At 43.4% G+C, this 72089-nt stretch overlaps 1 long non-coding RNA gene across 2 annotated transcripts; it reads left to right on the plus strand.

Moving 5' to 3' along the window:
- The first annotated feature begins 5777 nt into the window (after positions 1-5777).
- Positions 5778-57249, plus strand: LOC135966083 (uncharacterized). 2 transcript variants are annotated; one of them, XR_010579189.1, is made up of 3 exons: positions 5778-5879; positions 30348-30521; positions 56926-57249. It is a non-coding gene; the product is annotated as an uncharacterized lncRNA (long non-coding RNA). The 2 variants fall into 2 exon arrangements; XR_012420043.1 differs by lacking the exon at positions 30348-30521 and adding an exon at positions 44374-44486.
- Positions 57250-72089: the final 14840 nt, after the last annotated feature.

Raw genomic sequence — 72089 nt, forward strand, 5'->3', positions numbered from 1 at the left:
TTGCAGTGGTCATATTAGCTTCCTGTTCAAACACTGCCATATGGCTCTCCTCTTGCTATTAGTCTCGTGTCTGAACTGATGACTTAGGGATACCAATTCTCCACTATGGGGAGCAGGATGTCCACATCAGCACAAGCATTCTTGAATAAATCTCATCATTCAGGGAATACCTTTCATGCCTTCTACTGAAAAGAAAATAGGCCAAGGAAATAGTAAATGAAAAAAAGCTAAACAGATTCTTAAAAGGGAACATTTGCTATCTCAAGATTTGAATACCTGGAGGATATCTGATGACAAAGCCAGTTAGTCCTCCTACCATGGGGACACTTGAAAGGTCTTCATTAGGTACTTGTTTCAGAGATTGGTAGGGGCTTATGGAACAAAAGCTGCTGGGCAGAGATTTCACTGCCATGTCGGAGGGGCAGCCCCTGAAGTTTGCTCAAAGCCCCTGTTCTTTTTTGGCCATCTCGTCTTAAGTACCAGAGGGCATGCTGGGAACCGGTGAAGGACAGAGAGAGACGTATTCAGGAGCATGGTCCACTGAGGCTCCTGTGACACAAGTGGTTGTCTTTAATTTGTCCAGTGTTTTAAATGGGAGAGTGGGCACTGGCTCTGTGTTGCCCCGATGTGATCCCACATCCGCGAGTCCTCCCTTTTCCCCAGTGCTTTACGCTTCTCTCTGGAGGCAGTAGATGGCTCTCTTGGGTACTGATTTCTCCATCCTTTGCTCACTCACACCTCCAATCCTTCTGTTCTTTATCTTGTTTTCCCCACTAAAGTGTATTCATGAATATAGATCCTTCCCTTTTATGTTTATTGTTTCTTTACTTCTCCATCAGCTTTTTCATTCTCCAGTTTTCAGCCTTTTCTGGTCTCTCCCTCTCCTCCTCATCCTCCAATCTGCCCTTTCCTCTCTCAAGCTCTCCTTCTCCTCTGTTTTCTACTCACCATTTTAATTCTGTATTCTCTGTCTCTGATTTTCATCCTAATAGCTCCATCTTTTTGTCTTCTCTCTTTACCCCTTTCTCTCTGTCTCCTCTCCAGAAAGAGCTCTCTGAATGCTGAGGGTGTGTTAAGATAGATTTTATCCGTGCTTTGATAAAAGCAAGCACTTGACGCAGAAATATTTTACCGAGAAACCCTCAGCTCTCCGTTAATCTTCAGGCTCGGCGGTGGCTCGCACGCTTGTGTCCCATGTTGTTATTCCACAGGCGTATATTTAAGGTTGTATTTCACTCCAGGATAAGATTGATTTTTCCAAGATAAGTTATTAGTTCCTGAAGTGGGCCATTATTATGGATGAGGAAGCTAAGTGGGTTGAGCTTGGTGTTGTACAAAATACATAACAACCAAGGCGGAAATAGCACTGCCTCATGCAACTGTGCAGTGGCTTGGAGGTCACGGCCTCTGCAGAGCCTGCTTGACTCCTCAGGCCAGGTCAGGTGCTCTGCCTGGGTGCTGTTGTGCTATGCATTCTTCTCCTTCATAGCCTCTATCTCCTGCCTATGTGCTCAGCTATTTCTGCCAACAAAGCATAATCTCATACACTGTCTAGTATGCAGTGGGCAATCCATGCATGGAGTCCTCAGAACACCAGGAGATCCCCGTGAGAGCCTTCCTCCTACGCAGCCTCTTGTCTGCTCACCTCTAGAGTGGTGGAGTTTCCATGGGTAGCTGCATTAAGAACTCCCATTCATTTGAGAAACCTGAGAGCATTTCACTTCAAATAGATATCCCCACTGATTATTCAACATTTTACTTCCAGGCCTGTGTACTAGGAAATATAGGCATTAAGGACACCAAAATAGAGAAAGACCTAGCAAGAGGTCCTTCTCCAATCTTTAATTAAACTTTCCCAATCCCAATGCCACATTTTGTCTTTGTAGTTGTCTGAAATGACGAGTCTCCTTGGCTTTGCCCTTCTGGCCCCATTGGACGTGAGCTGTGATCTCTGCCGGTGTGGTTCATGGGCCTGGACGGAGGACTCACTTCTGCTGGAATTTTCCGATGTATATTTTCACCATTTTAATTGCAAACATATCTTCCTGATCAGGACTTGTGTAGAATATGCTATCAGATTTTCTGGAGATTAACATCCTCACATGATTTTTGTTTGCAAATAGGTCTGCAGCCTGTTTTTTTTTTTTTCTTCCCAGAATTATTTTCAGCATTATGAACAAGTTTCAAAAATCACTTGGTTTTAGTGCTGCATTTAGTACACAAAAATGTCATTGAGCCCCACTATGGTTATGGGAGCCACCCTTATCCACAAAGTCACATTGCTCACAAACTCGCCCAATTTGAGAAATTTCAAAAACTTGCCCCATAAGAGTTATTTTCTGAGGATGACAGGTGAGTTTATTATTATCTTGCGTGTAATGATGGTTCATGGATGTCTACATATGCCAAAACCTATCACGTTGCACATTTTAAATATAGGTGGTTTATTGTGTGTCAGTTATACCTCAATAAAGCTGTTTAATAAAACCTCACTGGATCCAAAAATTCTCTCCCTTTCCCCTACCTGAAATTTAATTGTTTTGTCTCGCCGTCTTTGGCTTCATCAATCACAGTCATTTGGTTCTATCAGTTTTGATGAAGCAAACACGGCTGGGAGAATAAAAATACACCCGACAGATTCTCTCACTCTTGTGCCAATTAAATGAGTTTGCTTACTTTTTTAACCACTGGGATTCAGAGCTGTAAGTAGACAGAACTGGAATTCAGATGAGGAGGGAAAAGAGAGAGAAGTAATTTTGGAACCTAGGAAAGTTTGGAGAATGAGGGGACGGGGTAAAGCCACTGGGTAACCAACCAGGTTCTGGAGAGGAGGACCCAGAGATAAAAGCGTTAAGTGAATTTGTGTCACAGGGCAATGTTGTAACTGATCAAAGAACGGTCCTGTCCTTCTTGTGTTTGTTAGGGTGAATGGTGGATCTGCATCTTGAAGTCAGGCACACACGAACGTGACTACGGGCCCCATTACTGATTAGATGTCTGACCTTTGGCAAATTTCTCAACTGGCCTTAACTTCAATTTCCTTGTGTGTAAAAGGGTATAAGAATCATTATCTCACACAGGTGTTGTGAGGTCCAGACAGGATAATATAAATGAAGAGATTGCCTTGTACAACACGGCTTATGTTTCTCCCCATTCTCTTTTAACTTTTTCTTAAGACATATTTTACATATATATATATTTAAAGCATCATCAAATTTATAAAACAATGTGTATAAATGCGTTTTTTTTCTAATTCTGTAAGTAATCCATTCTAAGCATTTTGAAAAATACAGAATACAAATCCATCAATTGAGGGGGCGGGAATCTCCTTCCATGTGAGTTCTTGTGAGAAAACAAACACGCTAGCATGTAAGTACTCACTGTAACCTGGATAGACCCCTGTTACAGGCAAGGGGCCGTGGAGTGATAGGAGATGGGAAACTGCAGGCATGCGTTTGGCTCACTACCTTGTTACCTTTGGTCAGCTCTGATTTCCTTTCTACTTGTTTTTAGAGATACTGTTGTCTTATTTTAAACACTAGGTAAAATAAAAATTTGAAATACTTTTAGATTGTAACGTTGAAGAATGCTTGCTCAGTGTTGAGAGCGGAGGGTGGATGTACCACATGATCCAAAGCAGCTTTTGCTGTTCTACCGTTTCCTTTTTAATAAGGCCAAACCCAGAGCACCCAATCATACGCTTGACTTGCTGATTTTTTCCCGACCTCCAAGCACAACAGAATTAGCCTGCAAGCCCCAGAGCCTTTGCATTATTGCTCACTCCTCTCCTCTTCCCTCCAGCTCCAGCTCTGTTGCCCAGCTCTGCCTGGTCTCTCTACCTCACACGTCTGCTCCAGCATCTCTGCTCCCCCTCCAGTTGTCACTCTGCTCTGCACACACACAATATTTTCTTTCCTTGCCAACCACTCCACCATCAGTGTGCCGACCAACCACTCCTTTAAATTCCTCAAATTATAGTCACGTTATCAAGAGCTGGAAGAGACTCCAGGGTCTTCTACCTCTAGTGTTGCATTAGTGACTAGTTCAAGTAGACACAGCTAGAGTGCCCTGACTCTGATATCCTTTCTCCCAGCTGCGTGTGGCCTGGAATGCACTGGGAGGATGGGCCAAAGTGGAGCAAGAGATCACTTGCTAAGTGCAGCTGGCCAGGATCCCCTGGCATCACTGACTTTTAAAGCCAGCGGAAGTTCAGGAGCCCCTTAATTTTGGCATCTTGTGTGTCACAAGGAAAAACTCTTCTCTCTAAAGAGTGCATCTGCCTGTGCTTCTCTTAAACCTAAACACCTCCTGTGTACTCCCATAACTGAGGGTCTGTTTCAATCCCTACCCCGTAGCCGTCAGTGTCCTCACAGCCCAGCCAGAGTCCACCGTGCCCCAACTCCCAGACATGCACACGGGACACCGCAGCCACAGACGCGCTCCCTTGTCTGTGATGTAGGTCTTTGCAGATGCTGTGCCCTCTGACTAGAATGCTCTCCACACTTTCCCACTTGGAAAATGTCTGGTCAAACCCTTCTTGGTGATGACTTGCCTATGTCTTGGGCACCTTGCATGTTACCATGAGCCCCTTAAGACCCTAACAATGGTAATAACAATGAAAAAGACAACAGTGGCAACCGACATTTATTGATTATGCCAATAAAGATTCATTATTTTATTTAATCTTCGGAAACAACTTTATTATAAAGCTACTTTTAGGGGTAAGGAAACTGAGCTTTCTAGAGGTTTAGTCATTTACCCAAGGTCACAGCTAAAAAATGGTGGCCTGGGGCTCAAACTTAAGCTTGTCTCATTCCAGAGCCCAAATGTCACTGTGCCTCTCACTACTTATGCTGCCTTGGCAACTGTCTGTGAGCAAGGCTTGCTTCTCAAGCACAGGAGCCCTCGGCATATCCCTAGTGCCTAGAACAGTGCCTGGTATATGCTAAGTGTTCAGTGAGTGAGTGTTGACTAACTGAATCAACAAATAAATTTCAACAGAGCCCTCCCTTCCTCTCCCCCAGTAGTCCTTGAACCAAACCCAGGGACTTGGGTGGAGAGAAGTTCCTCCGTGCCCAGGAGCAGCAGCAGCAGATGGTGCTGCGGGGATATGCTCTCTCTACTCTTGCACCGAGCTGCTCTCTCTCCATCCCCTCTCCTCCTTCTCCGAAGCAGCCCCATGTACTAGGAAGATGGCCAAGTGAGGCCACTAGCCTTCCAGCAGGAAACACCTGGCTGGTCAAAGCCTTTTGCAGTGCTTTGTTTCCACAATTACCTTTTATTTCCCTCTCTCTCTTAGATTTCATGCAAAGCCAACTGGTATTTTTCTTTTAAAAACAGCTGAGAACAACAGATGGAAGGGTAGGGGGAGGTGGAGGCACAGTGAAAGGCAGGAAGGGGGCAAGCAGGGGCTGTGGATGAGGGGGACGTCCTGAAACATGTGAGGTCGGGAAAATGCCAGACAGGTCAGCAGAGGTAGGGAAGGAAAAAAGAGCTGAAAAAACGAGCAGCCACCATATGTGTGCATGCACATGCACGCCGCACTTTCAACATACCATTAAAATAGAGAAAGAAATGTTCTGGTTTCCGTAGCAACAAGGCCTATTGGTGCTTCAGCCAGAGAAACTTATTGGAAAAAAAGGCATTTGCCTGTTAAGGAGTCTGATGAATCGGGAGATAATTATACAGCATTCCACCACCACTAAAGACACACAAATACACTCCAGAAATTATTTTAAAGAGCATAGATTGTCACAAATCCCACAAAGGCAGGGGGTGGGAGTGAGGCAGCAGGCGAGGAAAAAAGGCGACTGGAATGATTCTAGGTGAACACCCAGGGAGGGGGCCCATGCGAGGCGGAGACTGGAACCAGCTCACAGGTCAGTTGTCAGAGGCGAACATGAGGCAGAGCTTGACATGTTTGTATTTGATTCTAAGGGGCCAGAACATTGAGTCCTATCTTCTTTGTCCTTTTAGGAAGTGGGTGGGTGGATCTGTCATGTCTAAACAGTTAGATTCAGTATGAGAGAGTTCGCTGAGAGCAGTGGGATCCGCGCTGTTAGGGCCCTGCTTCTGCAGAGGAATGAGCTGTGTGAATGTCATAGGACATCTGCTCCCCCAGATGGGGTGGAACAGAAGAGGAGAATCTTCAACACTGAGTAGAGGATTGTAGAATCTTCCTTAGGGTGGAAGGAAAGGAGATACACAATTGTATTTCTCATAGCACAGGACACTGGGCTAGGCACATAGCAATTGCTAAATAAAATACCTAGTGAGTGAATGAAAGATCGAATGGATACATGGATGGATAGATGATTATGTGAGTGAATTGATGAATAAATGGATAAAAAAATTGTGAATAACTAGGTTCCTGACTTCTCTCCTCTTGCTCAGCCCTAGGAACTTAATTGCAAATCAGTTTTGTCCTCCAGAAGATGGTCACTGAGTAGTCAGAGGTTCCGTGGTGAAGCTTTTGGATGAGAGTCATGCCCTGCAATTAGCCCCAAGATCTGAGGCTAAAGACGGCCCAGCATCTTCAAGAACCTATCACCTTTGAAGATTCAGAGGTGTTGCACATATTCTCCTTCCCCCTCGTAGATGATACACCTTGTGATAAGCCCTTCCAGTGTTCCACCCTGAATTAGAGGGAAGAGCTTGCCCACTTCATCACAGCACCAGGACCACTTTCTGTAGCTCTTGGGGCTCAGGTGAGCCCTCAACTTCTGTCTGAGGGAGTTTTCCTATCCTCTGATCTCCGAGAGTGCTCCGTGAGCCCCTCGGCTGGCCCTTTCTTCACACAGGCTGTCTAGAATCATGACTTCTTATTTAGTTTTTCCTGTGTGTATGTTGCACCTCTCCCACTACACTATGCTCCTTAGTGGGAGGAGGCACCTGGAGAACCTCTTCAGAGCTGGAGCCATTAGCGGGCCGCATATCGAAGCATTGCATATTTGCAATGCTGACACCAAGGAGAAGGGCATTGATCTGTAGCCTTGAAGAATTGGCTGAAGGCATCAGACTCCACCCTCAGCTAAGATCAGCTCTGTGCCAAGAAGCCCCTTGCACACTAAACACACATACACCACACGCAACATTTTGTGGGTGCTGCTTGGTTGTCTTGCATGGCAGACATGGACTAGAGGGCTGCGTGAACTGATGACAAAGGAAGGGAAGGAGTCAGGGAAAGTCCTGGAGGACTCATCCCCTTGCTACTCATAGGCACTTGATCTATTATTGAACTGAGTCTGTCACAGTCCAGCCCAAAGGGGTCCTACCAGGGAAGGGAACGCAGAACCACAATAGACAGCTTCTTTGTCCTGGAAGTAGAGATGAGGCAGGATTCTCTTTATCACCACAATCTTAGAAGTGCATTTTGCTTATATTTTGTTTTTTGAATAAGGAAAAGAAGGTTCAGAGAGGTTGAGCAAATTGCTCAAGGTTACGCAGCTAACGTATGGACATGGATTGAATTTACACTGTCCCTCTCCAATGTCCAGGCTCTCAACTCTGGTATTATATTGACTGTTTGGACTCAGGCTCACTGAAGGCACTGGAGGAAGCCAAAGTGTGTTTTATTTCCTTGAATGAATGCCTCTTTGAAAACACAGCCTGGTTTGGGAGTATGAAAGAGAAAAAACAGGTCAGAGTTCTTCTGCTACTTAAAATGAAGATGAGGGAAACGGTTCAGAGCAGAGAAAAACTTTTAAGTCTTATTTTGTGTAAGCATCATATTAAACAGATTCCATTCCAACTATAAACAGATTTTCACATTTCCACCTTCCCCCTCCCATTACCCTCCATCAGCCCCCACCATCCCCAACAGATTGTTCCCTTCCTTCCTGTTTATATTATAAGAAAGCAAAATTGGCTTCCCCTTCATTCTCCACCTCCCACCCTGCACCATCTGGGGGTGCAGAGCTCTTACCCCATTTTTTTTTAATACTCCCTCGACTTCCCGTCCAGCGGCCCATTCGCTTTTGAAGCTCTGCAGCGAGTGCCTCCAGCCGCCGCCAGGGGTCGCAGTCGAGCAGCTGACGCCGCCTCTGCGCAGCGAAGTAGGGGCCGCTGGCCGGGAATCGCAAGCCGGTCTCCTGTACATATCATCGCGCAGCGTTAATCAGGCCGCAGCCTCTGCAGTGCTTTGCGAGGGGAGTCAGAGACTAGGGCTGGGAATGAGACCGGGCCTTTTCGGGCCACTAGAGCCGGGCCACCTCAACTCTCCCGCCCTAGGCTGAGAGCACACAGTGCTCAACGAAGTGCAGCGAGGCCAGCCGCTCGCCTGGCCCAGGGTCGAACCTTGCCTCCCAGGATTCCTAAACACACGGGACCTGCGAGTCTGTGGACAGCAGTGCCTGCCAGGCCTGAAGTCATCAGGAATGGCGGGAGGTGGCCTAGAGGGACAGCTCTTGATGTAGATGGGGAGGACACCTCCTCTCCCGCTCCTGCCCTCTTACTGCCCCCAGCCCCTAGAAGCCAAGTGGCAGCTCTGTCCCTGCACACCCGTGGGCACTCCCCAGACCCCTGCCAGTTCTCAGGCCACCCTCAGACAGATTTGGCTAAACCTCCCATGGTCTTCTCATGTGCCTGGAAAGCCAGGCCTCTGCCAGAAGCTTATCAGATGGGAGGCAGAGCAGGGGAGGGCCAGCACGCGCTTCCTCTAGCATGAATTTTTCAGCATTACATTTTCATCTCTCTGCCCTATTTCTCTCAATTCTCATCTCTGAAAAGAGCAGCGCAGTTCCCTCCCACTGCTCTTTTTAGAGATGGATCTACTTCTTCAGATTTGATGCAATTACTGGGCAACAAAGATGGAGGCACTGGGGGAAGAAAGGAGGAGCGGGAACAGAGAGGAGAGGAAGGGGCCTGTCAGCCCAGATGCCTGCAGGTGCGCCCAAGAGAAGCTGTGGCTCTGAGATGCTTGCCACTCTTGGGCAACACTGTTGAGCTCTTTTACTCAAACTGTTGAAGTGAAACACCAGGGGCCCATGATGCACCTCCATTTTTTCTTCCTCTTTCTCCGTTTGCCTCTCCCTTTCATCCCTCCTTCCCTCCTTTCCTTTCTTCCTTCCTTAGAGACAGACACAGGCACACATATAGACATGCCTATGCATGTGCTTATAATACAAGTCATACTTGGATCTTTTGTAACAAGTTCTAAAGGCATAAGGCACCATGGGGTGGGGGAGAGATCTGATCAGTTTCTTGAAGTAAGTGGGATTTGAGTTGGATCTTGAAGAATGGGTAGGACTTCTGCAAGAGGGAGGAAGACAGGCCACTGAGAGAGAAAAGCTTGAACAAAGACATAAAAGTGACAGATGCCACAGCAGTTGGAGAGAGCCATGAGTAGGCTGCAGTGGCTCCATAGAAGGTAGAGGGGAAGAGGATGCTTTGAGCATAAGCCTGCAGAAGTTGGACCAGAAAATGGAGAACCCTAGAGCCCAAATGAGGAGTTAGTGCATTGGTCTGTAGACTGTGAAGCCCATCAAAGTTTTCATGGCACAACAAATCTATGGTTGTATTAGTTCATTCTCACACTGCTATAAAGACATACCTGGGACTGGAAAATTCATAATGAAAAGAGGTTTAATTGGCTCACTGTTCTGCTGGCTGTACAGGCTTCTGCTTCTGGGAAGACCTCAGGAAGCTTACAGTCATGGTAGACGGCAAAGGGGAAGCAGGCATATCTTCATATGGCCGTCAGGAAATAAAAAGCAGGGTGGGGAGCTGGGGGAGTGGTGCTATACACCATTAAACAAGCAGATCTTGGGAGAAGTCTATCACAAGGACCACAAGAGGGAAGTCTGCCTCCGTGATCCAATCACCTCCCACAAGGCCCCTCCTCCAACACTGAGGATTAATTACAATGAGATTTGGGTGGGAACACAGATTCAAATCATATCAGTGGTTTAGGGATATTTCTCCAAAGGATGGGTAGATAAGGGATTGAGGTGCTGGGGGTTGGCAGCTGGGCATGGAAGGTTTCGGGGGCTGTTGTGGTAGTACAGATGGAGACAGTCAGGGCCTGACCTGAGGCTGCCGCACTGGAGCAGAGAGTGTGAGACACCATGAGGAGAGGCTTCACACTTGCTCCTCAACACCCTCTTCCCACCTCTGCCCCGTCTATCACTCCCCATCACAGCTGATGATCTCCTATCACTCTTCACTGAAAAATGGGAATGATTGGAGGAGAACTCTCTTTTCTTCCATCCACCTGGTCTACACATGAACCTGTGTGTACCCATTTTCTCTTTTCCTCCTCTTAGAATGGAAAATAATTCCCTTTCTTCCTGTTTATATTATAAGAAAGCAAAACTGGCTTTCCTCTACTCTGCCTTTCTCAAGGACTTTTCTTCTCATTACTCCTTTTCTCTCCTGCATCATCAGTCCCTCCCTCTTTAATGTTCATTCTTACCACCACAGAAACATGCTCTATCATTCTGCAGCTTCACAAAAGTCTCCAATACTACATCCCTCTCTACCTAGAGCCTCATCTGTAATAAAACTTTTCCAAAGTCTACACATAGTGCTTCTATCTCTTCACCTACAAACTGCTCTTCAGTTTGCTCCGATCTGGCTCATTACATTACTTTACCAAAATTACCCTTCAATCTCCATCATCCTAAATCCAGCAGGTAGTTTTCTGGCCTTATATTGGTTCTTTCAATCATATTTAGCGTACTTGACCCCACTGTCCTCTGTGAAACACTCTTTTTCTTAGTTTCATGACATCATAACTGCCTGTATTTTTTCTGTATCAGTGACCTCTGCTTCTCATACAGCTCTAGTGGCTTCTGCTTTTGGAGAAGAGGTACAAATACTGAAGTGCCCCAGGACCTTGTCACGGGCTCCCTTTTCTTCCTTTCTCTTCCTGTCTCATCTACTCTCTTCTCTTCATTGATGTACTCCCATGGCACAAATACTGTCTCTCCAGTGATGCCTCCAAATGGATCCCCATCTCAGAGCCCTCCCCAGGGAGGCCCAGGCTCTTACATCCAACTATCAAATTGACGTCTCCACCAGCTTGTCTCATTGGAATCTTAAATTTAGCATATCTAAAACAAAACTCTTAATTCTCTTCTGTACCCAACTGCCAGCTGGTTGTGTTCCTCTCTCTATGTCCCCAATTCAAGAAATGGCATTATCATCCACCTAGTTGCTTACACCAGAACTCCTGAGTCATCCTTGATTCCTCCCTTTTCCTCATCTGTATATCCCATCCATCAGAAGTTCTATCAGGTTTACTTCCAATATAGATCTCAAATTGGCCCATTTCTCACCATGATCACTGCCATCCTGTAGTTTAAGCTGCCATGATCTCTTACGTGGCCTGGTGCAAAAGCTTTGAACTTGTCTCTCTGCTCTGCCTCTTGCCCCTTTCTCCCCATAATTCATTCTTCATGCATCAGTGAAAATGAACTTACAAAAGCATAAATCAGGTCAGATCCTTCCTCTGCTTAAATGCTCTTCTTTGATTTCCCATCACACTTAGAATAAAATCCAAAGGCTTTGAATGGCCTCCAAGGCTTTCCACAATGTGGCCTCTGCCCCTACTTCATCCTCACCTAGTTATGATCACTTCCTTCTCAGTATGCTTTATCCACAAAGGTCTCATTGCTGGTCCTTGAACATGGGAAGCTTTTTCTCTATATATGGCCTTTGCATCTCCTAACCCATGGACCTGGATTGTTTGCTCTTTCCCTTTTTATAAGGGTCTTTTTATAAGAGACTCCCTTCTCATCCTATAGAGATGCCTTTTCTGCTCATCCTCATGCTCCCAGCTTTCCCACATCACCTTGCTTACCTCCTTCATGACATTGCTCACACTCTGCAACACAGAAACTTATCTGTCATCTATTGTCTGTCTCCTGAGAATAAGAAACTTGTCTTTCTTGCTCACTCCAATATTCTCAGCACCAAGCAAAGCCCCTGGCTGTGAATTAGTAGTGTTATACATTGGGTAGAAATGACAGAATCTGGTGAGTTATCTTGTATATAAAGCAGAGTGATGGAGAAGGGAGGAATTTCATTAGGGATGTGAGTGAAGAACTCAAAGAATGCAAATACAATTCCAGTGAGAAGAGGCAAAGGATAAAGTACAAGCTTTGGGTTGGGGAGGTGGGTAAGGTGCTGATTTTATGATGGGTTTGTGATGCCTATCGGACTTTCAGCTGTTAGATGGAGATGTAGGCCTGTAGCTTGGGAAACAAGTTAGGGCTGGAGATAAAGATTTGGAAAACACTGGCTTAGTCTATTTTGTATTGCTATAGCAGAATACTATACACTGAGTAATTTATGAGGAACAGACATTTAGTAGCTCACAGTTCTAGGGACTGGGAAGTCTAATATGAAGGTGCAGGCAGGATTGGCGATTCCGATTCCAAGAGAGCACCTTGAACATTGTGCCCTCTGGAGGGGAGGAAGCCTTCACCTTCACATGGCAGGGGGGTGAAGAGACAAAAGGGGACCAAATTCACCTTTTGATAACACCATGAATCCTACTCATGAGGTCAGAGCCCTCATGACCTTATCACCTCTTAAAGGCCCCAGCTTTTAGAACTGCATTTCAATCTCAACATGAGCTTTGGGGTGACAAACATTCAACCATAGCAACACCTTTGCCAAAATGGTAATGGAAGCACCGGGAAAGCATTGGATGAGATAATTGTGGTGGGCCAGGCAGCATGAGGGCAGAAGAGAGACTAAGCATCATGTATACTTATAGTGAAGGACAAGAAAGGGGAGGGGCCTGTGAAGACTGAGGCAGCAGGGAACCATGAGGATGAAGTGTCACTGAAGCTTAGAAAATGTGAGATTTTAAGAAAAAGTGGTGCAGGTTGAGTATCCCTTATCTCAAATGCTTGGGACCAGAAGTATTACAGATTTTGAGGGTTTTTTTTTGATTTTAGAGTATCTGCATTATATTTATGAGTTGATCAGACCAAATCCAAAAATCCAAAATCTGAAATGCTCTCATGAGTATTTCCTTTGAACATCATGTTGGTGATAAAAAAGTTTTGGATTTTGGAGCATTTGGATTTCAGATGTTTGGATTATAGGATGCTTAACTTGTAGAACAAATTCAGTTCAGTCCAACAAATATTTCTTGTGCCGTCCCTCTGTGCCAGGCTACATACTTTTTATGGAACTACAAATATAAATAAGCTCTCATCTTTTCTGGAGGAAGAGGGGAGGAGTTATAGTCTGTTAGGGGAAATAGATATGTGAAAACATTTATGTAAATAAAAATATGATTCACACAAACCAGCACTATGTACTTTATAAGAGTACATCCAGATATAAAGATAATATGTCAAATGTGTTAACGAAGTTTCCTGTTGGGGAGAACAGGAGTGGAAAATGGAGATAAAAAGAAGTCAATACATAAACAAAGCAAAATGGGGGTCTCAACCAAGCAAGGATGTAATAGTGCCATGAATGGAAGCTTCTGATGATTCAGCCATCTGCCCACTCTGGTAGATCCTTGCAGCATTTTCTTTAATATCAAAAATGTTTTATTTTTACTATAAAGTGCCAAATATTTATGGTAAAATCTTCAAATGGTAGAGAATGTATAAGTAAGAAAGCATACATCACTTGGGATCCTACCTCCCAGAAATAACCTATGCTAATATTTTTGCCATCATTCTTTCTTATAGTCCTTTCTGTGTGTATACCTGCATGGCTATTTTTGGCACTTACAGTTATTTAAAAATGGCTAGTGGTTTTTTTTCAAACCACCTAGGAGTAGTTCTTCTTTTTCTGAGAAGAGCAACTTGCACATCTCCTTTTAGATAATGGATGGAAGGCTAATGTTCATCTGTTGTAGGAGAAAAGCATAATAGAACATGTTTTGGTTTCAAAAGAGCCTAAAGCTTAGACACTGGGGTTGGTGAAATTAAATGGTGAACTCCCTCAGTGTCCTTTTGCCTCCGATAATTTACAAAGAAGTCAAAGAGCCTTGCAGAAAAAGGGGGCCAACATTCCTTTTACTTGAAGTCCAAGGTTGTTAGTACAGGTCTAAGAGACTGATGGAAGCCCAGGTGGTGGAGAAAGAAGGAAGAGAAGTGTCCTGGCCAGACTCACTGATGGCATTCAGGAAGGGCTGGAACCCTCACTACCCTTATTCTCTGGACTATAATAACATGTTGGGCAAAGGTTTTATGTGAGTGTACAATAAAAATATTGTGTCCAAAGAGCTTTGACATTGAAGCCCAGGTCTGCTTAGCATGAAGTACAAGCAGCTGAGCAGAACTCTGGGAAAGACTTATCACCTCCTTTCCATCCCAGAGAAACTGCAGACAGCATGAAAATAGCTATCAGCCTGAATTACTTCTTTGCTTCTTGTGGTGAGCAGGGATTTGGCTACTGAGTGCTGCCTGCAGTGTGCAGGCCCTGAGAAAGGATTCATGGACCTCCTCCCGATGCAAAGGCATTGAGCGATGGTGACAGAAGCTATAGCTGCAGGATTGGACATTTGGCACATTCACCAAACTTTCCATTTTCATTTATCTCTTTCTTAGACAGGAAAATAGTACCACTCAGTAAGAACCTACCTTTGGGACTTTTGAAGGGAGTCACCTGGGAAGAAGGATGAATTGCTAAGACTGAGGAAGTGAGAGTTTAAAGCCATTTATTTTTTACTGTATTACAAAGCCATGGTAATCAAACCAGTATGATACTGGCACAGACCACGTAGACCAGTGGAACAGAACAGAGAGCCCAGAAACAAACCCAAACATACACAGTCAACTAATTTTTGACAGGGGCACCAAGAGAGCACAATGGGTAAAATAATCTCTTTAATAAATGATGCTGGGAAAACTGGCTTGATACATGTAAGTGAATGGAATTAGGACTCTTATCTCATACACAAAAATCAGCTCAAAATGGGGAAAAGACCTAACTGTAAGACCAGAAACTATAAAACTCCTAGAAGAAAAGAAAATCATGGAAAATCTGGACATCGGCCATGGCAATGATTTTTTGGGTATTACACCAAAATCTTAGGCCACAAAAGCAAAAATAAATGAATGGAACAGCACCAAACTAAAAATCTTCTGCACAGCTAAGTACACAATCAACAAAATGAAACGGCAGCCTACAGGTTAGGAAAAAATATTTGCAAAATATGTATCTGATAAGGGGTTAATATCTACAATTTATAAAGAGCTCATATAGCCTAATAATACAAAAACAAATAACCTGATTAAAAAATGAGCAAAAAACCTGGATAGGCATTTCTTCAAAGAATACATGAAAATGGCCAACACACATATAAAAAGGTGGTCAACTTTCAGGGAAATGGAAATCAAAACCACTGTGAGATATCACCTGACATCTGTTAGGATGGCTGTTATCAAAAAGTGAAACAATAATAAATTTGGTGGGGGTATGAAGAAAGGGACTCATATACACTGTTGAGGGGAATGTAGATTGGTGCAGCCATTATGGGAAACAGTATGGAGTTTCATAAATAAATTAATAATAGAACTACCATATGACTCAGCAATCCCTCTTCTGGGTATATATCCAAAGGAGATGAAATCAACACCTTGTAAAGATATCTGCACTCTCATGTTCACTCTAGCCTTATTCACAATAGCCATAGATATGGAAACAACCAAAGAGCCTGTCAGTGAATAAGTGAATAAAAAATTGTGGTATATACATACAATGGAATATTATTCAGTCCTAAAAAGGAATAAGATTTTGCTACTTGTTACAACCTGGAAGAGCCTGAAGGACATTATAGTAAATGAAATAAGCCAGATACAGAAACAAAAATATTGTATGATCTCATTTATATGTGAAATCTAATATATGTATATATATAAAGAGAGAGAGATCGATAATAAAGCAGTGGTTACTGGGCATGTGGGGAGAGTCAATGGGGAGATGGAAGTCAGAGGACACAATGTAGAAGATCTGGGATGAACAAATCTAGAGATTTGATTTATAGCATGAGGACTGTTGGTAACAAATTTGTACTGTTTTTGGGATTCTTGCTAGGTGAGTAGATTCTAGCTGCTCTTGTCACACACATATGGGTAACTATGTGAACTGATGAATATATTAATTTGTTTCACTATATTAATTTTCAAAAATCATATATATTTTATAACATGTTGTATACCTTAAATATATGCAATAAAATTTATTTTAAAAAGTGAAATGTAACTTGATATTTACCTCAAATTGGTAAGGTAAAATAGAACTCTGTGTGTGTGTATTTGTATGTGTATGTATGTATGCATGTATGTGTATGTGTCTATATGTATGTATGTATGTCTATGTGCATGTGTATGTGTATGTATGCATGGATGCATGTGCGTACATGTGTATATGTGTGTGTATGTGTGTGTGTATGTATGCATGCATGCATGTGTGTGCATGTGTATATGTGTGTGTGTATGTGTGTGTATGTATGCATGCATGTGTGCATGTGTATATGTGTGTGTATTTGTATGTGCATGTATGCATGTATGTGTATGTGTGTACATGTATGTATGTCTATGTGCATGTGTATGTATGTATGCATGCATGTGTGTGCATGTGTGTATATATGTGTGTATTTGTATGTGTATGTATGCATGCATGTATGTGTGTGTATATGTATGTATATGTGCATGTGTATGTATGCATGCATGCATGTGTGTGCATGTGTATATGTGTGTGTGTATGTGTATGTGTGTGTATGTATGTATATACATGTATATTTGTCTGTACTGCTAGGGCCACAGAGGAGAATAAGACAGAAAGTTTATTTTCTGTACCCTAGAAGTTTATATTTTAGTAGGACAGTACATAAATGTGTGGTAAGGAATTTGGTTTCACCCAAAAAAGGTCTGGGCTTGGTTTTGGCTCCTTGGAGGTAGCCTCTAGATCCTTGGCATTTCCCTTGTGTTAGGAATGTTTTTGTTATTTGTGGCAGACCCGCAGACCCCATCTGGTAGTTTTGCTTACCAGGGGGCTCAGGGTGGGCTGCTCAGGCCACATGATATCAGCTTCACTCCTGGGAGAGTGGGGTCCGAGAGCTGTGGATTGAGTGCTGCCATGTGGACAATGACTCAGTCGATCACGCACACAGAATGAAGCCCCCATAAAAACCCTGGACTCCAAAGCTTGGGTGGGTTTCCTTGGGCGGCAGTACTCCACGTGTGGTGTCACATATTGTGGCTGGGACGAGCAACACCAGCCGTGACTCCATGGGAAGGGAATGGCCAGAAGCTCCAGGGTGGGCTCTGCCCATATCTCCCTGGGCATTGACTCCCTTGATTGTTCGAGCTTGTATCCCTCCCCTGGAATAAACGTGACAATGAGTATAATTGATTTCAGTGAGTTCTGTGACTCTTTCTAGTAAGTTATAGAATCTGAGGGTGGTTTTGGGGATCCTTCAACTTGTAGTTGTTATCATAAGTATTGGGCAGACCCAGTAACCTGAAGGATGACTTCCTAAACCCTGCAGTTCAGCTAACTTCAGGTGATAGATAATCAAAAAACCAAATACATAGAAAAGTTATTAATGCTTTCAGAGAGTGATAAGTTCCTAAAGAAATTAAAACTGAATGTCATGAAAGAGAATGACGGGGTGGGACTGTGTGGAACAGAGTTGTTGGGGCCTCAAGCTGAATCTTCAATGACAGGCAATGTCCGCCAGACAAACATCTGGGGACACAAATGGTTTGTGAGGTGGGAAAAAGCTAGGTGTTTTCAAGAAACAGGAAAACAGTTCAATGTGCATGGAGTGAGGCAGAAACAGAGGAGGAGTCAGAGAGGTGAGCGGGGTCCTATCCTATAGGGCTCTGCAGGCCGAGTCTGGCCTTTGTGTTTTGTTAAGTACAATTGGAGATTCACTGGAGGATTTAGGCAGGTGAGTGATATGACCTACTTATCCTTCTGTATGCACATACATAGTTTTGCATAAAAGGGGCCATACAATCCATACTATTCTGTAGCTTGCTACTTTTACATACAGGAGTATGCAATATCCAGCCATATTTGTTTTGCATAAGATGTGTAATGGCATATATTTACAAAGGGGCTATGGGAGCATGGAGGGGTGGGGTACTTCCAGCCTTAGGGAGCCATGGGCACTTTCCTGGAAGACTATGCCCAAGCCAGGTCACAGAAGATGAGAGGTAGCTGGCCTGGTGAAGAAAGCAGTGAAGGGAATCTCAGGCAGTGGGGTACCTAGTATAGGTACAGGGGCAGAAACAGAGGAGAGGGCATGGGTAAGTGGTCACCTGTGTGGAATGCTGTAGAAAGATTATTAGAGGGGATGATCAGCAATCTTTAAAAGTTCAGCTTCAGGAGAGTTGGAAGGATATGACTTAAACAGGCGTTGTTGGGTAGCAGGGACAGAAGCCACTCAAAAGAGGACAGCTGGTTATTTTAGAGATACCACAGACAGCCTGATGGTTATCCAAGAGCAGAATATGTTGGGATGGGAGCTGGACAGTCAGCAAGTAAAGCCACTCCCTGTTTTCTACAATGAGAATCTGACTGGGTGAGTCCAATCCACCACTGGACATGTCCACTATACTCTTATCAGCTTGGGCAGGTTAGCAATTTCCAAGAAAGGAATAGGGGTTGGGCAGGTTTCCCAAGTATGTTTTCTGCAGCTGTTCTAATGATGAAGGATGCAGACTCCAGAGCCAGAGTGCTCGCATCAGAACCCCAATCTATCACCTGCCAGCTGTGTCATCTTGGGCTAATAACTTAACCACTCTGTGCTCAGTTTCCTCTACTGAAATGTGAGGATGCCAATGATAGTGTTTACCAGGCAATATTGTTGTGAAGATTCAATGAGTTAGTATATAATATGTAAGTACTTAGAATAATACCAGACAGAAAAGTGTCCCCTATTATTTTTGTTAGGGCCTGATGAAAGAATGGGAAAATTGGGGAAAAAGTGTAAAGAAGTTAGACAGTGAGGGAAAGGAGAAGGATGCAGTAGTAGTTTCATAGAAAATCAGCAGGAACGCGGGGAATGTATCAGGACACAGGAAGTATGAATGGCTTTATCGATTCAGGGCGCAGAGCCAGGAATGATGCCACATGCGTGAGAGAGAATGGAAACTGACAGGGTCCATCAACAACAGAAACAGAGAAGGAGCGAAGAGTGGTGGGGATGCAGAGGGGCATTGGAGGGGAGAAAATTAGAATCTGCTGACCCTGCTTACTGCCATAAAGGAGCTGGCAGGGCCTGCTGCCAAGAATGAAGGTCAAAAGCATGTTTGGGGGATTAAGGGAATCAGGAAAGCTTCAGAATAATTTAGATGCTCCTCCTCCATGAAATTACAAAAACAAAATCTCAGTGGCATAATGAGTTCCTCTCTTCTCCGTGCCCCCAACAGCAAACTCCAATGCACACCTCTTTTACAGCGCCGGTCACATTTCAGTGTAGTGATTTGTCTATCTGACCCACCTTCTTGAATGCCATCTTTATGAGGTCACAGACCTTAGTGGGGTGCAGCATATTTCCCTTTGCTCTAAGTGTAAATTAGAAAAAGGACCTTCTCTGGATGAAGGCAACTCAGAGGAAGGGGCACCTTTTCATAATCTGTACAAAAGTGCTATCTGCTTGCCATGTTCCTCTTCTGTGAAATTAAAAAAAAAAAAATCATAGGCAAACAGTGCCTTGGGCCAGATGCAAGGACTGGTGAGTGAGTTTCATCTCTTTCCTTTCTTTGGCTGGGATCCCTTCTCTGTGCATGGCCTGCACAACCAGGCTCTGGTCCTGGATATTTCCATTTCCCTGGTGTGTTGGATAGCACCTAGTGCAGAGTAGATGCTCAAAAGAACTGCTGAATAAGCAAACAAATTATGTTGATAAGGTGAATTATGTATAGGACCTACTAGGAATGGGAAGAAGGAATCATTAATTGCTGGACACATTCTAAGCATCGAAAACACGTTTGTTGAATGAATGGGTATGTATAAAAATGATGTTGATCACTCCACTGAGGTTAGGAAGAATGTATGTACTTCCACTCAAGGCTTCCTGATTTTGGATTTACATGAGCAAGATGAATCATCTGATGTAAAGAGGCTGCAAAAATTACTGGTTGGATTAATCCAGGGTTTGGATTGGCAGAGTGGTTTAGAGGAGGATCCAAGGCATACTTTTTTTCTGGAGGTCCTCAAAACCTCTGTAGTTGATGCCAGAAGGGGTCTCTTAAGGATTTTTCTTCAAGACTTTGCAAAATCCTAAATCTGGCATCTTCTGGAGGAATAGCCTACTAGGTTCTGAGGTGCCTTGGGGTCACTCTGGGTACCAGGTGACCATCATCTCATGCTGGTTTGCAGGCAAATTGGGGGCACAGAGCACCAATTCTTCCCTGTGCTAGCTTCTGCCCAGCCCAAATAACTGACCATCATTTAATGTAGTGTGTTATATGGTAAAGTTCTCAAGCTTTAGAGTGGATCTGAATTACCTGAAGAGACTTGATTGCTGGGCCTCAGCCATAGAATTTCTGATTTAGTCAGCTTGAGGAATCTGAACTTTCTTGTTGTTGTTGTTGTTGTTGTTGTTTTTTCAGGAGACAAGATCTCTCTCTCAGACTGGAGTGCAATGGCATGATGACAACCCACTTCAGCCCCAAACTTCTGGGCTCAAGTGATCCTTCTTTCTCAGCCTCCCAAGTAGCTGGGACTACAGGTGTGTGTCACTGCACCCAGTTAATTTAATTTAATTTTTTGTTTTGTTGTACAGACACAGTCTTGCTATTTTGCTGGGACTGGTCTGAAACTCCTGGCCTCAAATGATTCTCCTGCTTCTAACTCCAAAAGTGCTGAAATTACAGGCTTGGGTTACCACGCCCAACCAGAACGTGAACTGATAACAGTTTCCCAGGTGAGGCTGCTGCTGTCTGTTCCTAGACCACACTTTGTGTAGAGTTGTCTTTCTTTGCATCTTCCACCCAGCGTTGCTTAATGGAGAGTGATCTGTCCCAGCAAGGCCCACATCCTCTACTTTCCACCCAGGCTTTCCTCTGACCCCTCTGGTCCTTGTTCACCACAGTCTGGCAACTGTGGGCTTTACAGTGGGAGGAAATATGGAGGATCCGCTACGGAAAATGCAGAGGTATGGTGCCTTTTCACTTGGTTGGGTCAATTCAGCTCAGGGGACTCAGAGCATTCTTCCACCTCTGTTGGCAAAAGTCAGGGCACAGCCTTGCTTCTCCTCAAAGAACTTTCCTGCTGGGGGGCGCCCAGGTCTGTGGCTCTGGCCACCATTGATCGTGCAGCTCTCGTTTTCACCCACATAGTATAGTAGAGGACCCCAAATGCCTAAGAAAACGCCCTGGCCTCCCCTTGTACCACTGCTTCGTGTGTCTTGGCTCAGTTCCGGGTTCTGCCCCTGCTTCCTCTCAGCCAGTCCCAGCAGACACGGCCCAGGCAGTCCTCCACGCCCGAGGGATCTGGAGTTGCTGTCTCTGGCAGTCCACTATTTTCCAGTTACTTATGGACTCATTTCCTCAGTTTGAACATCCCCCGAGGGCAAGGACCTCAGGTTGTTGTACTTTGAGTGTCTCCCTCCCGCTGTGATATCTAGCCCCGTGTTGTGGGGGTACACAGTGGGGCCCAATAAATAATTGCTCTCCAAATGTGGAAAAGAAGGTCTCAGGCTTACTCCACTTAGACACAGCTCACGTGGTCTTCATTTATGATATACCTTTCACAGCACACCCTTGCATTTCCCAGCTAGCTCCCAGAGACTTCCTTACTTCTTCAGGAAGTTCTTGCAATTTGAAAATTAGAAGATATCAACTCCAGCTTCTAATCAGGGGTTTGTCCCCCAACATGATAATCATTGTTTGGGGAAATCTTTTTACTGGTGTTCTGCTTGATATAGGCCTTCTTCACCCTGGGTGCTCTGGTCCAGGAGAACTTGAATGGAATGCTGAAATGCTTCAGACTGTGAGTCAGGGAAGGAAGTTTTTGATGATTGGCAACCGGGTAAAGACTACTGTGAACTGAGAAAAATACATCTCTGCATTTTTGTGCTTCAGTTTTATTTTACTTTTTATTTTTTTGAGACAGAGTCCCACTCTGTAGCCCAGGCTGGAGTGCAGTGGCACAATCTTGGCTCACTGTAATGAACCAAGACATTCTTTGTCCCCCGGGTTCAAGTGATTCTCGTGCCTTGTACTCCTGAGTAGCTGGGACTACAGGCGCTCACCACCAGGCCCGGCTAATTTTTGTACTTTTAGTAGAGACAGGGTTTCGCCATGTTGGCCAGGCTGGTCTCCAACTCTTGACCTCAAGTGATCCACCTGCCTCAGCCTCCCAGAGTTCTGGGATTATAGGTGTGAGCCATTGTGCCCGGCCTGTGCTTTAATTTTATATCTTTGTACTTCATCAGTGAAATTGGATAATGACATCTGCAGAACTTGTCTACTATATGTGTGATTTTAAAATTTCTAAAATTATGAAAATTCTTTGAAAAGTGAAAGATAAGTTGCAAATACAATGTATTCTTATTTCTACCTGCATACAGGTTCTAAGTCTTCAGTTCTGGCATGGTATGTCTTAACTACTGAGGACTACCTGTGGGCCATTATGTGTGTGAAATATACTTTTAAATAGAATGTATACCTGTATATCTATTTTTATGCCAACAGAGTTTTTTTTTTTTTTTTTTTTTTTTTTTTTTTTTTTAAAGGTCTGTCCATGGCAAGTACATGTCAGGGATCTCATGCTGACTTATTTAGATGTCTATGTTTAATGAGGTGAACTTAAAGCCTGCCCCTGAACATAACTGGCTAAATTGTACACATAGTTATTAAATACAATTATACTTACAGATTCACATACACTATAGGTTACATCCTGCCCCCTCTGAACGCAGCAGGCACATTTTGCCAATGTCTGATTTAATAGCTTCCTAGGGAGGTGTTAGTTTTATTCCTCCATCCTTAGCATTTTGGAAGCATTTTTTTAGTGCTTTAGCCTTTGATTTTGGATTAATCTCCATAAACTGGCACTAACTATTATAACTCGACTTCTCAGAGACCTGCTTATATATCCTCTCTTATGAAAGATGATCATTGGCCTAGCCCAAGAGGGTCCCTATGCTTTGGTGGTAGCTGTCATTCTAGGAAAAGGTCACCGAGACTGAGTCCCCCTGGGAAAAGTAAAACTTTGCATTTCAAACATTCCTGGGAAACTCAAGCATGCTGCTGCTGACTAAAAAGCAATAGAGGCTTATTATAAGTGGAGGAGATCCTATTTCACAAACTGATTGTACTCGACATGAGAAGTGTAGGCCAGACCTTGATCCCGATTAATGAAATTGCCAATTGCTATTTACAGACATTATCCCCGTACCTCTGATAGGATTGTAAAACCTCTTTCATTCAGGCTCCATTAATTTAGAGTTTGGGTTCTTACGGAGAGGGTCATCCTTTGCATTGATCTCTGAATTCTTTTTTTTGAGACAGAGTCTCGTGCCGTTGCCCAGGCTGGAGTGCAGTGGCTCGATTTTGGCTCACGGCAACTTCTGCCTCCCGGGTTCAAGCCATTCTCTTGCCTCTGCCTCCCAAGTAGCTTGGGTTACTGGCACGCGCCACCACACTCAGCTAATTTTTGTATTTTTAGTAGCGATGGGATTTCACCATGTTGGCCAGGCTGATCTCAAACTCCTGACTTCAAGAGATCTGCCTGCCTTGGCTTCCCAGAGTGCTGGGACTATAGGCATGAGCCACAGTGCCCGGCCGGATCTCTGTATTAACTATGGAAAAGATTCTGCTGCAAGAATTAGGAATGTGGACAATTATAGTGGGCGCACCTTTAACACACATGTGCATTGCTTCAGCAAACTGAGTGTCCTCTGTGGGTATTTTACCAGTTTGTATTTGAGTTGTCCAAGAAAAAATGAGTGTGGGGTGGATACAGCAGTGTTGCATGAAGGTTATAACCAAAAAGCTGTCAAACCACAGGCTCTTCCTTCTCTCCCATGACTACATGGTCTCTTGTTGATGGCACCTCTGCTTCTTTCTGATATTTGCTCCATTTCTCTTTCTAACCAATTCCTCTGCAGGCTCATGGTTTCTGGGTCCTATTAGCTTCATGTTGTACCTGGTCACTGTGTTCTTACTGGCTCCAAACACCAAGTGCCAAGTTGCCCAGTGTTGTCTACTCCAACTCTCCTACAAGCCAACTGTGTTTTAAGCCAGACTTTATAGACCATATGTTGCTGGCCACTCCAAATACTGGTGACTGCTGTGGTCTGCATGTTGGTGTCCTCCACTAATTTTTTTTTGAGACAGAGTCTCGCTCTGTCACCCAAGCTGGAGTGCAGTGGTGCAATCTTGGCTCACTGCAACCTCTGCCTCCTGGGTTCAAGCAATTCTCCTGCCTCAGCCTCCCGAGTAGCTAGGAATACAAGCGCACGCTACCATGCCTGGCTAATTTTTGTATTTTTAGTAGAGACGGGGTTTCACCATGTTGGTCAGGCTGGTCTTGAACTCCTGACCTGTGATCCACCTGCATCAGCTTCCCAATGTGTTCGGATTACAGGCATGAGCCACTGCGCCTGGCTCCTCCGCTAAATTTCTATGTTGGAACAGAATCCTCAATGTGGTAGTATTAAGGGGTGGGGTCTTTAGGAGGTGATTAGGTCATAAGGGCTCCACCTTCACCAGCGGGATTAGTGCCTCATAAAAGATGCCCAAGAAACGCCGTTTGCCTCCTCTGCCAGATGAGGACACACAGAAGTTACCATCTAAAAGCAACAGGCCCTCACCAGATACTGAATCTGCTAGAGCTTTGATCACGGACATCCCAGCCTCCAGAACTGTGGGCAATACATTTCCCTTCTTTATAAATTATGCAGTCTGAGGTATTTTGCTATAGCAGCCTGAATGGACTACAATAACCTTTGGTCCAACAGTATTGCCAAGCTGGAGTGGAGCCATGTGTTAGATGCCATGGCCCCCTATGCAGGAAGTGTCCCTTACGACTGGGACAACAGGCAAGGCAGGTGTTTAGTAGTTGGCTGCTCCAGTTGACTGTGTCAGGGGAAGGAAATACTGGCCCACACAGGGTAAGAATTCAGCTGTAACTTCAGTTGCATACTCACCAGGCATGCTTTAACTTCGCCTCCCAGCTGATTTGGTGCCATGTAAAATTAAAAGAAAAAAGTCAACCTCAGGTCCATTTCAGTGGTGAGGGACCGGACCTCCCATGCCTGTGGTGTCTTCCACTGCCATTATGTATGGCACCTGTTCAGTGCTGGGTCGTCACCCTTCATCTCTTTCACAGACTCTCCCCGAGAAATCCATACCCAAGCCCAAGCCTCGGTCATCCCCATGATGACCCTAAAATCGATGTCTCCAGCTCAGCTGTTCTCCAAGCTCTGGACGATTGTATTCACTTTCCTCTTAGACATCTCATCTGTATGTCCCACAGGCATCTGAAATCCACAGGGGCAAATCAAATTTGTGTCTTACCCAAAGGCTTTTCTTATATTTGCCAACCTAAATTTCCCAATTTAGTGACTATCAAGAGCTTCTCTCCAGTTGTCTAAGTCTGAGATGTTCTAATAATTTTGAGTCTTCTCTATCAACCATATCCATTCAGTTACAGCATCATATCAATTTTTCTTCCCAAATAGTTCTTGAATCAACCCCTCCTCCACAATACCCATTGCCACTGCTTTTGTTCCCATCACCTTCATTTCCTAGTAACTAGAAATCCTTACCATTTTATTTCTCTCAATGTGTCTGTCATACCACTCACTGCCAGAATTATCTTTCTAAAAATGACCTAATGTCAGTTCCTTAATTAAAACATTTCCATGGATCCCTGTTGTCTGTAAGAGGAATTCTAAGCTTCTTGGCATAGTTTATTACAGCCTTTATGGTCTGCCCCTAACTACCCCTCACCTTGTGCCCCAGGATTTCTCGATCACTCTTTGGGCTCCAGTCACACCCAGTTCTCTCCACATGCCAAGCTCTTCTGCAACTTCCTGTACTTGAATATCTGCATTGTGCCTGGAATATCCTTTCTCTACCTATCCGCAAGGGTCAGCTCAAAATCTTATGACCCCAATCCTAAGGCACCTTGTAGGAAGCACTGGATGTTTGGCCGATTTGGGTGCCTCGGGGGTCCAGGAAGGTAACATCAGTGAGTCATCGGGCTGTCACCATGACTGAAGCTGTGGCAACCTAAAGAGTGCTTGGACTGACTAAAGTCCTCTGTAGTGGACGTCGCTCATTTTGTTCCCTCACCACATTTGAGCACCTTTTCTATATTTCTATCATTTCCACACAGTGAAAGTCCTGCCAGAAAACCAGGGGGTGCAGATATGAGACCAGAGTTTCACCGACGAGAAGTGCCCTCATGAAACGTTATCTGGACATGAGTGGTATGAGTGTGGGCTGTGCCATGGCATGAATGTTCTGGTCGGCCTGACAGTGAGGGCATCGGGTTCTGTGGATGGCCGTGCTTCAGCATCACGGGTGCCAGGCAGTAACTGCGGCATGCTCTGCTAGAGAAACGTCTGGGATGCAACTGGGCTCACTTCTGGCTGTGAACTTTCAGAATCAACCTCTCTGGCCCTCCTGGGAAGTCTCTGAACTACCCAATACCCTTTAAATACATTTTCTGCTTAAACTAGCTCGAGTGGATGATGTCATTTGTACCTGAGAATTCCTGATTGAAGGATAATCAGTGAAAATACACACACTCTCACACACTCGCACAGTCTGACACACACACTCACACACTCACTCACACACACTCATGCACACACACACACTTGCACACTCACGCACTCTCACACACACTCATACACACTCACACTCTCACACACTCACACACTCTCACACTCACACTCACACACACACACACACACACACTCACACACACACAATCTATATTTCTTTCTCTATTGTATTACTCTTCTATTGCTGCTGTTACAAATGACCACACAGTGACTGGCTTAAAACAACATAAATTTATTACTCTATAGTTCTGTAGGTCAAAAGTCTGACACAGGTCTCACCAGGCTAAAATCAGGGTGTCAGCTGGGATGCACTCCTTTCTGGAAGCTCCAGGAGAGCATCTCTTTCCCATCCCTTTCCAGTTTCTAGAGGCCACACACTTCCCTTGGCTCAGGGCACTCATCCCCCACCTTCAAAGCCGGCAACAGCAGGGCGGGTATATTTCACGCTTCAGACTTCTCCTGCTGCTTCTTTTGTCCTCCGCTCTCTCTCTGGCTGACTGAACCTGGAAAAGGTTTTCTGCTTGTAAGGACTTCTGTGATTAGACTGGACCTACCTGGATAATCCAGGATAATCTCCCATCTCAAGGTCTTCAACCTTAATCACATCTGCAAAGTCCCTTTGGCCATGTCAGGTAACATATTTACAGGTTCCAGGGATTATTCTGCATAATACTGCTTGATATTATATATATACATGTATATGTGTATATATGTATGTGCATGTATGTATATATTTCTCCACACACACTACTTTCTCTGAAAATGCTGGAATTGACTCATGCATCATGTATGTATATCTGACTCACATATCCTATATGTATATTTGACTCATGTATGATGTATGTACGCATGTGTCAGGTATGTCTATCTCCCCACATTTCCAGAAAAATTTTATGAATCCTGGTATTTATGTCTGTCACCCACAGTTGACTGTATGCCTCAGGTCTTACTTATCTTCATGTTTCCAGCACATAATTGATGTTTACAGAATAGGTTGTTGACTGTAACAGCAACCAGATGAACTTTTCTGGAAAGCTATGTCGCCTTTCCTACCCGTCTCTGCGGGAGTGGCCGAGGCTGGCCCAGTGTACATGTGGTCCTGGCCAGCAGGCAGCTCCTCCCCGCTCCCCCAGTGCTGTTATCCTTGGGTACTTCTCCAAGGCACTTTCTCTTATGTACATGCACAGCTGTTACGCCAGCACCTGGGAAATGTCACACCTCATATCTTTAATTTAATTATTCCTCCAACGTCCTAGGGAGGTGAGGCCGACTCAGATGCCAGATGCAAAGATGGAGACACAGGGGGTCTTGGACTTTTCCACAATCCCCAAAGGGGACTCTGGAGAGGCCAAGAAAGGGTACTGCTGGCTTGTTGCTCAGGCTTCCCTTGGGAACCCGCAGCTTTCCTTCCTGCCATCCCCAATCTGTCACACGGTAACTGGGTTCGGTGGTGGAAAGACAGACTGCGAGGAGGAAAGGCAAAGACATCTTTGAGAAGCCCAGGGGCACTTGTCAGGAACAGCACATCTGGCAGTGCTTCAGACTAAGGCTGGCCTAGATTCTGTGATGAAATAAACAAACATGGTGGATGCCTGTAACTCATGGAGGGGTGGTTAGAGATCTCAAATGACTTCCTACTGCTCTTAGGATAAAGTTCCAGAACCTTAACAAACCTTGCGTGATCTGGCCCCTGCCTCTCTCGCCAAGATTTTCCTGGCTCTCAGCAGCCCAGCCAAGCTAGTCATCTTTCAGTTCTTCAAAGTGGCCATGCCCTGTGCTCATGCCTCTGTCTCTCCATGGACCATTTTCCTCCATTCCCTTTCTTATTCTTCCATCTAGCCAACTCAAAGCGCACTGCAGGTCTCTGCTTAAAGTCACTTCTTCATGGAAGGCTCTCCAGACACCCTAGGCTAGGTTAGGTTCCCTTGCTATATAGTCTCATAAAACACATCACAATTGTAATGAACTAATTAATTGTCTGTCGTGACGTGATTACTACTTTAAGGTCAGTCTTTTCTCTTTAGACTATAGACTCCATAGGGAACTTATCTTGTTCACCTCTTTATCCTCATAGGATAGCATAGTGCTGGAATAGGGTTGGTACTTAATAAGCATTAGGAGATATACCTGATGTAAATGATGAGATAATGGGCGCAGCACACCAACATGGCACATGTTTATGTTTGTAACAAACCTGCACGTTGTGCACATGTACCCTAGAACTTAAAGTATAATAAAAAAATACATAAATAAAAGAAGAATTTATTGAATTAATAGCTTTCTAGTAAAATTCCACCAATATGCTAAGGAAGATATTACTGGAGAGATTAGGAAGTGGTACATTTCCAATTCTACTGCAAATTCTGAGGCCAAGCGCTTCATCTTACATTATTTAATTCCCCCAAATTTTATCTCCCTCATTCCTTCTTCCTAAGTACTAGCAATTATTAAACACATGCTCGATGACAGAAGGAAGAGAACTAAGAGTATGCTGTTGAGGGGATGGAAACTCAAGGAGCAGGCCTGGGTCTAGGGCTGGTTTTGTTAATAACCTATGAGACGACTAGCAAGTTATTCGACTTGCATGTGCTTCACCTTTAAGCTTGGCTTGTGCCTCCGTACTGTTGCTCTCCGGGCCAGGAAGAGAAGGACCTCCCCATCTCTGTGCTTAAAGGGGGAGGGGTGGTGGACACATAGATTCCCATGAATGTGCATTGAGAAATCTTAACTTTGCTCTCCAACTTTGTAAAAGAGCAGAGAGAGGAAGTTAATCAAGGGAGGATGAACTCAAATGGTTAGGGAAAGGTGGGAAGGCAGCATGAGTGCTCTGAAAAGTTGGAGCTGGTAGGGACCATAGATTTCGTCTGGTGCTGCAGGTGCATAGTTTACAGGTGAGGCCCTTGAGGACCAGATAAGCTCATCGGTTCATCCAAGATGAGTGACTAAGCCAGGACTCAGATCCACCTCTTTAGATGTCTAAGTCAGTGCTTTTGTTTCTCTGTCATTTCCTCCATCCACTCTGATGGCTTGCACTGGTCAGCTCAGGCTTCGAATTCCTGCTTCTGCTGAGTCAGTTCACTTTGTGGATCACCTGGACAACCTGTGCATGCCTGGTCTTATCCTCACTGTTACTTCTGGCTGGATGTGACTCCTTCCCTCCCACCAAGTGGTATCATCACAAGGCTGGTGTACAGCTATCTCTAAGTGAAGGCTTAGGGCCACGGAGAGGGTTTCCATTGCAGCATCACAACTTTACTATATTAATAGACACCTTGTTCTTCAATGTTCTTGGGCATTTCCTGCTGACCACTGTTCCCAGCAAGAGACAACCCTAAGCTATGCGACACAGGTCTCTCTCTCCCATCTTCTCTCTCATCTGACTCTAAGCCCTAATGCTTTTATGAGCAAAAGAAATCTAACTATGTCTTTGATGGTCTCCTTTCAGACTAAGCCCTTGGGGCCCATGTTCTGCACTTGGTAGGCATTGCAGGGTATTTTCCTAACCAAAGGCAGTTCTCTTCCCTAGATAGACTTTATCTAGTGTCATCGGTGTGGATGTGTGTGTCTAAATATATTATGGCCCTTTTTAAAACATTTTCTTAATTTTTCTTTTTAGGTTATTTTAATGTACAAGATTCTTTTAGAGGAAGATAAAAGCTCAGAGGAAGATCAGGAAGAGAGAAATGTCCATGGTCATTGTAGGCAGATGAGGAGTATGCTGGAGAAAGTAGAAATATTGGAGACACCTGGAAACCACAGAGTCAAGGAAAAGGCAAAGCCCAGATTAAAGGTAGTGTCTGAAGTGGGTGCTGGTGGTGGGGCACATAAGGCCAGGCTTTTGGGGTTGGGAGTAGGGTGAGGGGTGGAGTAGCTGAAGCCCCTGAGATGGGCACTATGTCAGATGGAGATTGGGCAGGGAGGAGAGGATTCATTGAACCAATGGGACAGAATCCCACCCTTACAGCTGTGGCTGCAGCTGCCAGGGACTGACTGCCAATTACCATTAAACAGGACCTTGGGAGGCACATCAAGGAGGCCTGGGAGTTGGAGGTCTAAATAGAGCACAGAGATTTTGTTAGGCCATTCTCATCAGACATGGTGAACATGGTCAGGGGTTGGTGGCAGCAGTGTGAATAGGAGGTGGGGTATGGGAGGATGGGTGGTGGTGGGTGTTCAGAGGAGGGTCATGACCATTCAGGGTCTTTATTGCTTCCTTCCAAGACATGGGTGGGAGAATGAAACTGGATCCTCAACTCAAGATCAATCAAGGACTTAAATCTAAGACCTGAAACTATGAAAGTTCTAGAAGATAACATTGGAAAAACTCTTCTAGACATTGGCTTAGATGTTGACATGGATGTGGTGAAAAGGAAACACTTCTTCACTGCTGGTGGGAATGTAAGCTAGTACAACCTCTATAGAAAACAGTGTGGAGATTCCTTAAAGAACTAAAAGTAGTACTACCATTTGATCCAGCAATCTCACTACTGGATCTCTACCCAGAGGAAAGGAAGTCATTATACGAAAAACATCCTTGCACATGTGTGTTTATAGCAGCACAATTCGCAACTGCAAAAATATGGAACCAGCCCAAATGCCCATCAATCAACAAGTGGATAAAGAAATTGTTGTATATATATATGATGGACTATTACTCCGCCATAAAAAGGAATGAATTAATGGCATTTGTAGCTACCTGAATGAAACTGGAGACTATTATTCTAAGTGAAGTAACTCAGGAATGGAAAACCAAACATCGTATGTTCTCACTCATATGTGGGAGCTAAGCTATGAGGATGCAAAGGCATAAGAAAGATATAATGGACTTTGGAGACTTAGGGGGAAAGGGTGGGAGGGGTATGAGGGATAAAAGACTAAACATTGGGTTCAGTGTATACTGCTCAGGTGATGGGTGCACCAAAATCTCACAAATCACCACTAAAGAACTTACTCATGTAACCAAATACCACCTGTTCCCCAAACCCTATGGAAAAAAGAGGTCTAGCCCAAATGGGAAATACTCTCATTTGTTTCCAGAAACTCCTTCTGTTTTGTTTCCAGCTGTCTCAGGCATGGGCAGAGTATGCTACTCAAGAAATCACAGAGCCTAAGTCTCTTTCATGTTAATAATTATAATAATAGCAAATATTTAAAATGCTTTACATATGTTTTCTCATAATACATTTATGAAGAAGGTATTATCCCTATTTTACAACTGAAGAGACTGAGACACAGAAAAGTTAGGGAACTTGTCCAAGATCACACAGCCACCAACACTGGAGCTGGGAATCCAACCTCAGTCTGTTTAGCATCAGAGTCAAAGTACTGAACCACTACACCCGCCGCCTTTGAGTAGACACTTGAAGAAGCATAAACTGTATGTGTCTGGGTAAAAGATAACTTTTCTCAATCAGAAAGATGGCAAAAGAAATAGTTTGATAACTTTGGATGTATAAACCCTTAATCAAATATAAACTTATAATCTTAAGTTAATTATTTATGTAAAAATTATGTAGAGTTGTGCCAGTTAGGGTTCTGAGTTGCAAGAAACATAAATGGACTCTGGTTAATGTAAGGGGTAATGAAGGACAGGAGAACCAGGAGAGAGAACAGAGCTCGACCCTGGCACAGCTCCCAACTTCATGTCATGAGGGTGCTCCTGACCAGGCTTGCACTGCTGTTGCTGGAGATCCCAGACCTTGAACACTGCTGTTGGTCCTGATAGCATTGAAGTCAAACACATATTCAGAAAAATGTATAAACATAAATACAGCTCAATGAATTGACAGAGTAAACACACCCTTGAACCTAACACCTATCAAGATACAGAACCTTACCAGCACTCTATATGAAGAGCTTCTGTGTCAACGAATATTTGAAACCATTTCCCAAAGTGGTGCCAATTTATACTTCTACCAACAAGATAGTACCAGGCTTAACCTGGTACTACTCTTGTGTTCATTTTAGCCATTCTGTTGGATTTGTGGTGGTGTCTCATTGTGGTTTTAATTTGAATTTTTCTGATAATTAGTAATGCTGGGAAACTTTTAACATCAAATTGGCCATTTGAGATTCTCTTTTATCTATTTCTTTTCTATTGGGTTTCTGCACTTTCCTTATTGCTTTATACAAGTTCTTTATATATTCTGGATGCAAGTCCTTTGATAGATAACTATTGGAAATATCGTCTCCTACTCTGTAGCTTATGTTTTCACTGTCTTATAATATCTTTGAACGAAAGTTCTTAATTTAACATGGTCCAATTTATTGATTTTCTTCTCTTTAATGTTAGAGCTTTCAGAATTCTATTTAAGAACTCTTTCCCTATTCCAAGGTCAGGAAGATATTCTCCTATGTTTCCTTCCAAAAGCTGATTTTTTTTTTTTTTTGCCAGGGTATTGCTTCTGAAAGTGATCTTTAAATGTTTCAATTATGATAATAAACAGTTTCAATTCCTCTGAGAAGAATTACTAAATCTGTGTTAAAACGTTTTGTCTTCTTTTAAATAGATCATGTCAGATTTATGTCAGATTGCATCAGAGCACCAAATACTAGCAATAGTTGAGATCATTTAAGGCTAGTGGGCTTTCCCCAAACAATTTTTAGTGTTTAAAATGCAGTAATTAAGCAAGAGTTTCATGGGTACAGGAGAAACTCTCATTTTATAATTGAGTAAAAAGGACGTAGATCAAATCCCTTTTGGTTTTAAATGTTAAAAGGTTGACTCCTAGTAGCTTACGAGGTGAAAAAAAGATGAGACAGATGGGAATTGAGCTGGTTCTAAACCCTAATAACTAGGAAGGACAAGATGGATCTGCTTTCAGGCACCACTGGATCTAGGTATCAAAGCAACATGTCAGGGCTCTGCCTCTGTGTCTCTCTACATCTTTAGGTGTGCTTCCCTCTGTGTTTTGGCTTCATTTTGGTGAGGAAGAAAGAAGGCAACTAGCAGCTCTAAATCTATATTATGATAATTTACAAGCTAGGAAGAGAGACTCTTTTCTCTGCATTCATATGATACTACATTTCAGAGAAGGTTTTGACTGGACTTCTTTGTGGCATATGCTTATCCTTGAACCTGTTACTGTGGTCTTGGAAATGGAATGCTCTAACAGTTCAGCCCGGGTCATATGCCTAGCCTATGACAATCCGGGGGAGGAGGTCAGGGTTACTGCCATGGATGGCCCACTTTGCATGGAGGATGGGTAGTTCTCCAGTAGGCTAGTGAAGCACTATTTTCAAGCCTGTACTGAAATTTATTTCTGTTAAATTAAAGTGGCAAGAAAAGGAAGAATCTTTCAGTTCCAACTGTTTCCCTAGTTTTCACGGCATTTCTGCTTCTTATAGATTTCTGTATGACAGGAGCTGTGCTAGGTGCTGGGGATACAGACATGAAAAGCCATTTTTATGCCTTTACGTTCCGCACAAACTTTTAGCTGGATGGAGACATCAAAAGACAAATGCGAGACAGTGTGACGTTTGCAATATGAGGCCTATGCACATTGCAATGGATGCAGCTAGTGGTGTCTAGGGAGTCCTAGATGAGGAGCAAATTAAGCCAACTTTTAAGTGGTGAAGTTTTCTGGTAAATAAATAGAGAAAGGGCAAGGGTGCCTTCTAGGCAAACAGAACAATTTGCAAGGGCAGAGAAGCACAACAGAGCAGGACCTGTCCAATGGAGACCCAAGTTCGGTGCATTCACATAGCCAAGATCCCTTTGGCATTGCCAGCTCCATCCATGCCAGATGAGGCACAGGTGCTGGCATTAAAAGGGCCAGCAGAGGATGGCATCTTCAGTAGGCAACATTAAGGCCAGTGGAGGCTTTAGTCCCTAGAAGTGGCTGCATTTTGGCCACACCAAAATGGAGTCCTGTCTAAACAATCTGTTAAGGGCTTTTGGGAAGAGTGCATGAAAAAGCTGAACCCTCCCATAGCTTCTTATCAAAATAAGATGCCCACTGCTAAGCTGTTGCTACTTAGGAGCACTTTTACATTTGAGCTAAAATCAGTGCTGCCCCTTCAGTGAGGTCTTTCTCCTCTCCCTCTCTTTTCCCTCCTCCTCCTCCTTGTGTGTGTGCACACACATGTGTGTGTGCATGCATGCCTGCCTGCTCCAATGTCTTTCTCTCATTTTGAAGGGCTGCTTGCTCTGTGTCATGTTGACAAGGAGAAGACATGCTGGGGAAATGTTATAGCTGAGTGGTCCTAAGGGAGATAGCGTTGTGAAATGCCAAGCATGTGGGAAGGACATAGGTTCTCTGGGCTCTGGAGTGACTAAGCAAGTGTAAGCTAGGGGCTGTCACCACTGGTGTCCCTGAGACAGCCTTCGTGCTTGTCTCAGAGCAAGCTAAAGGCAGGCAGCTGTCATAAGGAAAGGGTGGGGTGAAGCTGTTTTTAAAATTCAGGGCTCAGCCTTGCCAGCCCTGGAAGCCCTGGACTCTGGGGATAATGAGGGCGACTGACAGGGGGGTTTAGGTTTAGGGAATCTGCAGCCTTTCCTGGGTCTAGAGAGGATAACTTCTCAACGAGAAAGGATATATTTGAATTATCCAAAGGGCTTTTGAGCTCACTCAGTAGGAGGAGCAGAAGTTGAAGAGAAGGTGTAAGTCAGTTACTTGAAATTTTCAGGACTCCTATTCCAGTTCCACTTTGGAATTGTCACTGTGGTTTTTCCAAGACCTTACAAATTCCCAGGAGCAAATGGACCCAACCATAGGTACTTCTGCAAAACCACAGTATCTGTGGGTTTTGGGTGGGGAGTGGTTGTTTCAGACATTTTCTGGGCCATATTGAAACAAAAGAATGCAACAGTTTGGATTCCATAAGAATCTATGCTTATGCCTTTTACAGGGTGTGACATGGCTTTTTCTCTGTATACCATACTTCAGGGGTGATTATAAGACTACTAAGATGGGTGGTAAAGGGTCTTCTCCTATCCCTTTCTCCAAGCAGCATGTCAAATAGAAGCCTTATTAAACAAAGGCCGCATCCATCCATATCCCTGCGTCCTAGTTGGGCACGGGCATGTTGAAAGAAACAGCCTCAGGAAACTCAGGTGCCATGTAGAAGACTATGCCATTCACCTTCCAAAACATTGATTCAGGCAGTGATTATTCCCCTTTATTCATACACATTTTCCAATTTCGTGAAGTGCCTGATCATGGGAATAGGACTGGACCTTTTTTTTTTTTTTTTTAGAGATGGAGGTCGTCTTGCTTTATTGCTGAGGCTGGACTGAAGTGGCATGATCATAGCTCACTGCAGTCTCAAAATCCTGGGCTCAACGGATCTTCCTGCTTCACCCTCCTTAGCAGCTAGAACTACAGGCATGTGCCACCATGCCCAGCTAGTTAAAACAAAATTTATAGAGACTGCATCTTGCTATGTTTCAAACTTCAGGCTTGTCTCAAACTCCTGGCCTCAAGAAATCTTCCTTCCTCAGTCTTCCAAGTAACTAGTACTACAGGTGCGAACCACCACACCTGGCAGACCATGCACATTTTCTAATATTTCATTAATTCATTCAGTCAGTCAGGTATTGGACATATTATAAGAGCTTATGTTCCATGCTTTGGGGGCATTCAAAAAGTGGTGATACATAATTGCTTCTTTAGGAATCTCACAGATTCATAGGGGAAAGAAGATATGTAGACAAATAAGAGTAATTCAATACAAAATGTCATGAGCATCATAACGAAGGTTTAAAGGGCTGTGCATGCCACATCTCATTGGCTACAAGCAAACTATGGCTACCATAAATAAAAAGAGATTTATTAGGATTCTGAGATAACTTGAAGACTAAGAACTTCAGAAAGACAGAAATAAGGACAGCACCTGGGAACCCCAGATATTGACTTAAATGTTTTGGATGCTGCCTGGAGCTCCAACCACATTTCATCTTGCTTTCCTTTTCTGTTCCATTTAGGCCAGCTTGCACCAATCCCTGTCTCTTTCTTATAGTATCTTACTGGAGGCTTCCAGAAGTAGACAAGAAACTCTAGGATCCTAGAGGAACGTACCTCATCTCATCGGCTCAGACTATCTTACATTTTAGGAGCAGTCACTTTCTAGTATTGGTCTCAAGACAATGTGTGCAAACTACAATGCTTGGCTTAGCCTGGATCAGTGCTGCTTCTTGGTCTGAGGGTGGAGGGGGAATCTGTTAGAATGAGAGAAGTTGGAGGGAAGGTGCTCAGCAGAAAAGGACATCAAGCTATCACCTACTATTGAAAGATACTCAAAGACAGAAGGTTATGTCTAGATGGTAGAATCAGAGGAAGCTTCAAGAGACAGCTGGAATTCAGGCTGGATTTTTGATGTAGGAAGCATGTGGGGAGTCTGCCTAGATCACCTCCTGCTTCTGTGAGAACATTGCCCTCTCAGCAATGCACAAAAGCATTGCCAAGTTGTACTGGAGGCTCCCACTCCTTGGCCATGACTAGCTAGAGGGGAGTTAAACAGCTGAGAAGCAGTGCAGTGAGCAAGTTGACCTGCTTTGCCATACACTGGGAATTGAGATACACTCTAGGTGCTAGTCAGTTGGTTAGTGGGCTTGAAGCTGAGAAAACACGTAGGAGCCTGAGGTGGCCACGAGAAAGTGGAGAATGAAAACAACAGAGCATCCTCAGGGGAGAAAGTAGAGATAGCAGCATATTTGATTAGTGAGGAAGGAAGGGAGGAGGAGAGAGCGAGAGAAATGAATCATTGCTCCCTAGGGCTTCCAGTTTCTTTTTCTGGTCTCTTCTAAGGTCTGGGTATACTTGGCACTTTTGGTCTTCATGAGATATTCTTCTACCTTTCCAATCAGTTCCTTTTGGGTCAATTTCTGCCTCTTGCTATCGTTGGACAGTGAGATGTGGACCTTCAGAGATGGGTGAGAGGTGAGGAAGACATGACAGGCAGCTTGAAAAAAGTCTAAAAGTGAGTGAATGTGGAACTTAAAGTGCAGTAAGAATAGTTCATCTTGACTTATTCATTTTATAGACAAAGGCTTAAAAGATGAGAATGTAGGTAAAGCCAGACTGTGAAGACCAATGAGTCTGGAAGTGAATTGGGATTTAGGGTTGAGCTATTGAATTTTTGAGCTGGAGAATGAGATGCTCTGACCTAGTATTTGGAATATCACAATGAATGGACACCACCTTTGTATCCAAAGAGGGTACAAAACTCCTGCTTTCCTGGGAGAGGGGAAGGAAATTCCTTCTGTGCCTCTTTTCCGTAAGGTCTGCCCTGGGACAGCTTGTTGCGTGCTGGATATATACCCCTTCCCTACTTTATGGTGGGTAGCACCCAATGCAGAATCTGAGATCCTCCTACTCTGTTTTCCAGATCAGTTGCCTAAACTGGGTGTGGGGGTATAAAAATAGGAATTTTTCCAGCCTGAATGGTCAAAATCTTTGAAGAGATCTATTATCAATACCTCTTACCTATGAAAAGCAGATTATATAAAATCATGCATTCTGAGATTTTTCTGGTTTTGAGGATATCATTTGGATGACCCTGAAAATGCAGAGAGAGGGGCTGCCTAATCATGGAGGTTGTTCATCGTTAATTTTTAATACTACTTGCACAGAAAAACATGTTCATGCTCACACCCAAGATCATCAGCTATGGAAAAGAAGCAAGGTGGTGGATCCGCCGTCTTGACTTAGTGAATATCCTGTTTTTCACTACATGTTCACTCCCTTTTATGAGTCCTCTGTGATAGGAAGAGAGACATAAGGAGTACGGGAAAAGTGAGTATCAACTACTTTAGCCCACAGCCTGCTCTCAACCATGATGGCTAATAACCAGGTTAGAAAGCAGAGATGATTGCAAGTAAAAAGGATTGCTAAGGGCAGGTGGAAAGAGCCCAGGTGTGGCCTAGTTAGGCCGGTATGTTCTGGGGAAGCTGTGATGGGCCTAGAGGAGCCTCTTTAGTTTGGGGTGAGGGGTTCTACACAGATAGGATAAGAAGGAGTAAGCCAGGGCAACAGGGATCACGCTCATCCCTGCGGCTGCTTGCCAGCCTCACAGCAGTTCTGGCCAATTAGCCTGGGCTTCTCTCTACCTCTCCTGCTTGCCAGCACTGCTAATGGTGGTGAGGTCAAGAGGGCATACCTCACTTCAACATCCTCATCATTGCCTGAGTCTACTAACTAACAGGCAGCTCTGCAGCTGACACTTCTCGCAGTATAGATAGAGGTAGCTGTGGGGAGGGAACACTCCCAAAAAGGACATGAAGAGAGGTTAAAACTGGAAATGCTGGCAAAACACAGAGGATTAAGGGAGAGTAAGGGGTTCATTTATTTTTGCCCATGTTGTGTGGAAATAAGGCCTTGCCAAGGCACAAAGGTAGGTACCCTTGCTCTGGTCTCAGTCCCATGGCCTGTGAAATATGCAGCTTGGAACAGAAGGTCTTACGGACCCTTCTAATGCATGTGTGTGTGATTCTGGGGATCTCTGACCTCACTGGGGTTCATTCTCCATGGCTTGGAGAGGAGGTCAGAGGAGCACCGTGGCTTCGAGTGGCCCCCTTTTCTGCCCAGAGGGACTTGGATCATAGTTTGAAGAGGAAACCAGGCACAGTAAAGCCTGACTGGCTTCCTGGGGGTTGCACCTGGTTCTATTCTGATAAATGCATGGGGAGAAGAAGGTCTTTCTCTGCCCAAGTTTCGCAAGTGTGAGCCAAGCCAACACCCTTCCCTGCTCTTTGGGCAGACAAAGGAGAAACTGTATAGCCAAAGTTTGTAGAATGGGAGCAGAGTATTCCACCTACAGTTTTCCAAGGTTTAAAAAGTATTGGTTCAAGTTTTTTTCTTTTTTTTTCTTTTTTCTTAATTTTAAACAGCAGATTCCATATCTCTTGGCTGATGTGATTTTAAATTAATAGTGTGTCAAGGAGTCGAACCAGCTGACCAATACAGAAATCCTGTCTATACTTTATTTTTCCCTTCCTCCTTCCCCTCCAGTAGACATACAGAATATATGTGCTCAGGGCAGAACAACAAGGAGGAACAGAAATTCAAGTGGTTCATATGTCCAGTGTGGGGAACAGCCATGTGGACATAGCAGAATATTGATCAAAGCACAGCGCCTGGCACATGATTGAGTTTACTCAATATATTTGTGTCTAAAAAATAAAGGAAGGAAGAAAGAAATACATTCTCAGTGAGTTTGCTTGCTCTGCTTTTTGAGGAAGCCTTGAAAACAAAATTGAATAATTCTACTAGAAAACTCTTCCCTCACTGAACTGAATCCTGTGTCCCTGTGTTTTTCTCCGCTGACCCCTGGGCTGCCCTCTCTCCCTCTCGAAATTCTTTTCATCCTTAAAAGCCATCTCAAGTATCACATTTATTTGCCTCTCTCGTTCCATATTTCCCTCCCTCTGTTAGCCAGGGAAGCAACCAAAATAATCTCTGCAAGATGCTCTGGGGAGTGAAGTTGTGGGTTCTGCTCGGCTGCCTTTGCCAATCCCCTTTATTGGGGTATTATTTTCTAGAGGCAAAGATTCAAAGAAAAATACAGCTTAGATGCCCCTAACTGGCTGCTTCTGCACCGTGGCCCATGCACATTACCCCTGCAATCCTACATGCCAATTGCAATGTATCTTCTGTGGAAAGTGCAGTCCTTGACTCCCACGTGCACCCCAAATGCTAAGTGTAGTCTTCGCTATTTGCTATGCCAGGCCTTTAAGAATTCTGCCATATTTAGGAGTAGTAAAATTTCACAATGAATGAGAGCAGCCATGAAACTTAAAGACCTTCTCTATTTGTCCCAAAGTAAAAAGGGAAAGGGGCAAGCTGTCCAGCTAATAGCAGAGTGAAAGGTTTGTGATGGGGACTCTCGACTGGATTTCTAAGTCTGGCCTGAGCATCTTCCTCTCAGGCTCTTCAATGCGACAAGACCTTTCTCTTTCCCATCTCCACTGTGGCCCTGTATTTCCTTAGTAGAGTTTATGTCCACTGTCCTAGTTCGAAACCCAAGCTCTTAGCCCGTTTCTGATCATCTAAATGTCAGTTTTTGCTCCTAGCAGCCCTTGTTAGTTTACTAGTTCACAAAGGTTTTTAAAATGAAATCAAACATTTTCAAGTTTATGAGGCTGAAGTTTCTTGGCTATAGATTGGTGACAGCAGCAGCAAAAATGGAATCAAGTTTTGAAAGTCGCTTTGAAGTCTTGAACAATTGTATTTGTAGTGATTTTGCAACTGTGATGGCGTTCATTTTGAAGTTATCATTTGATGCCATAGGTTGGCCACTTACATTTTCTCAATCGATTTCTCTTCTAAGGTCTGGGTCTCAGCTCAGCACAAGAGTGGCAATCTTTAAAGTAGGGCAATATTGCTTAGCGTATCAGTTTCTTGCCCTCTATTACTTATACATTTTTAACAGATAAAGCTAAAATGTGCCACACTCAAGAGACTGAGGAGATAGCATCAGTTCAGGGTGGTCCAAAGAGACAGAGAAGGCCCCTCTCTTTCCCTGCCCCCAAACATGGCTGGGGCAATGTTTTTCTTCCTCTCCATAGAACACCACACCCCCAATACATGAACCATAAGTAATAAGACAGTGGGAATCAGACACTTTGTGTGTCTCACCAGCACATAAAGTGCTCTGAGTTTTGGGCTTTGCCTGAGTTGAGATGGTGAAGACTCCATGTGTGGTAGAACAGCAGGGAAAGAAAGAGCCAAACCGAGCACTGTTTTAACTATTCGCCACATGGCCTGGAGAAGATCCCACAGAAATATTAGCCATTCTGCTCTTTAAAATTTCAGTTTTCCATTTTGGTGTCTCCTCCCTTGCAAAGGTTTTCTCAGCTCTTTATTGGCATGAGAAAAAACTTAATCTATATGCTGATGATTCTCCAATTGCTATCTGCATTCCAGACCTACCTCGAACTGCCTCGTGACATTCCCATTGGATGACTGATGGGTAGTTCAAATTTAACATGATCAACACTAAGATGCTGAGAGCCCCCATACTTGCTGCTTTTAAATGCCAATTCTTTTTAATACTGTCTAGTAAATGCTAACTCCAACTTCCTGGTTGCTGAGGACTAAAACCTGGGAGTCATCCCCGAAGTTTCTCTTTCTCTTTTGTTCAACCTTGGATACAGCTGCAAATCTTATTAGCTCTACCTTCAAACCATATCCGAACTCCGACATTTCCCTCTGCCTCTGTTGCTGCCATCCTCATTCAAGCCACTATCCTTTATAGCTTGGGTTATTGTAATAGGCTCCCACCCAATTCTCCTATTTCTACACTACATCCTATTCACAGCAAAGGAGATAGAGTGATCCTTTCCAAATTAAGTCAGACTGTGCCACTCCTCTGCTTAAAATCTACCTGTGGGACCTAAAAGGCCCTATGTAAGTTGTCTCTTTGTCTCCCTGACCTTACCTCCTACCACTGCCCCCTTGCTGGCCTCACTCCAGCCTCTTGGCCTCTTTGCTGTCTGCAAACATGCAGGATGCTTTCCTCAATGCCTCAATGCCTCTCATCTGCATTTCCCTCTTATCAGAATGTCCCTCTTCCAGGAATCTGAGTGTTTCGCTCTTTCATTTCCTTCAGATCTTACTTGAAGCTTAGCAAGGCCTTCTCTGGTCATCCTAACTAAATTGTGCCCCCACAGACTAGTTCTCACTCTGCCTTCCCATTTTGTGTTTTCCTCTTGGGACTTACCATCACCTGGCATACTGTAACGGCAGGCTATTGCTGAGTAACAAATTACCCCCAAACCAGTGGCTTAAAACAAGAGTCATTTATTTTACCGCTATCTCATCTGTAAGTTGGTTGAGGATTAGGCAACCCAGTCTGGGTTTGGCTTCCTACTCTGCTTCCAGCTGCAGGTGCCTCTGGCCTGGCCTCCTGTCTGCAGGAAGGGATCTGGTGGGATCTGTGTGATGTTATTCTAGGCCCCAAGCAGAAGGAGCAGTAGCTACTCAGGAAAAGTCCCTCGCATGTGATGGTGGAGGTGCCAGACAAGCCCACCCTGCACACTTTGAAGACATTTCCTGCCTTCTCTAGTAGTGATGGCATGTCTGCAATCAGCATTTTTTAATGATGTGTTTATTGTCCCCTTCTTGTTTTGAGACGAAATGTTTATATTTGTCAGTTAGAACCCCTCCCATGGCTCACTCTGTTACTTTTTTTGTTCAAATATCACCCCTTCAGAGTGATTTTCTCCAACAACTGTCTCCAGCATAGCATACCTCACTTGGCGTCTTCTCACTTTTTTTGGGGGGGGGGGATTCTCTCTTTTAAATAAAATGAAATTTAATTTAATTTTTTGATTAGTTAATACATTCTAATGTTCAAAACCCAAAATAATTTCATGCTGTTGTATTCTAACACGGCTTTTCTCTCTATATTACAGTAAATATTTATTTGCTTGTTTCTTCTGTCTCTCGTACAAGAACACAAGCTTTGTGAGGGTAGAGACTTTGTCTTGTTCATGGCTGAATTCTCAACACTAGAAGGAGAGCCTAGAAGTCTTTCAATAAAAATTGCTAAATAAATGCTAGACCAATGATAAAAGAGGTCCAAGATTGTGGCAGAGGAGCAGCTGGAGGAGAGAAGTTTGTCCCTGAATCATGTGGTATTACCCTGCAACATGCATTTATTCAGGGCAGAGCTCTTTTTGACACAACATCAATAAATTCTGCATTTGTAGTTTTTTATTTGCTCATAAAACACTGTCTGTGCTCCTGTAAGAGAATCTCTAAATTTTTCTTGATAGTGCATGTGATGTTTTGATTATTTCTGAAGCCATTCTCTGAGCCTATAATATATCTGTACCTCTTGTCTGCAGATACTTTGAAAGTGGTGGAATTGAGCTAAAAATATTCAGAAGTAGCTAAGCAGTCAGACTTGATTCAACCTTGCATACTGACTGCTTTTTTTGTCTTATCCTTACATCTGGTATCAAAACAAAAATCTTTAACATGGGAAGATATTCTAGTCCAAAAGAAATCTATTACTCTTAGAGATAATGAAGAAGGCAGCTTTTAAAAACACCTGATGTTCTCTAACCTATCGCTCCAGTCACCCACCTGAATTCTACAATGAGAATGTTGTAATTAATTTCATCCCAAATAGCCTACTTTCAGATAATTTAGAAATAAAATAATTTTTAAGATCTCACATATTTGTATAGTGTTTGTCCTTTTCCAGAGCACTTTTACATCACATATTTTTCCTTATAAGGCTAACTGGGCATGTCCATTCCCATTAGACGTGGGAGGAGCCAGGCACAGAGGGGTCAAATGACATCCTGAAGTCACTTGGCTAACTAGTGAGTAAGTCAGTGCAAAATCTCCAGCCTTCTGTGCTGTGCAAATTTTGAAAGTTAAATGTTAACTTTCCAGATTTGAAAACATACCAGTAAGCTTAAGAAAGTAAACTTAAAAGGAATAAAAAAGTGTCCTAGGCGAATCTACGAGTCTGGGGTAATCTATGTTAGGTCCTCCTTTTCCCTGCCCATTGCGATACTTATGAAAATGAAGCCAGGACAGTTTTAATGGGATAGGGTGGGCACAGAAGGGTGGTGTGAAATATGAGGGAAATGTGTGTGAGGGGAGAAAGCTTTGCTCGATAGTATATATAAGACAGGAACATGTGTGATCATGTTCTAGCGCTGTCTTTGCCAACCCTGTCTTTCTCAGGCTGCCTCCAACAGGAGCTTAGTCCCATGGAGTACCGGAGCCAATGCTGCCCAGAGTGTCAGCCACATTATTCTTCCCAATGGTGATGTCTAGGATTTGCTGTCATGGATCAGGTATCTGATATGTGCTATGAGCAGCCATATACCCCGTGAAGTCCTTGCCCTCTTTTGACCCCTGCAGCAGTGGGTTCATATGACTGAGTTTCTATTTGGAGCCTCATCCCGAATATCAGACCATTTATCTGGGATCCTGATGCTCCAGCTAGCCCCTAGTAGCTCATCCCCTGATGGGATGGCTGGGTTTTGCTTTTTGTAGACTCAGGCACTGGTTGAGAACATGAATGGGTTGATCACTGGTCATGCGATTACCACTCCCTATCTGACTTTATACATGACCTCCAGTGCTTACTGCTGGAACCTCAATGCCTTACATTCTACCTGGAGCATAGTAGAGAGTCAATGAATGAGTGAGTGAAGAAACAAACATTGGATTATCGTGTCCACTCAAGAGAGAGAGCTTTTTTAGATAGGACAGCTGTCTGGGCAAAACCTGAATTACATCATCCTTTTAGATTATGAGTCTTGTGTTCTCCACCTGCCCCTATGGGGCCCATGTGCAGCTAATTCAGTATTCCCGCTTCTGGACTCATGGGCAGGTATGTACCTTACAGGGATCTCCCATTCTCTCTCCCCTTTGCCCAACATGCTGCCCATGCTCCCTACCTCCCCTGCTTGACAGTGAGTAGAAAGACAGTCCCTGTCCACTTATGTGGACTGTGAAGGCCATTTCAAAAACCAACAAGTGTACCCTTCCTAAATGGATTCTAAAAATGCTTTTTGAGGAGAAGGAAGGAGAAATCTCTGGCTCATGCTCAAGATTTTGAAGGCAGAATTAGACTTGGCAGTAAGAAAAATTCAATTCCATTTAACAGAGATTTATTTATTTTTAAATTACTTTTATATGCCTGGAACCACAGGGATGAAAGAGAGGAGTCAGTCATGGACTCTGCTCTCTAGGGATTAACAGTCTAGTGACTGGAGGAGACCCAATAATAATGGAGGTAGGCACAGTAGTTCTAGTGTCAGACAGATTTAGCAAGTGCTATCGTGGGGTAAGAGCAGAACCTGTGGGGTTCAATGGTTATATATTTCTGGAAGACTGAGGAAAGGAGGAGTCCTGGAGTCCTGTAGTTTGTCCTTGGCGTCTTCTCACTTTTTTGGGGGGGATTCTCTCTTTTAAATAAAATGAAATTTAATTTAATTTTTTGATTAGTTAATACATTTTAATGTTCAAAACTCAAAATAATTTCATCAGACATACATTAAGAAGCCTTGCTGTCACCATGTTCCCATTCAGACCATTTCCTCCACTCTTCCTCCTGTTCCCTCCACTCCTGTTCCATTCCATTCCCTCCACTCCTGCATGCATGTCTATCCATTTCTTGCATATTCTTCCAGGGCTACTTTATGTAAACAAAGCAGATAAGAATAGGTATTTTTATTCCATCCCTTTTCTTACAAAAAAGTTAAGATATTACACATGGAGTCTCCATCTTGCTTTTATTCCTTTATGATAAATCCCAGAGATGATTCTACATTAACAAATAAAGAGTTCCTTCATTCTTTTGTAAAAATGCATAGAAAGTCTTCTGGTTTCTTTAACCAATCCCCTGTAGGTGGACACTTGAAGTGCTTCCAACTGTTTGCTATTAAAAATATTGTTGCACAAACCATTACATACATGATTTTATATGTGTTCAAGTGTATCTGTAGGCCAAATACCCAAGTGCAGCTACTCTGAGACCTGTTCCCTTGCTTTTGCTTTTTAAAGCAAGCTTATCATTATTCCCAGTTTCAGGGAGACTTGTTTAGTCACAGAGACTCTCAGAAACAAAAGGAATGGGTCTCTTATGGTTGGATTTCAGTTTTGGGAGGACATATTAGGCGGGTTTTTAAGACAACTTAAGACATATAGGATGTCACTTATTGTGACAGGACCTGCTAATATGATTGACTGTATTATCAGATTTTGATTTCCAAGTCCATCGATATTTGTTTTGGCCCAGGTAGTGGCTTTCTCTGCCCTCATTCATCTGTTTAGCTGACAAATGTTTACTGGGCACTTACTAGATCTCTAGTTGTGATAGACACTGGAGTTAGTGTGCACTTGAGAGAGGTTAGCCAGCTTGCTTTAGGCAGAGAGTAAGGAAAGGGTCCCCAGAAAACCTCCAATCCACCCAGGTCATTGTCTCATCTACACATACCACAAGGGCTTACACCAGATGTTTTGTGCAGATAAAGGAACATGCACAGAGGGCTTTCCTAAATTCCATCTCTTGACACATGCACGGTAAGGGAAATAAATCAATATGTAGCAACTCAGGCTAAGGGCCTGCATACGCACTGGAAGGATGGGGGTAGAACTGCCAGGAATTCACACCTTGTGCAAATAAGGAACCTAGCCCCATCAGCTTTTCTGAAAAGCCCTTGTATTCAACTATAAAATGTCAACCTGTTTTCAGGACCCCTCTCTTTGCTGAGAGATTTCCTTTTGCTTAATAAATTCTACTCTGCCCTACTCACTCTCCAGTGCCTGTGTGCCTAATTCTTCCTGGTCATGGGACAAGAACTCGGACCTAGCTGAGTTAAGGAGCAGGAAGACCACAACAGACTGATACTTGGTCTGGTCCCTGTTCTGTCTCATAATTCATACAGAGGTGTAAGCAGCCAGCTACATGTTCAGCATGGCAGGCATTGCTGTAAACATATCTACAGGTTGAGCCTGCCTCAGCAGCCCTGCCTGCCCTGTGTGTGTTCTCAGACACCAAAGGGGATCCCTCACTGTCACTTGCCATATGCACCCACAAAGCACAGAAACTGGAGACTGAAAACTTGGATTTTGGTTTAATCTATGTTACTTATTAATGTGTAGCTTTTCTGAATACCAAAACCTTCATTTGGAATGTAAAGTGAGTATCCAATGATATAAACGTTTGAAAGTGCTCTTTAAATTACTGTTCACATCTTTCTTCCCCTGGAAAGAGCACTGTGAGAACAATCAAAGGCTGAGGGAATAATTTTAGTGGTAATTATAATATTTGTCTCTGGACCTTCAGAGGCTCTCAAATCCCTTCCCTTTTCCAGGTGGATTTGTCTGGGTCACAAGCAATTAAAGACAGCCTATAAAAGTCTCCTGCAACAGCTGTCGATGCAATTTCTTTGGTCTACCAGATGATGGGCTTGGCATGCTGCTTATGGATGGAGGCACCAATGTTGGCCCACCTGTCATTGTTACTGTCAGTATTGACTTCATTACTGTTGAGCCACCGAGCTGACAATCTTGCTTTCACCAGCTTTGGGAGGGCCTTTTAAGGTGACATCCCTGGGAAGTATGCCAGAGCTATAAGAGTTGTACCCACTCACGCCTGTAATTGCAGCACTTTGGGTGGCCGAGGTGGGTGGATCACAAGGTCAGGAGTTCGAGACCAGCCTGGCCAAGATGGTGATCACCTGAACCTGGGAGGCAGAGATTACAGTGAGCTGATATCACACCACTGCACTCCAGACTGAGCAACAGAGCAAGACTCCATTAAAAAAAAAAAGGTTGTACCCAAAGTATTCCTGCATGCAGATGGTATGCCAGTGTCAGCACATGGTCAGAGTCAAGCATCTGTATCAGCCAGGGTGAGGTCAGGAAAAGAAAGTCCAGGCCACGGAGTTTGACAGAAAAAATAGAATATCGGGAGCTCATCTTAAAGTGCTGGAAGAGCTGAAAAGTCAACTTGAGGATAGTGAGACAAGTCAGAGATTAGCAACATCAACAACCTGCTACCATCCCTAGCATTAGAAGCAAAGGAAGGAGGTTTTTCTGTTAGAGTCCAAGAGACAGACCTGCTGGATCACAAAGAAGGCCCAGCCCACTGATGAGGCTGCATGCCATGCCTGAGGCAGAGGGAGGCAGACATTCCCTGCCCTCTCCCTTCCTCTTGTCCTCCAGTTTCCTGCTAGTGCCTTCCAGGAGCAGAACCTAGTGAGAAGTCAACTGCATATTTGCCAGAGAAAATGAGGGAATGGGCTTGAGAGAGGATAGGTAAATGATCAGCACAGAATCTCCACTCGCTCTTAGAAACTGTTCCCACTAAGTGGAAGAAGATTGCCTATAACTTTCCTCTTGTTCCTGAGGCCAAATTCTTGTCTGGAGGCCTGACTATATGTTTTCAAATTCTTTATCAAAGCATTCTTTTTTCAAGGCCTATTGTGTCCCTCCTGGGAGTTCCTGGTAGTTTCTGCCTGGGACCATCCATCTGTATTATTCTACCTATTCTCTTTGACACCTACAATGATCTAGCCAGTCCTTGCCTCAGGGGCTTGTTTGGATGCAGAAGTCAAAAAGGCAGAGCTGGAATCAACAGGTCACGTAAGAAGTTGGGCCCATTAACTCTCTTTGAATCATAGGGAAGCCAGATAATTCTGAGACGGAAAAGATGATAGACTGCAGAGGCCTCACACTGGTTATCACCGTCAGACCCAGCGCTCCTCCCCAGGGTTACAGGAAAAGCTCCCTGAATAGCTTTATTGTTTAGCCACTGTCTTTTAGTCTTGATTAGACTTATGTAAGTGGAGAACTAGAAATGTTGTTAGAAGTCCTCAATTTGAACATTTTAATCTCTTTCATTTTAGAAACAGGAAAAATCAGGTCCAGAGGGGTTAAGTGACACAATCAAGATCACATAACGAGTTAGTGATGTGAACTGATTTTAAAACAACCCTTTTTCATCTGCCCGAGCCAACTTCACTTCAGCTCCATATTGACTCACCGTCTTAATACATTCTTGCGAAAATATTTAAACAGTTCTCCTCCTACGACTTCAGAATGTCTCGGTGTTGGAGATCAGTTTAGCCTTCTGGGTTTCTGCTGCAGATCACATTCAGCAGATTTTTATTCTCCCCTACTGCCTTCACCTCACCTGATACAAATTATTCTGAATTTCAGAATATATTAAATGGCACGTTCAGGTTCAAACTGGCCTGTGACTTGCGCTGTTAGAGGGAGGAGTTGTGTGGCTTCCCTTCTCCCCATTGTTTGCGGTTCCAGCAGGCATGGGCTCTTTTTGTGAGAAGAAGTTCTGCAACTTCATTACCAGTAAAGTAAAATGGAAAACCAATACTCTCATTTTCACTGTAGGTTTTATTTCCCTGGTGATACATGAAGCAATTGGTTCAGTGAAGACACCAACTATCCAGAAGTATGAAAATCTTCCGACTCTAGGCCCACGGGAGCCCACAGAGGGTGTGGTCAAGAAAAGGAGGAAAGCCTCTGTCCTTGGTAGAGGGACGATTGCTGAAGGCTTCTCACCAGCTTCAGGACACTGGTTTCTGCAGTTCAGTTTCTATCTCAATAGGGGAGGAGAGAAAAGCAAAGAAGCCAAGAGGATAAAGATGGAAAGAAAGGAGGAGGAAGGCTGTAAGGGAGACAGAGAACAAAGGAAGGAAGGAAATGAAAGAAAATGCTCCCATTGGATCAAAGTGGCCATGGGAAAATAGGAATTTAAAAGGGGGGGCTGTGTGTCATGCAGAAGTGCATTTAATGAAAATAGGACACTTTTTGGAGTTTGGAGTGGTCAGCAGCATGAAGGTTAATTATTTTTATCTGTGTGAGATAAGCAGACTCAGGCCACATTTATTTGACTGCAAAGAAATCGGTGTGCTCCAAAGACTAGGTCAGTCCAGTTTGCAGATGCGGGGACTAACACATGAAGTTCTTCTGTGGAATGGAAGGTGAGAATGGGGAAGGAGGGAGCAGGAGGAGGAGAGGAGAGCTGTCTTAATACTCTGAGGTGAATGAGCTCTTGTGCATTGCACATACCAGGCGCTCAGTAAGCACTTGCTAATCCTCAATTCTTCCCTTTCCTATTTGTTCAGATGCAGTCACTGTGACACCAGTTTAGAAATATACACAAAGATGCGTTCATACATTTTTTTTTTTTAGTTGTTGTGGTCAGTATTTGGTTGAAAATTAGGTGTTCCTATAATCCTAGCACTTTGGGAGGCCGAGGTGGGCAGATCACTTTAGTCTGGAAGTTTGAGACCAGACTGGCAACATGGCAAAACCTCATCTCTACAAAAACTACAAAAAAAAAAAAAAAAAAAATTAGTCAGGCATGGTGGTGCACGCCTGTGGTCCCAGCTACTTGGGAGACCTGAGGTGGGAGAGCACTTGAGGTCGGGAGGCAGAAGTTGCTTGCAGTGAGTTGTAATCATGCCACTGCACTCTAGCCTGGGCAGCAGAGTGAGACCCTGTTTCAGAAAAAAAAAAAAAGGAAATAAGAAAAAGAAAAAGAAAATTAGATGCCATCAAGATTAGGGGGTAGAGGAGGAGTAAGTGGGAGGGAAAATTTCATGTGTTAACATAAAGATGGGAAGGTGTTGCTCTTCCAAGAGATAATGGAAAAGAAGGAATCTTCCAGAGTAGGGTGGTGAAGGGGAGTACAGAATAGAAAACAATTGCATTTTAGTCAGCTGGAAAAAGAAAGGAGATAATTGGTTTGATATTTTCTTTTTTTTTTCTTTTTTTTTTTTCTTTTGAGACGGAGTCTCCCTCTGTCGCCCAGGCTGGAGTGCAGTGGCGTGGTCTTGGCTCATAGCAAGTTCTGCTTCCCGGGTTCACGCATTCTCCTGCCTCAGCCTCCTGAGCAGCTGGGACTACAGGCACCCGCCACCATGCCGTGCTACTTTTTTGTATTTTTAGTAGAGACGGGGTTTCACTGTGTTAGCCAGGATGGTCTCGATCTCCTGACCTCGTGATCCACCTGCCTTGGCCTCCCACAGTGCTGGGATTACAGGCATAAGCCACCAGGCCCAACCCCATGGTTTGATATTTTCAAGGCACTTTGTAATTACTTTTGTTGGTGGGGCTGTTGGTCATGATGTTCCAACTGGACTCTCTCTTGGAACTTGAAATCATTAACGGATGGAAACAAAATGTTGGGTCTAATTTATCCTACGGCTGCACCCTAAGGAGATCACCAATTAGAGCCTGTGACTTGGATTCCCAGGGATGTGCTGGCTTCTGCCCTTCTTGAATCTGTTTGACACTTTTATACATTTCTGCCATTTTGGGAATTCTGCCCATTTTTCTAATATGTTCACTCTCTCTTTTTTTTTTTTTTAACTTAAGATGGGAAGAATCTGTTTCTTTTGCTTTTAGTCAAAAGACCCTGAAACAACCAATAGATGCTCCACCTTGCTACCAAACCACTAGCTTTCTCTACCAGACCTTTTGAATCTCTAGCTTCTCCAGTAATAAATACTTGCTAGGCCTGAAATAGATTGAGATCACCTCAGTATAATGATATCTCTAATAAGCCCTGGATTTTCTCAAAGCCTTGAATGAGCCATTCATTCTACCCTGATAGGCTACAGGTTTATAAACAGCAGTGAGCTGAATGTTTGTCCCCCCACAAAATCATATGTTAAAATCCTAATCCCAAAGTGGTGGTATTTGGAGGTGGGGCCTTTGAGAGCTGATTAGGTCATGAGACTGAAGCCCTCATGAATGAGATTAATGCCCTTATAAGATGAGGCCGGAGAGCCACACAACTGTCTTTCTGCCATGTGAGGACACAGCAAGAAGACAATTGTCTGTAAACGAGGAAAACCAAAACCAAAATCACCAAAAACCCAACTATGCTGGCACCCGGATCTCGGATTTCCAAACTCCACAACTGTGAGAAATAAGCGTTTGTTGCTTATGTCACCCAGTTTATAGTATTTTGTTACAGCACCCTGAGCTGACTGAGACATAGACCTCCACCAATAAACATATGGATAAGACCAGGAAAGACAGCAACATGATGGGAGAGGTGAACTCTCACTCTGCTACTAACTAGCACATCGCTAGTTAGTGCATAATTTATTAACAGTTTCCTTTTTATTTGACATGGCTTGATACCTGGTTCACAGCTTTGAGAAGAAGGTGGCCGAGCTCAGGTACATAAGGGGTCACATTGCCCCCGATGAGCCTCCACATAACCCTATTGGAGTGGAAGTGCCAAACATGTGTGCTTGGGAACATGCATTTACCAGGGTCCATAGTGAATCCAGACTAGGGATTTCATAATCCTTAGAAATGTGGATGCTTCACCAGAGCCCCTGAGGTCAAAGCTTCTGACCAGAGAAGAAGAGAGTGGGGGAGAGAGAGAGAAAGAGAAAGAGAATGAGGAAGAGAAAATGGACTTAAAGCAGTTGAGAGACAGAAACTCACAGCTAGAAATAAAATGGGTCTTTTGAGCATTCTCTGATTCTGAACTCCCAAGGTTTTTTTGTAATCTAACACTGAAGGGCCGGAGAGAATATGGAAATCATGCACCAGGCTAGAAAGACCAGAGCTGGCATTAGCATGAGGCGAGGCCTTCTGCACAGCCAGAATTTCTGCAAACTAGTAAGACTCATTAAACAAACTTTAATTTCTGTGTGTTCTCTCCACTGTACCTTAAAATAAATGTATTCTTCATGATCTGGAGAGATGCCTACTCTTCTAATTTGAAAGAAATATAAATGCTGGTAGGATAGTCTCTGGAGAATGTTACTACCTATGGTCATTAAGGGAGAAAGTAATGAGGGAGCAGGAGATTAACTAGTTAGTTGAGGAATCTACTAAAATAAGGGAATTGGCACCTCAGGGCCTAATCTTGAAAATTGTTCCGGCACAGGCAGCCGTATGATGAGCAGAAGAGGAATGGGATGGGGAATGCAGAAAGAAAAAAAATCATAATCAGAAATGCTAATCAAAACGTAATAAATCTAAAGAGCTAAACTCTTTTAAATAACAGCAACAGTATTGCTATGACATCTTTATTCAGCCATCTATTACATTTATTAAAAATGCTCTCATTCCTCAATGAGGAATGGGCTATTCCAGCACATGGGCCAGATAGAGAAATCCAAGAGTTAAATTGGTGATGGCTGCAGCTACATTCTTCATATCTGTGCACTGCATATGGGATGCGGTGCTTGATGACAGCAGCAATAGCTAAACACATCTCTGAATTGTAATTGTCACAGGGTTCTTTCCCGGGTTTATCTGCCTTCCTTAGCATTTTAAGTCTCAGCTACTTAATGAAATGTCATCTTTTCATAGCTGGTGACCAAATAATTGTTTAAAGTGAATCAGCATGTGAAAGGTGAAGGTGTTTATTACCTGAAACATAATTCATTGTGATACTTCGACTCACGTCTCAAGCTAACTAAAGGATGTCATCTTGCAGGACACATAACCTTTTACCACCTCACACTTCGCCAATTATAGCAAATTTCCCTTTATCCAGAGTAGCTGGAGATAGGTGGTTTTAATTTCCAGTATTCTGATTAACTGGGGATTGACATATCATCCCATTTTCAGAGAATGAAAATTCATTTTCTCTGGATGATGGCCATAGCTTTTTGACCTTTCTGTTTCTTCTAGTCTCTCTTTGCGTTAATCTTCTTAAAGAGTAACTCATTTCTCTCCAACTCAAAACCTTCAAAAACTTGATTGAATAAGCTATCATTCAAGGGCATTCATTGTTCCCAGCATATCTACTTTCATCCCCATTTATTTACCCTCTCTGCTCTCACCCTCTTCCTCATAAACACCCTGACCTTTCTCCATGCCTGATGTTCTCTCTACAGAGGAGGTTTTTCTACTCTGTTTCAGTGTATTTCAAATCCACCCACCCTTAAAGACTCAGGCCAATTCTCTCTTCTTGGTGAGGCCTCTTTTCACATCTTCCTTCCTCCAGGTCCAGTTTTTATATCTTCCTCCTCTGAGTTCCATGTTCTTTTTCTTTTCCTTTTAAGACAGGGTCTCATTCTGTTGCCCAGGCTGGAGTGCAGTTGTGCAATAATGGTTTACTGCAGCTTTAGCCTCCTGGGTTCAAGTGATCTTCCCACTTTAGCTTCTTGAGTAACTGAATAGCTGGGACTACAAGCATATGTCACTACACTGACTAATTTATTTTTATCTTTGGTAGAGACAAGGGTCTCATTATGTTTCTCAGGCTGATCTTGAACTCCTGGACTCAAGCAGTCCTCTTGCCTCGGCCTCCCAAAGTGCTGGGATTACAGGCGTGAGCCACCATACCTGGCCCCTGAAATCTCATATTCCTGATCTCTGTCTGCATCTCTCGGGAAATGACTTTCTCCTTTAAGTTATCATCGTTTACATCAATTTTATCTTAACCTACTAGTCACAATTTCCTCGAGTGAATTATTTGTGACAGACATGTCTCTGTTAGTCCCCTAGGTAGCACCACATGAATTGCACACAGTAGGCGTGCCTTAAATGGATGAACCAAAGAACCATAATTTTATCACCAAAATGGGACAGAATGTGCTTTTCTCTTTCTTGGATGATTCATAGAGCACTTCAGGATCTCACAGTGCTTTTGATTTATTATGATTAGCATCAACTATCATTAGAGGGGCTCCAAATAAGTCTGGATATATGAATTTTCTGGTTTCAATTTCTGAACAAAACTGAGAGCAAGTACATTTAGCCACCAGGGCACTGACAGAACCCGAAGGAAAAATACAAGTGTTCATTGACCTCACATAAAACACAGTAAACGGCACAGAGAATTAGTAGAAAATTAAATCCATCCAGACTTGGAGTAATTTTGCCTAAGAGAGTCTAATTAGTCACGTTGGAGTGTGATCAGAACCTCCATATTAATACAACCCACCCACGCCCTCTCCTTCAGATTGTGACTTTAGGAAACATATCACGGGAGAGTACCGTCTGAGCACTGTCCAGGGACTAGGCAGAATTGAGGCAATTTCCCCCTCAATTGTTGCCACAGCCACACTGGGGATTGCAATTTTACTGTGGCTCCTTGCCCCAAGGGCTGCAGGGCATGGCATTTGTTTCAGAGCTGGCACTGTCACTACCCATGGAGCCATGCCTGTAGGGCTGGCAAACATCCAAGGAGAATCATTTACTTGCAGAGAAAAAGAGGAAAGAGGCCAGTTAACAAACAAAGGTGAGAGGGCCATGTCCACGATGGCACGCCATGCTGTGAGCAGGATCAGGTGAAGGAGGCTGAGGAAGAAAGAAAAGGGGAAGTAGGGGGTTATGAAGGAATATGATCAAGGTAGCAATGGTGCAGCTGCCAAATAAGCTATTAGAAATCAATCAAGGAGAATTAGGTGTTAGGAAAACATAGGAGACCAGCCCAGGCAGAGAGTCAACACCTCTGAAATCTGCAGAAGTTGAAGAAACAAAGCAAGATGGGTTGTCAACATGGAGCATTCTGGAGTTTTCACCCCAGAAAATTGCTGCATGATCTCGGCATTCAGGAAAGGACCCAGATGCCAAGGGAGCTTTCTATTCCAGCCCTAGCTGCATTTATATGCCTTTTGACTCCAGTGAAACTCAGTTTCAGGTCTGCTGTTCTAGAGAATTGAGAGAGGGGTGCTCTCTGAAAGCTGGTGGCGGGAAGTTGGTGTGATCCCACAGCTGGTTATATTATTAGCAGCTATGGGCAGTAGGAGCCAAGCTCACATGCCCTTCCAGAGGACCCCAAGCTTGCCCCAGAGTAAGTCTGGGGTAGACAGCTAAGTACAGGTGCTTGTGAAATGGGGCCTTCTACAGTACAGACTCTACAACATGAAAGCTAAAAAGAGACATTTTTGTGTATTACAAATAGAAAAACAAGCTTGGAATTAAGTGGTCAGCCCAAAGTCACAGTATCAGAACCTGGGAACCCATATCTCCTGAATTCCCGTCTATTAAATCATATCCACATGGTCTTCAGAGGTTATGCCAAATCCATGTCAAGCTTTTTATGTTCCATCTGATTTGTCTGAGGCAAATTCTAGTCTATCTTCTGTGAGGTGGAAATTGATTTTTAAAACAGTTACGGTGAGGAGATGTACAAATGAGTGAAGACATGCATCCTTGAGCAACCTGCCAAGCCACTCTGAATTCCATTCTTTTTATGTGGAAAATGGGGACAGAGCATCCCCCTTAAGAAATTATTGTTTGGACTGAATAAATAAAAACGTAGGTAGAGCATCAGGTACATAATAGGTCCTTGCACCATCAGAAAAAAAGGAAAAAGAGATTCAAGAATGTTCAGTTTGGAGCCGGGTGCAGTGGCTCACGCCTGTAATTCCTGCACTTTGGGAGGCTGAGGCAGGCATATCACTTGAGGTCAGGAGTTCGAGACTGGCCTGGCCAATATGGTGAAACCTCGTCTCTACTAAAAATACAAAAATTAGTCAGGGGGTGGTGGTGCGTGCCCGTAGTCACAGTTACTCAGGAGGCTGAGGGAGGAGAATTGCTTGAAGCCAGGAGGCAAAGGTTGCAGTGAGCCGAGACTGCACCACTGCACTCCAGCCTGGACCACAGAGTGAGGCTCCATCAAAAAAAAAAAAAAAACCCCAAAACCAAAAACCAAAACAACAACAACAAAAAACCCCACACCAAAAAGAATGTTTAGTTTTGGTGCTATGTGTATTACTGCATTAAGGATTCTTAGAATTTAGTTAACTCCTGCATGTTTTCTTTTTGTAGTGCTCTGCTGACCAGAAAGAAGGACAATGTGAAAGGAAGAAAGAAAGAAAGAAAGAAAAAAAAATTACTTACTAGACCAAGAATCAAGAGATCAGGTTCTAATTCTAGCCCTGTTACCTGTCAGTGGGATAATCCAGTGTAAACCATTTAGAGTCTACAACAGTTTCTTCCTTTTTAAAATTCAGTAATAGACTGTGTTTTTCCCGTGTATCTTACAGGATTGTTGTAAAGATCAAACAAATTAATAAATGAGCAAATGTTTTGACAATTAACTCACAATTAATTAACAGTGGCTTGGTATTGAGGGTGCCATCTCTCCTTTCATCTCCACAATAATCCCATGCAGCAGGCATAGCTCGATCCATTTGAAAACCTGAGCCCAGCGAGATACCCAGTGACTTGCTAGAGCTTAATAGCCATAGAGCAGGACAGCCGGGATTCAAAACCAAGCCTCCTGACTCTAAGTGCTTTTCTCACTATTATGTCGAATCATATGAAATTGCTATTTTTGTAGGTCAAAAAAAAATCAAATGTCAGCAATTTCATATGGTTTAACCTGATAGAACACATCTGTACAAAGAACTATTGAAATTCAAGAGAGCAGAACTATTGAGTAGTAGCTTAGGCTCTGATTAGCACCATTTAGGAACAGTGTTCCCTTATACCATGCAGAGGATCAGAAAAGAGTCATAAATTGCCTGTTTCATTTAAACCAGAATTGGCAGAACCCTGCTCTAGGGGGTTGGGGAGACAGTTACACAATGGTTCGGCCACAGCTCATGCTTAGGAGGCAAGCTCTCTTAGTTAGCACCATCCTTAACTGGGGTCTGTCTTGGTATGGTGTTTTGTGTGTAATATTCACTCATTGTCTTAAAGAAAACTGTGAATCTATAATGAACCTAAATTCAGGTGCAGACTGAGATACTGAGTAATCATTACATTTAGTAATGCTAAGTGGGTGTCTTTAGCAAAATTGAGATTTTTAAAAATGCAGATTTCGATTGAACTATTTATGAAAATTACGGTATTTTGGTGGGGTAGTCAAAGTATTTGCTCACAGGGTCCTGGGAGATCAGACAATGACAGGGAGGATGCTGGTTGGATCTTCTCCTTGGTTATATTGGAAAAGAGAGACTGAATTTGTTCTAGGATAGAACTGGCCTAGCATCACCTGGACTGGAATCTTGATGTCCACATGGCATGATATAAAATTGGAGAGCTGACCTATGGGGAAAATGGATACAAAGTATCATGGCTGTCTTACCTGGATCCCAAAGGCAAGATTACACCCCATGGATAAGGGTGGGAACTTTTTGTGAAGATAATGCGTATTTATAGTATTGGTCATCGTGAGACAGGGAAAGAGGAGGGCCAAGAGAGGGGAATCTTCTCTCTGGAGCTTGAAAGTGAATTCAGAGCCAGGATTTAAGTAGGGGAGAAGTCCGTCTGGGTATCCCTGTAGGATTGAATTCAGCTGGCTACTTGCAGAAGGTGAGCCTTTAGTATAGAATTTTGAGAATTTCCTCCTGGAGTTGTATATCTTTTACGACAGGACTTCAGTACATCTTTCCTGATCATTACAGATCAGCTTCTAGGTAAAGCAACGGATTGACCACATGTATTTACTTTCAGTTCCTTCTGAAATTCCTCTGAAATAATAGAAAGGGATTTAAAAAATCTTTATCCATAAGGACAAAGACAGTAGAAGGGGAGGCGATGACAATTAAATTTTGGAGGTTGGACACCAGCTGGATGAGTGATAACTGATTTAACAGGTCTGAGAATGTATGGGAAATGAGTGGAAAAGACTGAAAAGTAATTGGAGTTAAATTGATGAACTCCCCAGAGGGTCAAAAATTGGTGTCACTACAGAAGTGGCTGTAAAAGTGGGGGCTAATGACAGAAAGATTTGTTGAAAGTCTGGGAAGGAGTTAGGGCCCCAAATCCCTGCTACCACACAGGGAACCTGGAATCCTCCCTCTCTCCCATCCTGGCAGAGGATTGAAGAAGGTAAATCAGAAAGTCACTAAAGTGAGGAGACACTAGGCACAGTTGAGAATGGAAGTATCCTAGTGAAAATGAAAGGTTGGCCAAGCTAATTCTCTCTATAGTAAACCCCTCTGCTAACAGCCTGCACACTTGCCCAGAGCCCTCAGTTGGCCCCTTCACCGTCTCACCCAACTCTGGCATATAAACAGACTACCAAGGTTACTATGCGTGCCAGAGGGAAGCCCATAGCATGACATCTATAGATAAGAAATACACAAAATTAAAACCACTTTGAGGAAACAAAAATTAAACAGGTGCAAGAACACTTAAACTACTTGATATTTTCAGAAATGTAAGAGAGGATAATGTATCTGTAGAACAAGGATACAATATTGTCTATAAGAAAACAGTCAGAAAACAAACAAAAAAAGCTCTTGGAAGTTAAAAATGACGGCAGAAATGAAAAACCTGAAAGAGCCGAGATATAAGATTGAGAAAATTTCCAGAAAATAAAATAAGAAGGCAAAGAGATGCTAAATAGAAAGAAAAAGGGAAAAAAATATCACTGCAGAATGTCTTCACCCTGAAGAAAAAAAAGAACAAGGAAATTTTGGAGAAGATATTATCACAAAAATAATTAAAACAAATTTCACAGAATGGAAGGGCATGGGTTTCCAGACTAAAGTGGCCCACACCAAGGCACACTGTGAAATTTTAGAATATTGGCAACAAAGTAAATATCCTACATGCTTCCAGAGTGGAGAGTAAAATTTCATACACAAAGCACGTGAAATTGGGATGGCATTGAACATCTCCACAGGAATACTGGAAGCTAGAAGACAATGGAGAAATGCCTTAAAATTTTTGAAGGAAAATGACTCCCAGCATGGAATTCTGTACCATGCATGCCAAATTGTAAATTTAGGGTGAGGGTAGAATAAAAGACATTTCAGACACAAATCTCAAAAAGGTTATCTTTTATATACTTTCTCCTAGAAAGTAACAATTAAACAGGTGATTAAATCCAGAAAGAGGAAGATATTGGACTCATGAAAGTGACAATCTATTAAAGGATAGAAAAAAAGAGAATTCCTAAAGCAATTGTCTTAGTCTATTCAGGCTGCTATGACAAAAATACCATAATAAACAGCAGAAGTAGTTAATAAACAGCAGAAATTTATTTCATACAGTTCTAGAGGCTGGAAAGTCCAAGATGTAGGTACTAGAAGGTTCCGTGTCTGGTAAGAATATACTTTTGATTCAAAGACAATGTCTTTTTGCTGCGTCCTCACCTGGTTTAAGGGACAAATGAGCTTTCTTGGGCTTCTTTGTTAAGGCACAATCCCATTCATGAGAGCAGAGCGTCTCGCGAATAATCACCACCTGAAAGGTCCTACCTTGTAAGACCACTGCACTGGGGGTTAGGATTGCAACATATGGATTTTGGAGAGACACAAACATTCTGATTGCAGCAGCAATGGTGAAAGGAGATCTCAAGATGACAGCTGTGCACCGGGCACGGAGAGTCACAGGCCCTAATTGGAGCACATCAGAAGACTCTGGGAAAGATTTCTTTAAGACACAATTGGATAGAACAGCTGATGAGAGGATTTAGACAATTGGTGGAGGGCTTGAAGTCAGCTGGATTAGTGATAGTTATGTGGAAAACTAAACAAAGTAAACAGTTGTGGACTCTGGGGAAATAAAAATTGTGTTTAAAAGCGAAAGTAATTCTCTCAGTCACTTAGTCAATTCAGGGTGTGGTAACAAACTACCCTAGCCTGGGTGGCTTATAAACAACAGAAATTTATTTCTCACAGTTCTGGAGGCTGGGAAGTCCAAGACCAAGGTGCCAGCAGATTTGGTGTCGGGTGAGGGCTCACTCCCTGATTCACTGATGGCTGTTTTTTACTGTAATCTCACACAGTTACTCTCTGGGGCCTTTCTTATAAGGGCACTAATCCCATTTGTGAAGATTAGGTCAGCCTTCATGACCTAATCGCCTCCTAAAAGTCCCCACCTCCTTATATAATTGTATTGAAGGTTGGGATTTAACATACAAATTTTGGGAGGACACAAACATTCAATCTATGGCAGCAATCATAATACGTTCTATATCTCAGCTGTGAATAGCATTTATGTATCCACAACAGTCTAACAACTGAGTACTGATATAACCAAAATTAAATATCTTAGGTGGATAGCAAGATAGTAAAAGTGTAAAGGATGAATGGTGGGAGTAAAGGCGGGGGTTTAAGAGAGCAAAATAGTCATAATCTATTATGATAAATTAACAACAAATACACATGAATATATTATATGTAAATCAATATATATTAATATAAATATTTTATTAATATAAGCAATGCATATTATATATTTATTATATATGTATTATATAACATACTTATTTACAGTGTAAATATATGTATTATATATGTGTATATGTATTATACAGTTGAACTTTGAACAACATGGATTTGAACTGTGAGGGTCCACTTATACACAGATTTTCTTGTACCTCTGCCACTCCTGAGAGAGCAAGACCAACCTCTTCTCTTCTTCCTCCTCCTCAGCCTACTCAATGTGAAGACAATGAAGATGAAAACCTTCTGATAATCCACTTCCACTTCATAAATAGTAAATATATTTTCTCTTCCTTATGATTTTCCTAATAATATGTTCTTTTCTCTAGCTTACTTTGCGGTAAGGATACAGTATATATACATACACAATACAAAATATGTGTTAATTGGCTGTTTATGTTATCAATAAAACTTCTTTCTGGTCATCAGTAGGTTATTAAGAGTTAAGTTCTTGGGTAATCAAAAGTGATACTCAGATTTTTTACTGTGCAGGGGGGGTCAGGGGGTCAGTGCCCGTAACTCCTGTATTGTTCAAGAGTCAATTTTGTGTGTGTGTGTGTGTGTAAAAGTCTAGCTGCCTATGGGTAGGGAGAAATTGATGAGAGGAGATGGGGAGGGTAAGGGTTACTAATTTTAAATAACCTGCTTTATGATATTATTTGGTTCTTTAAATGATGTGCAGATATAATTGATAAAATTCTTTTTATTTAAGTTTTTATTTTTACTTTTTAAAAATGAGACAGAGTCTTGTTGTGTTGTCCAGGCTGATCTTGAACTCCCGGGTTCAAGCAATCCTGTCTTGACCTCCCAAAGTACTGGGATTACAGTTGTGAGCCACCGCGACTGGCCAAAGTGGAAAGAACATGGACGCTTGGTTCAAAATTCTTTAAAATGTTTAGACCATGTGCAGCTGTAGGCAGAAGGTCTATGCCCCCTCATGGACCTTGGGTAGAAATTCAGGGGAAGTATTGGGACTATGAAGAAGTCAAGTATCTGGCAATAAGAAGTCATTTGCCAAGCTCTTGAGCAGGGATGTCTGGCAAAGGGATCAGGGACCAAAAAGGTAGATTTGGGGACCATGTGAACATTCTTTTTAAAAAATTCTTTATGCAGTGTATCCTCTTACATGTGAACATTCTTTAAGGCTGCTGGGAAATGATATGGAGAGGAAAACCAGTTGAAGAGTGAACTTTTGCGGTGTTCAGGATCACGGCACTCAGAATGGCACCTAGAATAGTACCTTCTTATTTGCGAATGAAAAAGGGAGTCTATGAAAGCTGGAGAACCTGTGTACATCTGGCTTACATGCCTAAATAGCTAACATTATCTAGATCTAATTACATTATAAATTATACAGTATATTGCAATGTATTACTTACCACACTGCCCTACAATATACTATATAGCATATTTTAATACTTGATGCTATGGTTTGAATGTTTGTCCTCATGTTGAAACTCACTTGCCATTGTAATAGTATTAAGAGGTAGAACTTTTAAAAGGTGATTAGGCCATGGGGGCTTTCCTCTTATGAATGGATTAATGCCATTATCATGGAAATGGGTTCATTATGGCAGGAGTGGGTTCTTTATAAAAGGGTGGGTTTGGCCCCCTTTTCTTTCTCTCTCTCTTACCCTTTCTCACCCTCTCCTCTTCCACCATGGGATGACACAACAAGAAGGCCCTCACCAGATCCTGGATCCTTGATCTTGGACCTCTCAGCCCTCAGAACTGTGGGAAAATAAATTTCTTTTCTTTTCTTTTCTTTTTTTTGAGACGGAGTCTTGCTCAGTCGCCCAGGCTGGAGTGCAGTGATGCGATCTCAGCTCACTGCAAGCTCCGCCTCCCAGGTTCACGCCATTCTCCTGCCTCAACCTCCCAAGTAGCTGGGACTACAGGCGCCCGCCGCCACACCCAGCTAATTTTTTTTTTTTTCATTTTTGGTAGAGACGGGATTTCACTGTGTTAGCCAGGATGATCTCTATCTCCTGACCTCGTGATCCGCCAGATGGTCTCCATCTCCTGACCTCGTGATCCGCCCGCCTCGGCCTCCCAAAGTGCTGGGATTACAGGCGTGAGCCACCGCGCCCGGCAAAATTTCTATTCTTTATAATTACCCAGGCTCCGGTATTTTGTTAGAGCAGCACAAACCATACCAAGGCGTTTGTGGATGTTGGTTGACATCCTGTATGCAAATACTCATGCCTCTAAGGTTGCCCAGCTCATAGTGGTGTCTTTCCACCCAGGTCCAGGCCACTTAGCACATAGATGGCTATTGACACTTTTACTCATTGATAAAGAGGAGCTTTTGGTTGTTCATTAATTAGTACTCAAGGCAAGTGTGTCTATTTTATGTAAATGTAATTTAAATTCCAATCAACTCTTCTATTTTAGCATGGAGTTATTTATGCCAAAGAACGAGCACATTACAGGGTGAGGATACACTCTAGGGATACAGGGCCAATCTGCTTAGTTTGGGGAAAATGACAGTTATACAGCCTTGGAAATAGCTGCCTAGGGTTAGCTGCCCACCAGAATTATAAACAGGCTTTATCCTCCACCAAAACTTAACTAGTGAGTAAGGCAAGAATGTGTGTATGCAGTTCCCTCACATCCTCTCTCCTCATTATAACCAGAATAGCATGAAAACATGGAGCGATGCATCAAGGTGTTATTTATTTAACTCACTTATATTCATATCCATAATATTATTGATTCTTATATTCCTTTTATCAACAGTATTAATACTTCAAGCAGGGTTTCAGGTTTTAGGAAGTGTGGACTCTATTCCTCTATTCCTAGTTCTGCTATTCTGCCACTAGCCAGCTGAATTAGAGTACAGTGAGCTGGAAAGTATCCAGAAGTCCTTTTCGATATTCTGTGAGCAACGTCCCTTAAGAGCTCGCAACCACTTGGACTTAAGGTTTCATGACTTGCTTAAGACCTCACAACTAAGAGATGAGAAGCATAGCATGTGCTAAAGCCAAGCTCTCCAACAATGGCTCCAGAACTCTTCTCATCACCATTACCTTACAGAGAAGTAATGGAAATGGAAAGACACATGCTTCACTATCTTTGGTACCTTCTCAGGCCTCACTGAAAGAACTTACTGTCTCCCATGTCAAAGATACATTGTACAAAGGTAGCAGCGGAAGGGTTCACTTATTCACTCAACATGTGTTCATTTAGAAAAGTAGGAATTGGTTATCTGTTCTGATTTGAGTATCATGCCAGGTCATCACCTGGGCTCACAGTCTAGTGAGATAGGAAAATAAACAATGTGAAAAGGGCTGTGATAAAGGGAAGCACAGGCTGCATGAAGTACTGAATTTCTGGGTATCTCTCTCAGGAGATGCCATAAGCTGGGAGATTTTAAAATTGACTTGCAGCAACTTTGGTAGGAAGCCCGTAAGTGGTGAGCACTGAAGAAGGTAGATGGAAAGACCTTTTGTGACTCACGGCTGCTATCGCAATGCTGTCTGGACTAGCTCCAAGAGTCCCCCCATTCCATGTATCTAGGGGTTCCTCAAATAACAGCATGGTCCTGACATGCAAAAGGTTCTTCTTTGATCACTGAGGGCTGGAAAACTTCATTCTCTGGAGTCAGTGTGTATCAGTTAAAATAAGCTAGGTTATGCTGTGGTAACAAATAACCCCCCAAATATCAGTGGGTTAACATAACAGAAGTTTATCTCATGTGGGTTGTTCAGAGTTATGTTCATTATAGTCACTCAGAGACTGAGGCTGATAGATGCTTCACCTCTACACATCCTTCCAAAATTCCTGAAGAGGGAAAAATGGGACATGGTAACACATGTTGTTTCTTTTTTTCTTTGAGATGGAGTCTCGCTCTGCCACCCAGGCTGGAGTGCAGTGGTGCGATCTTGGGTCACTGCAAGCTCTGCCTCCCGGGTTCACGCCATTCTCCTGCCTCAGCATCCCGAGTAGCTGGGACTGCAGGCACCTGCCACCGTGCCTGGCTAATTTTTTTTTGTATTTTTAGTAGCGACGAGGTTTCACCGTGTTAGCCAGGATGGTCTCGATCTCCTGACCTCGTGATCTGCCCACTTCGGTCTCCCAAAGTGCTGAGATTACAGGCGTGAGCCACCGTGTGGGCCCCACATGCTGTTTTTTAAAGACTTCCACCTGTAAGTCATCTACTACACTCGCACTCACATTTCATTGCCTAAAGCAAGTCCCATGGTCATGTCTAACTTTCAAGAGAGCAGGGAAGTGTAATTCTACCTTGTGTTGGGAAAGAGAGAAGAATTGGAATTTCTGTGAATAGCCCTAAAACTAGCAATGTTGTAAGAGTCTCCAGCCAAGTCCTCACCTTTTGGGATTTCACACTGGTCTGTGAGCTCCTGGAGGCCAAGATACACTTTTTGCATCTCTCTATTCCAAGGGTCTTGCACAATGCCTGGCATGGAATACTCTGAGTAGATGCCTGTTGGATAAGTTAATAAGTGAAAGGACAAAGACTTTTTCCTGAAAGAAGAATCCCCCCACACCTGTGACCGTAGAAGTCTATACACCTTTCATATTTTTAAACTTGGCTTCAGGATCTGAGTTCCATCCCTATGGTGCTCTTCTAAAATAGTTAGAAAGATACATTGCCAGCACTTTGGGAGGCTGAGGCAGGCAGAACACAAGGTCAGGAGATTGAGACCATCCTGGCTAACATGATGAAACCCCATCTCTACTAAAAATACAAAAAATTAGCCGGGCGTGGTGGTGGGTGCCTGTAGTCCCAGCTACTCAGGAGGCTGAGGCAGGAGAATGGTGGGAACCTGGGAGGCGGAGCTGGCAGTGAGCCGAGACCATGCCACTGCACTCCAGCTTGGGCGACAGAGCGAGACTCTGTCTCAAAAGAAAAAAAGAAAAAAAAAAAAAAAAAAAAAAGAGACACCCTGATGACTTACCCAGTCCTGCTAAGAGACACAAGCTCAACTAACTGTATTTTGAGCCTCACTGATGAATTTTGGGAATACAGCTGGTGCAGCCCCTTGTGTGCAAGTCTAAGGGAGAGGCAGGGAAAAGGTGGGCAAGCAACATAGCCCTTCCAAGTGATGAGCAGAGCACAGCCCCAGAAGGGCACTAAGGGTCCCAGATTATCCTCCAAACATTGAGAAAAGTCAGTGGTGAAATCTGAATCCAGGACCCTGGCTCTGTGTGACTAGACACCCCTAGAAAGGCTCCCAGAATGAGATACTCTGATTTCCAAAGTAGCAATGCCAATGCCAAGTTTCTGGGCCTGGAGTAAAGGCCACAAAATCAAATAATATAGCTGCAAATTTAGAAGACAGCTAAGTCACTGGATGACTGCTAGATCATATCTATACGAGCGGCCACAAAAGTCGCCAGAACAAGATGGGTAACAAACAGGCTATAATTTGGTATACTACTCATTCATCATTGTCCTTCGTGTTCCAGCATCTGGCAGTGATTTCATTCTTTGTTGTGATGCTGCAGACAAAAAGATTAGTGCATGACCATGGGTATGTATGCAACATGACTGACAAAAGCCTGTGTCTTGGAAGAAAGAACAGGATCACTCTGCTGTGTGCAGAGTGTAAACCTGAAGTGAGGCACAGGAGCCAAGCTGTCTCCCTTTGGTTATGTTTGTGGTGGGTTTGGCATGCATGGGACAAATAATGCATGACCTTTTCTTTGAAGGAGAAATCTGGGGCAACCCTAGACTGAAAGATGGGGCAATTTATGGTCATTTTTTGCTGCTACCAGGGGCTGCAGTCTTCACCAGTGTAAGTAGCTTGTCGTCTGCACACAGGTCTGCTGTGCACCTCTCAGGGATTGACCAATCATGGCATATGAGTCTGAAGTGCACAGGAACTATTTAGGGTGGTAAGAGGATCAAGGGCATGCACAAAGAGATGTGTGTAGTGATTTTCTTCCAACCAGTTTTCCCAAGCTGGGTCCGAGGGTGCTGGGAGTCTGCAACCTGATAATGGGAGTGCATGTCCCTGGAGCAGTATCCCCCATCTTTCATCCAACAGGCTCAGCCGGGCTGCTTGGGCTAGCTCCTGAATGGTTTCCTTTTCCTATTCCTTATGCTCAGAGAGTAAAGATACTAAATGGACATTAGATCGTTGGAGAGCAGCAACCTGTGACTTAGGGGTCACCTACAAAACCCTACCTGTTGCAGCAAAAGCAATGTTAACTTCCTAACTTCATGGGCTCTCAGGATCTTAGAAGAAAATGAGGGTTTCAATTTCTTCCAGAGAAGGATAATTTTGTTAAATTGATTTGCTTTGAATGAGCTCTTGGGGATAATAGAGACTCTCATCCCAAACTAATTTATGAATTTTGTACAATAGTTCCTTCTTTACGTTTTTCTGAAAAGAGCCAGATAGTAAATATTTTAGGTTTTGTCGACCACATACGGTCTCTGTGTGCATTCCTCCTCTTCCTTTTCTTCTTCTTCCTCCTTTTCTTCCTCTTCTTTCCTTCTCTTGCACCTTATCTTCTTCTGATCTATTGAAAATGTGAAAACCATTCTTAGCTCAAGGATCGTATAGAACAGGCATCGGGTTAGGTTTGGTCTGATAAGCCTTAGTTTGCTGGTACATGCTTTATAGCGAAATAAAAAAAAAAATTCTCTAAGTACCATGGCACTTACCAAAGGCTAAGCTAAGTGGGACCGTGGTAGTTAAGTTTGTGGCTCTCAGCTGGGTCAGTTGTACATTTATACAGGTCAAGGCAGTTTGAGAAGAACTGGCAACTCAAAAGTACTTCTCCTTCCATCTAACAGGAAGAACATGAAATCCTACTAGAGATACTTGTTTCTGCAGGTTGAGGCTTACACATCCAGGGGTTCCTAGCTAAAAGATCAATAGCCTGGGGAGATTAGGGTTCAATTCTCTACATGGGTTTCCCACATGGAGAGGTGAGTTAAAAGAGAGTGAAATGCAAGACTCGTAGGTTGAGATGCCTTCTAGACAAAGGTAAAAGTCGTGAGTATCTGGTTTAGAGAGGAGGAGCTAGGAAAATAGGTCAATTACAACTTTCCGTGTTCCTGCCACCACCAGGGTCAACCTTGGAATTCAGTGTGTGGCAAACACACCAAGATAGATGTGCAGGACTCTGGGACTATTGTGGGTGGAGTCCTGCTTCCCCAGCCCACAGAAGCTGCCAGCCCATCAGAGGAGCCCATAGTGAGTAAGGGGCATGCATGACAAGAGAAAGGGTGGAGCCAGCACTGAGCTTGAGAGGCTGGGCATGGTAGTCCTTTGGCAGGCCTGATTTGTGTGTGTCATGCAGGGGACCTGATAGTTGCTGTAACCCCTGACTGGGGGACAGAGAGTATGGCTGATGGGATAGGTAGACAACTCAAAGGAAGGGTGTGTTAGTTTCCCAGGGAGAGAATGTGGAGTTCATCATCTGTGGACTCTAGCAATGCCTCTAGCCAGAGTCAGAGGACAAGGTATGGACTGGGAGTGTGGCCTCATCCTCTGGCAACTAACACCACAATGCTTTTTAAATATTTGAAATCTTAGGTTCCCCCTACCCACCTTGGGAAAAGGAATGGAAAAAGGGAAGGAGGAAGAAATACTGACTGTCAGATGATCTTTACCCTAAAGGGATGAAATTAAACTAAAAAAGACTTTTAAACCAAAGAATGCTGAATTACTGTCAGTCGATAAATTTAAATTCCCCCACCCTCTCCCCACACCTCCATCACCAGGAATAGAGTCTTAAAAGTGGAAAATAAAGTTCTCTCCATATATGTCCACCCCCATCTGAATCATACTTTTATCTCCCTCTATGTATTAAACAAACATTTATTGCTAACATGTGCCAGACACTGCCTTCCCTGGGGATACCCTGGAGAACAAGCCTGGCGTGATCTCAGCCCTCCTGGAGCCAGAAGTCTCCCTCTGTGCCTGGCTGTCATTGGAAAGGCAGTGGTCGTCCCATTCACCCTGTAAGTGGGCCTTAGAGGGACCTACACTCTCTCTTCCACCGTCACACAGCTCGAGCTATCAGAGGCAGGCTCTTCATTTTCTCCTTCCAATCTTAGCACAACTTAGCTCCAGTCAGTAACAAATGGGATCACAAAGGTAGTTTCAGCCGTGGCCTGTTGGTCACTGCATGGTTGCTTGATCTTCTCTCATCCCTTTAGAATTCAGAATGCTGGTAGGAAGACAGCCTCCTCCTGTCACTCTAACTGTCCTCCTTCCCAAAAAGTCGCCTGTGTAGTACCGCCCACTCAAGCCAGATTTTTGAGTGCTATTATAAACACTTTAGATTGTACCAATGGGCTGTCAGATCTTTGATTCCAGCTTCTAAGTCTCTCCCATATCGATATTTTCTTGGCCATTCCCACAGACACTGCCCACAATAGTCTCCTATTTGTTCCTCTGCCTCAGCACTGCCCCAACTGAAATCCATCGGCCATGCTGGTAGCAGAGTGCTTTTGTAGAAAATGCAAATCTAATAATGTTCCTCTTTTTGAAAAAAAGCATTTAATGGTCCTCTATTGCCTCTGTTGTCTTCTCTTCATTAGACAACCCCCCAGGAACTTCATCCTAGACATGGAGTTCTTGCTGCTCCCCAATTAGATGAAGCTGCTTGAGTCTTCAGAGTGTTGAGCTTGGCTTACCTGGCTCTGCTCTGAGATTCCTATTCATTCTTCAAATCTCCTTTTATGTCACTTTGCTGAAGTCCTCAGAGGGACCCACATCCTCTTCCCCATCATCACACAGCTTGAGCTCTCAGAAGCAGGCTTTTCATATTCTAGGAACCCCCTTTTCAAGCTTCACATGGCAACTTATGTTTCTAGAGCACTTACCATACTGAAGGGTCATTGTTTTCTAGTGTATCTCTCTCATTGGACATCCATTTCTTCATTTGTTCATTCAACTAATATTTGTTGAGGACGTACTATGTGCTAGGCATTGAGAAAACACTGTCCTAGTCTTTAAGGAGCTAATATTTTAGCAAAAGAGACATGCAATAAATTTATAATGCACCATAGACTGAATATTTTGGGTCAGGAGTGGTCTGCTATGGTCCAAATGTTTGTTTTTCCCCAAAGTTCATATTCTGAAACCTAATTCCCAATGTAATGGCATTAAGAGGGGGAGTCTTTAGGGGGTGATTAGGTCATGAGGGTGAATACCAGGTGAATGGGATTGGTGCCCTTATCAAGGAGGCCAGAAGGAGCTTTCTTACTCTTTCCATTTTGTGAGGGCATGGCAAGAAAGCACCATCTATGAAGCAGAGTGGGCTCCCATCAAATCTGTTGGCATCTTGGTCTTGGACTTCCCAGCCTCCAGAACTGCAAGAAAATACATTTCTGTTGTTTGTAAATTACCCATTCTAAGTTATTTTGTCATAGAAACCCAAATGGACTAAAGCAGGATCTTATTCATCTTTGTGTCCCTGGCACTTGTCACATGTTTGGCACACACATGTTCTCAATAATGCTTGTGAATGAATGAATGTATGTATGAAGCAGAATATTATGGTATTGGCTGTACAAGAATGTAGAGAAATGCTTTTGATATTATTTGGTTTTAGTTCATCTAAAATTGTCTCCTCTTCTCAAAATGCTCTTCCATCTTCACTAGTAGAATTCTCACTTACATTCTCATGTAGACTTTCTACCAGGTTCACCTTTTTTCCCCTTCCCTTGTGTCTCATTTTCTTGTCATTGTCCTTTCCCCTCACGACATTTGCTTCCCGGGAGATTTCTTATTTTTCTCCAGTCGAAAGCAAACTGTCAGCCTTTCTGGGGGAAAGATGATCTCTCCTGTTGCTCTTTCCCTCTGATTTTGTAAGGATCAGATAGTCCTCATTATCACACACAATAGTATACTCACAACCAAGGTGGGGCAGAACCACACTACTTTCATGTAACAGAATCTCATGAATTTCTGTTGCTCCTAAAGGCTCAGAGAAGACAAACATGACATTCACACACAGGGACCCACATGTCCCCCCAGATGGGAAATGTCATGGGTACATGTGCATGACAGCACATAGTCATGTGGAGTGACCCACAGAGCCACAGTGCCACCCCCAGATCCTGGGACACACAGAAGCAGAATTCTGTCTGAGCCTCCTTTCTCCAGTCTCAGACTTCTCTGCAGCCTCCAGGGGCTTGCTAAACTCCCTTCTCTACTTCAGACCTGCCTTGAACCCTCTCTTTGGTTTTCCCTCCCGATTCTTGGGTCAATAATCCTTCTTCATTGGCACGTCCATACTGAGATAAAACCCGTATCTGCTCATCCTCTTAACTGAGCTCTGTCACCCACCATTTCCTAAAAGTTGACCATGCACATCCCTACTCTGACACTGTGCCTTCCTGTACACCTATGAGGCCCCTTGTCACTGTGGTCACCCATCCTACACTGTGGAGATCCTATACTGAGAGCAGGACACAATTTTATAGCCCCATCTCGGCTGTAAGAATCGACACACGACTTTTCTCAAGACATAGAGCCATAAATAGTTACTCCAGAAATTTTCAGATAGGAGTAGAGAAACACGGCTAATCCTTTAAAAAATGATCTATTGGTAAACTTCATGTAAATACAATGCCCCCACAGGCATCTTGACTCAGTCAGAATAGGCTAGGTTATGTTGTGGGGACAAACACTCCCCAAATCTCAGTGGCTTACGGTAGCAAAGGTTTCTTTCTTACTCATTCTACTTGCTCACCACAGATTGACAATGATATGCTCCAAACCATCTCCACCCTAGGGCCCAGGCCAACAGAGAACCCTCTGACTGGACACTGAAAACCTCACGGTAAAGAAAAGAGAGATCATGGCAAAGTATAAGTCA

The sequence above is a fragment of the Macaca fascicularis genome, chromosome 11, assembly GCF_037993035.2.
Source record: "Macaca fascicularis isolate 582-1 chromosome 11, T2T-MFA8v1.1".
NCBI classification, from domain to species: domain Eukaryota; kingdom Metazoa; phylum Chordata; class Mammalia; order Primates; family Cercopithecidae; genus Macaca; species Macaca fascicularis.